Genomic DNA, 72,089 nt, shown 5'->3' on the forward strand with positions numbered 1-72,089 from the left:
TTCCCCTGATAAAACCTAGTATGTTACCCAATTTACAGCCCAAGTTCATCTAGAAATCTGTTCCCTAGCCATTTCAATCTATGACTCTGTATTTTCGGGCAGTTGCACATAAAGTGCTCTACTCTACAAAAATCCTCAAATATTGAATTATTTTATTATGAATTAATACTAAATTTCGTAAACAAATATTTATATGTCAGTCATTACCTTAATGCTTCTAAGTAATGCAGATGGTACAAAGTAGTCATTGAAAAGTTGTTCAGTAATTGCAGTCATTAACAAGTTTTTTTTGGGAATGTTTTCATTCAATTTGGAATATATTTAAATTGACAGATATTAGATTCGAGAAAGGCGATTATCTTGGTAATATGGAATTATTTATATTTTCATACCCTTCACCGATAGAGGTAAGGGTATGGATAATAATAATTGTGAGATTCTCAAAACTTTGCGTGAGTTATTTTGTTACAATTGTACGTAGTTGAGAACAACTAAACGCAAATGCATGGTGTCAGAATATACAAAATAAGTAGTTATTTTCGAATATCTAAAGAATTGTTATAGCTAGAGTCTTCCAACATTTTAAGTAAGAGAGCTATAATCTTATATACCCTTCACCAAATTGTACTTAAAAATATTTTTAGGTAAAATTTCATTTTTTTCAAAATTGTTTTAATTTTTTTTTTTTTTAATAAAAAAATTTTTTTTGTCATAAATATTTTTTGATGAAAAAAAAAATCGGTTAAAAAATATTTTTCCCGATTTTGACCCATTTTTTTTGTTTTTTTAATTTTTATAAAATTTTGATGGTAAATTTTTCTTAACACTTCAGTAGTGTTTATAAACCGGTTAACCGAAAAACCGGTTTTTCTTCGAAATCTCGGTTTTTTGCGAACCAGTTAATTTAAAATGTTGATTTTCGGTTAACCGGTTTATCCGGTTTTTATCACTCGGTTAACCGGTTTTTAACATTTAGGTTTAAAATTAAGAAATCTCATGGTTTTGTGCATTTTTTATATTCATTGTACAAACATTTTTGGTCTGATTTGAAACCTAAACTGCTGATTTACAATATAAACCTATTTAGATTGATATTTTTAAGAATTACAATAAATAGTAGAGGACGATGAGTTTACTTAAAAACTTTTTCAGGATAAATTGCACATAATCAAACTATAAAAATTAAATTCCGCAGAATTCTAGAAGTTAAGCAAAATCTTAATAATGATTCATTATAAACTTAGTGATGATTTTACCAAACGTCAAGTTGAATTTGATGTGCATACCTTCTTTCAATCAATTTGACTTCATTAGTGTGTTTTGTTTTTAAAATTTTATTTTATTATTCATTTCGTTAGCTTAGTGTACAAAGTCCTTTTCAGAAATAACAACGTTCCAAAATCCATAATTTTAAATATTTTGAAATCTGATAATGGAGTTTTATTAATTATTTGGTATGATTTATAATAACAAATAATCACAGCTAAGAAGAAGTGCGTTTGCATCTTATAGGTCCTTTTTTGGGACTTGCTACATTTTCTGTTCCATATCAGAAAAATTTAATGAATAAACCAATAATTAAAACAAGTATATTATATATTTAGTAACATATTTATACTCAATTCCATTTGACTGAGATAATAATTTTGAAATTTTTACAAAATAAAATGGACTTAGCACTTTTGTATATTCATAGGTATTTAATATTAACCATTCCTGACTACTAAAAACTACAAATTTTAAAGCTGTATATACTTTATTGGACATTTTATGTTTTCTACATATATATGACGGTTAACCGGTTAAACCGGTTTTTTCGATGTCGATTAACCGAAAAACCGGGTTTCTAAAAAAGCTCAATTTTCGGTTAACCGACAAACCGGTTTTTTAAAAAGTCGGTTTTTTATAAACACTACACTTCAGAATATACAGTACCATAATTATTTTGGCTATAAAGTAACTACTAGGGTATTCAATTAATCGGGTTTCTGGTTTAATCGGTTAATCGAGCAAATAATTAATCGGGGTTAACATTTAATCGGTTAATAATCGGTTAATTTTAAATTAATCGATTAACCGAATAATTTCTTTTTAAATTTTAAACTGAAAATATATCCACGAATTTTCTGTACTTAAATACAAAATAGACAAAACATAGCAATTCAACCAAAAAGTAATTAATTTTCTTTAGTTTTAATAAAACTCGACTTGGAAAAAACTCTCGCTGTTTGTAGATGTTAGTGAAATCGAAAGTAAGGCATGGTAAAGAATATCCAATATCTCAGTTATTTTTCTAAGTATATAAAATCTTCATTATACCATTGAAGTCTTTTTGGATTTTTTAGAAATACTTTTACTAATTTCGATAATTTCTGATATAAACTTATTTCCGTAGTGTCTCCAGTTTCGTCTATTATCATGTTCTCAACCGACAAATACATGTAAATTAAATATGTCAGTTTTTATACTCATTAAGGTATTTATAGACGGCAATACTGAGTATTAATATTTGTCAAAAACTCAAGTATCATACTATAATTTTGGAATGAATTTCCATGCTTTTTTGACCAAACCCTGTACTTGAACATCGAAATATTTATCGATCGGTTGGTTATGTTATTCTTAATACAAATACTAAATTTTAATCATTTTTATGAAGAAATAATGAAGTTATGGATTTTTGGCCGGGATTGACCACCGTGCGTGTAAGTACAACTTATATAAATCGTTGCAATGGACTTTGAAATATATATCATTAGATATCCATATTGTCTTTATTAATTACTTAGTAATCCAGATATACATAGATCAAAAATAGGCCAAAAATCTAGGTTGTCCCGGTTTTTTCCTTATATCTCAGCCATTTGTGGGCCGATTTTAAATAGCAACCGAGCCGGAAGAATACCCGATATATTGACTTTTAAGTATGTTATTGTTCCACAATATTGATGAAACATATCGCTACCTTATTATAGAAAGGCCCTAAGTAACAACAACTTTAAGTTCTGTAGTTGCGATTTTTTTTTTAACACAGATTTTTATGAAGGTTTTCAAAAAATTTAATGTTGTGACATATTTGTAATGATGTATTACGGGATTATCTATCAAAGTATGCAAAAAACTAAATTTTGGAAAAAAACGAATAAAAAAATTGTTTAAAAATTCTTTCCATAAAAGTGGTAACAAGAGTTTTAAAAATGGTCGAATTTAGGCCACCAGGCGATTCTAGTATTAATAAATATCCATTGAAGTTGATGCATCATCTGAGCTTGATAGCGCATTCAATGGCATATCTCATTCAGTGTGTCCTTCAAATCTATCGTCCTCAGCGACTTCGGTGTCTGCATCTTCATATTGAGTTACCTTATGGCTCCACCAACAAACGTTTGAAAGCAATGCATCCACCGATTCGATGGGCAAGACATTTTCAACAACGCCATCTACGGAGAAAAATTGCACATAGTTGATAAAGCTGGAAAATGAAAAAAAGCTTTTTCCAGTATTATGTATTATTTTTTCTGAAGATTACTTTACTGAATTTCCCAGTTTGGCAGCTGTGGGCCAAAAATGGTGAATAAAGATGTAAAAAACAGGAAAATAAAATTCCAATTGGTTTTTGAGAAAAATACAATGAATACCATGAAGAGTTTTCATTTTATGTGTTGCACTGGGTAATTATATGTTTATATCGTTACCTTAATATAGAAATACCCTAACTCGTTTTTTTTTTAAGTCGAGATTTTTTGGCTAAATATGATATATGGGCGGACCATTTATCGAAATAAAGGAAAATCTGGGTTTACAAAAAAACACGAGTTGGAGCCTTTCTATATAAAGATAACGATATTTAAAAATTTCAAAACTTACTTTATTTATAGACTTGCTGACATTAAAACAATAATAGCCAGTTTCACAATAACGAATGATTTCGTTCGCTAACTTAATATTTATGTGAACGAATCAGTTTTATTTCGCTTAGAATGCGAACGAAATCATTCATTCGTTATTGTGAAACAGGCAATAAGTAATATACATTTCCTTTTTGATTTTTTATTTAACTGAAATTTATAATGAATCATAAAAATAATGATAACGAATTACAATATTTCACGTTTATTTTTCTTTTTTATTGAAAATAAATTTGTGCACATTTTATAAAAAAATGATTTGTTCTCAAAGCATAAACAATCAAAAATAAAGTATGGACTGACCAGGGTCCGAATTACGAGATTTGTAATTGAGTAAATCGATCGCAATTTGGTATTATGGCATTCGGGTTTCGACATGAATGCTATAGTTAGGACCCTGATTTAAAATACTACAACAATATTTAATAAAACAAAAATGTATTTATTTCGAATACGTACATACATATAACAATTTAAATTAAACAGTTGATTTAGAAATGCAAATAAAAAATTTATTAAACAAACTAGAAAATAAATGTTATAATGAATGATTTATGTATCAATTAAAAATTTGAAAAAACTTAATAAGCAAATCTATTATCGGGATGATAACCCAATTGATCCAAAGCAGGATTGCAGGCAAAATTAATCATGGGTGGTGGACCACACATTAAAGTAATGGTAGAATCATCGGCGGGGAATAAATTGACTTTAATCATCATATCGTTGATAAAACCAATACTGTAGGTCCAGCCTATAACAAAGAAAAAAGATGAAAAGAAAAAACGTTTATAAATATGAAAATTGTTAAGAAAATTACCTTTAACCTTAAACATAAGTACCTTTGTTTATCTACACACTTTAAGGCAGCATTTAAATACATAAATAAATAATTTAATAATAATAATATATAATTATACAACATATATAATATCTACACACTCCATTTAAAATTATCTACTACATTTTTTAGAACATTATGAATTAGTTGTGTTGTGTTTGTTTTTCTTTTGGTGTTTAGTAACTAAAACGCATTTCGCTTTTATGACCCAGCCTATCGAGACCAGGTATACAGGTATAATTAACCATTGGTGGTGGTCCACATAGTAAGCACAGTGTATCATCAGCTGGTGAATACAGATGATCCCTCATCATGTCATCGTTTATATAGCCGGTATTATATGTCCAGCCTTTAAGTTTTCGTCGTGGCGTCCGCATTTTTTTGGCAGCATTTTTAAAAGTATTTTTTAATAAAGGATTAAACAAAATTTAAGGGATATTTTTATTTTCAAAAATGTGTGCAATTTTTTTTTGATTAAATTGGTTTGATTAAAATTAAGCTAATAAAACTCAAACCAAAAACTTGGAAAATTAAAAATTATAAGAAATATAAACTTTTAGCATTTATTTGTTACCTAACAACACAAAACATTTAAAATAATCATCAAAAAAATGTCTTTAATAGGTTTTTTTAGAAATATTGAAAACAATATCAATTTACTACAAGTTTTCAAAGTCTTCTAGGGACAGCGCTCTTTTATCGCCTTAAAGACGACCAATTTTGAAATTCTTTTACTATAATCTTATTAGTAAATAAGAAATCACAGAATTACTAATTTATTTTTTGCTAAATCTTTCTATATTTGGTGTCGTAAAATTAACATAACGAACATGTTTTATTCATATTGAATTTCATTGATTTGGACTAAAACAGTAACAAATTATTATACCAAATTAAATATTAATAAATTCAAGCTTGTAATTGAAGTCAAATGTAAAGTCAATCAACCTTATCTGGCTATAAACATTGTTATTGTGGTTGTTTTCGTTACACCTGCAGATTTTTGAATCCGTAGTAAATAAATATGTAATTCAAAACAATTGAAATAAGCTAGTAGTAGCAGCAATTTATACATACTGATTAGAGTTTTTCTTTTCCGGCACTTTTTCATATCCCGGGAAATCGGGATTCATTTTAAAATATCCCGGGATCCTGGGAATTCCCGCCAAGAGCAAAATATTTAACTTTTTAGAATGTTGACTTCGATACATATCAATAAAATGTCTTTGGTTTTAAAATGTAATTGGATATAAATAAAAAAAAATCCAATAAAAATTTAATATAAAGAGATAAACTGACTCGATTTCTAATTTTAGTTATATATAAACCTGTCACCATTTGTCATTTGTAACGGAATGGCTTCAATTTCCATTAGATTTTGTTCTACCTTCGTTAGATTCCAATTAATTCCAGTTAATTTTATTTTTAATTTTGAATTGGCAATGTTTTGCTTAATAAATCAAAAATCAAAAAAGTTAAGATGTTAATTAAAACTTCAATTCCATGGAAGGTGGTTTTATTCCAATAATTTTAGTTTTACTCTTTGTGAAAAAGCAAAATACTAAAATAATTATATTTTCGATAAGAATAGAATTCTGAGACAGCCGTGAGCAATCAAATTTTTGGAATATTTTGAATAATGAACTTGTTATTGGTCTATATGGATTAAATCTTTTTTCTTGTATGAATGTTCTGCATTTGTTTTGAAGCTTTAAGCATCTTTTACAGAAAGTCTAGTTCAAAAAACATCACGTGCAAATCTTTAATACTGATGCAACAAATAATAATAATGCCAATTAGTTTTCCCCTATTTCATATATTTAGGATTAACAGAGTGCCAGTAATCAAAGCGGGTTTCTCCAAGTAAATATACTGAAATTTTATCGGTAAGCCCAAAAGCGGCTTCGCTTAGTAAGGAATACGTGTAGGCATAGAAAGAAGGATTTCACAAAAAACATTTTCTTTCCATTAAATAATAACAAATTTAAATTCTTATAATGAGAGTAGGTTTTACGCCGATCAGATTTCGAAGCAACAAATTATATTCTTCAGATTTGTCTGAATCACACGGAAAATTATGTTTAAACACAGGCCACAAAACCATCATGGACACTGCATGGCTTTACAAAATACAACTTAATGGAGTTATTAATTATCGCCATTTGCCTCCTTCATCTGTTTAAGAAAATGTAAATTTAATAGGATAATTGTTCTTACGCAGCATACCTGCCAAAATATGAAGATCACATTTATGACTACAACCCAGCTAATCTAAAATCATTCTGGGGTATATTACAGTAAACAAATTTGGAAGTATCTGACTTAATATAACAGGATATATACTGAGCTCGTTTAAATAGGATGGAGGAGTGAAACCACATGCATGACCACAAGGATAATATGGCCTATGTTGAACCGGTTGTCGGTTCAATGTATTAGCTTCGACATTTTTTTATTCCTAAATTCAATAAATTCGTCAGTAAGGAAGTGCTTATAAATATCAATGGAGACGGATTTTAAATGAGTTATGGGAATTTTAAGAATTTACTTCAATCTTGATTTTGTTCAAAATGACATACAAATTAGTGTTTTACACCAATGAAAAAACTCAGTCGATTCATTCAACATGCATTGATTCTATGAAATCGTTCAAATGAAGGGCCGTATATAAATACTCGCATATACACATGATCTCCAATGACACGCTAATGGAAAAATCAAGCATGTTTCACCTAAATCGAACCACTTCGTCATTTCATGAACCTCTGCCAAAACTTCTTATTTGTCATGTAATTTGTTGATATGCTATAATGACACTTTAATATAAAAAGCATACATGATTCACCTAAATCGAACCCCTCATCATCAGTTAAAGTCCTGATTGAACTGATTCTCAATTATATTTTTACTGGGCTTATTTACAACTAGAAACTTTCGGTTTGTACAGCTGTATGTACAGCGTATCGTTCCTGGCACTTTAAACCGTTGCCCCGCCTGTCATCAAAGTCCTCACGATACAATGCACTTATATAATTGTCCCACCAGGTCTACAAATTTGCGCCCCATAGACCTGTGTTTAAGACCAACTGAGGTGGCGCAGTTTCTCCAGCTCCCAATACCAGCTACTGACACAAATAATTAAAAATATTTACTCTTATAATTTCAGGAAAGAACAATCGGTCACAGTCGAACTGTTACAACAACTAGAAACCTTCCAAAATAAAAATTTCTCTTCACTATAATTGAAGCTTTAAATTTATCCATTGTTGAGTTTAGACACAAGAAATTAACTAATCCATAAAATAGTTGTGCCACAAGGAAGTAATCCTCCTCACAGTAATTTTTCTATAGGAAGCATGTAAATTTAATTCTTGGGCTAAGGATGGAACTCCATAATTTACATAGCTCGAAAACACTAGGTGTAGTATATGACAACATTTACTTTTCCAAGCATGGCATCTACACCAACCAGAAGGTAAAATTCAGAATGAACACATGGGACGATTGTAGCGACATATAAAGCAATCGGCCACTCTCGTTATGACATGTCAAATAGCAATACACTCCAATCATTTGATTTTGAAGCAGGGCAGCCTTTCTTAACACATTAGAATATCAGACCTCGAGCGATCATGCGAATTGTGATTATTATGAGATAACATTTGAGACAATGCACTAAATAATAAATTGAAGGTATTAATTATCATTTAAATGTTATCGAAATAGTTTTAAAACAGTCCTTTGTAATTTAAAATTAGTCCCTTTTAACTTAAAATATTTTAAAATAAAGCATCATAAAAATAATGTGCGTATTTAAAAATTAAACTATAATCAAACTTAAATTATTAATTTTGAAGAAAAAGACAAAAACAAAACTCACCTTCACCAGCTTTATCAACCGTATACCAGACTTTCAATTGATCTGGATATTTCTTGGCCAATTCATCAAGTTCATTGCGTAATAAAATATCTTTTTCACTCTGAAAATATTAAACATAAAAAAGTAAAACAATCTTCCTAAACGATTTCTATTTATTTATAACTTACCTGATTAGCAAACAATAAAGCCAATTCAGTTTTATCCTTCTCACTATGTTTCAAGACATCACGCACCAACTGCAACATGGGAGTAATACCAGTGCCACCAGCAATCATATTAACACGTTTAGCGGTGACAGTCTTAGGAGGATCTTTACGCAATTTCTTAATTGAGAAATTACCATTACCCAAATATTGCAAACGGCCTGAAGGACCACGGAACGAAATCTTATCACCAATTTGCATTTGATCTAAATATTGAGACATTTTGCCACCAGCTGGAAATTTGGGATGAGTATCTTTGAAATAAACCTTAACCACAAGATCAACATAACCCACATCATCATCGGAAGAAATAGGTGTATATGGACGTATCACTAGTTCATTGTCAATGGTGGCAATAAGATGAATATGCTGACCCACGGGTAGACCCAATATGTGCTGATGTGAGGGTAAACCGAAACGGAAGCGGCGTGTATCATGACTCAAGACTTCTTTTTCAATCAAGGGTAATTGATATTTATCATTAGCATCGATTAGAGTACGCAAGCGTGCGGTTCTATTTGGTTCAGGGCGGGGTTTCTTTGTGGATTTTTTATTAATTAAATAATGAATAATAACAGCACCAGCTACTACGGCAACTAGGCCCACAGCAATGGGGATAATCTAAAAAAAAATGTAAATAAATAGAATTAATTAAATTTTCTAATATGTATATATATATAGATATACATAGTTAAATCTATAGCTGTTGATTTATTATGAGTGTGCGTTTTTTCTCACCACAATTCTATATACAATTGTAGTTAATAAGTTATTTAAAATATCATCTATCTAGAATTTGTTTACATACACTTTTTTAGCTATAGAAAATCAAATCTAACAAGTAAAATATTTACTTAGTATAAACAATTTCCTAACACTTTCTAAAAAAAACCTAAAAAAGTATTCAGCGAATAATTTTACAAAAAAAATAAAAACAAACATTTATTGATATCAGTTGAAATGAATTATAATTTAAAGATTACAAATTATGAAACTTATACATTACGTTTGCAAGTAAATAAAAATTAGAATGTGTAGAAATTATAGACATACGTATTTAGAAACGTATGATTAAAGTTAATAATATTTAAAGGGGTTTAGATTAAGGTTTAAAGGTTAAATTGCAAACGCTTATTAAACTCGCTACATGTTATAAACCCGTTTAGAAAATAAAAAGCATAACAAATAGTTTAGATAAATAATTTAATACATAAAATAAATGTTTGCTAAAGTAGTTGAAACATGCATAAATAGTATTTGTTTTAGAAGTTACAACAAATTCTTATTCCCAGGTAATTTGCATCTGGTAATTCCGCGAATTTCTTAATAAGGTTTCTTCTTAAAGTTACTGTATTATTTCACATTCGTTGAGATTTGTTGTCAAACGAAAGATTCAATAGAATCTTTCGATATTAGATACAGAAAATCAGTTGACACAGAAGAATTATGATTTAAATAACAGAATTTTTTGTCACCACAATTAAAATTTTGCAACCACAACAGAAAAATTTGGTAATTTTTAAAGAGTTATTTACTGGGTTATCAGGCATAACAATTTTTATTTAAACCAGGAAAATTAACTTCTATTAGGTCGATTTAGTACAAATTTCTATTGTTGTTTAATTTTAATGAAATTTTTAACAAAAAAATATGTAACGCCAAATAATATAGATCTCCTAGTTAAAAGATGATGACATTTTTACATCGTACATTGCGAAATGTGACGTGTGTTAAAAGATGAAATTGACTTCTGTGTCAGATCAACAAGTTTCAGCTATATATAGCAGTGATCGACATAAAAGGAACTTTAAATATTGATTATAATAACCTGTTAATCATTTTCATTCTCTGTTGTAATTGTAATCTGTCTACCTATTGATTGTGATTTTTATTTATTTTATTTCATCATCAATAACATGGCCTATTATAGGCTTACATCTTATTTGATAAATTTAATGAACTTCGTTGACATTCGTGTTATTTACAGGTAATCAATGTCGATCACTACCATATAGTCTAAATCAAAGGGAAATATTAGTTGGCATTCATAAATTAGCTTGATATCATCCAAAGCAAAAATATTCAATCACGAAATTACACAATTAAGGTGAACTTATTTGTAATACATCTACGCAGTTAATATCAATAATAAGTTCTAATCAGAAATGATCTCATAACAACAAAATGAAAATTACATACTAGAATAATCTCCCATACCTAAATTTCATGTTATAGAAGCAAATAAAAAATTTGAATACGTGCCGGTTGAAATTCGCAAGCTTTAAACTGACATAAGATAAGAAACCCTGACCTTTATTTCATCTTAAAAATTGTATGATAAAATCATAACAAAAGCAAACATTAAATAATAAAAAAGCATAAAAGTAACACCAACAAAATTATTTAACTTAACTTTAATGGAAAGCGAAGCACATTTTTTTGACAAGTAAAAAAGAGAGCACGTCATTATTACAAAAGCTTTATACATTTGTGCCAAAAGTCTAAACATAAAATTAAGGGTGAAAAACATGAAATAATAGAACAACAAGGGAAACACCTTGTTTACTAAAAAAAAAAAATAACTTACATCAATATCATCAGATTTAGACGACATTTTGTTGTATTTGTTTTACACTAAAATTACTTCTTAACACTATAATTTTTATTTTATTTATTTGTAAAAAATACAAAAAATTTTAATTTTTATAACGAGTATTACTAATAAATTCAATTTATTTCCCAGTTAATACTAAACGCTTGCTACTCCCGTTGGTGACTGATGCGGCGTTTTGTGTTCAGTACATAGTACGATATAGATTGCCGCCTGATATTTGTTAAAACGACAACAATAACAACTACTACAAATATAGCTTCAATTCAAAACTCATGAGATTAAATTTTTAAAACAGCAACAAAATATTGGGCACTACTATATTAAAGTAAATAGTAAATTCATATTCAATGTGTTTTTTATTTTTTGTAATAACTCTTGTACTTAAATTGTTTGTGTATAAGTAGTTAAGAGAATTTTGTATATGGTGGAGCAATTTAAGAGCATAGTGTGAATACCCCCATGTCATGCTTATATAGCGGTTATCTTTTGTATATTAGATAATGCAATGTATACGTGATTTAATAAATAAATATGTATATAACGTCAAGATACTAAATAAAGAGTGTTTAGGTTTTACTCTTTTATTTAAAATACATGCAATAAATTTTTCCTAGTAGCACTTTAGTAAGAGAATAACGATTTTCAAGGTTAAATTAAAATTTTCAACAATTTAGTAAAGTTAAACAGATGTTATTTATGTTGGTTCTAAATTGAATGCAAATCTCAGCTGTACATTCAGGATTCGGTATAAAAAGACATAGAGAAATCCTACATTTCATTGTTCACATTCATAATTATCCAATTAGTTACAGTTCTACTATAAGTTTTTGAAAATAAATTATGCAATGGCATGGTAAATAGAGCTTTCAAATAGTTAACCGTTATTCCCTTATTATGTTTATATTGATCAATTAACTGTTCGTTTCATTTGTTTCGAATAACTGAAATCTTATTTTAAAAAAGTTTACTTATTAAAAACTATTTTTGGCGAAACAAAAATTCGGTGAAAAAATATATCAGTCATTTGTGGTCCGATTTAAAATAGCAATCAAAGTTGGACTATAGCGAATATATTGTTGTATCAATCATGCATACGGTCAGGTGGCCATGTCTATATCGAAATTGCTATCTATTCGATCCAAAAAAAATATTGGTGAAACAAAAATTCAGTGAAAAAAAATGTTTAATAAAAAAACAAGTAAGAGAGCTATATTCGGCTGTGCCGAATCTTATATATCCTTCACCAAATTATACTTAAAAATATATTTTTTTTTAAATATTTTTATTTAAACAAAATGTTTTTTTAATGTTTTAAAATTTTTTTTTTCCAAATTGTTTTTTAATTTCTTTAATTCATTTTTTTGGAAAAAGAATTTATGACAAAAACAAATTTTTTGATGAAAAAAAAAATCGGGTTAAAAATTATTTTTTTCCGATTTTGACCCATTGTATGTCCAACTTACTATGGTCTTATATACGTCGATGCAAAGGTCTTTGAAATATCTATCATTAGGTATCCATATTGTCTATATTAATGACTTAGTAATCCAGATATAGCTCAAAAATCGAGGTTGTCCTAGTTTTTTCCTTATATCTCAGCCATTTGTGGACCGATTTTACTGATTTTAAATAGGAAACATCTCGAAAGCATGTCTGACAGAATTATTGAAGATTTGGATCCCGAAGATATCTGACGTCCTCAGAAAATTGATTTCAACATCCTCAGAAAATTGATTTCAACATACATACAGTATCGGCCATAACTAAAGCACCCCTCAGTTAATTTTTTTCATATTATATTTTCTTTTATAAAAACAAAGTTTTAAATTTCGAATATGTATTATTTTCATTTGTTAATATGTTTATTATTGATAAACAAATAGTTTGAAAGTTAATCTTTCCATAAGTGGTAAAATAAAATCAAAAAATATTTTAAGGTAGTAAATGAAACGGACAAAACTAAAGCACCCCTTGATGGATATAATATAACACTAATTTTAATTACTATTTTTTTGCAAATTCTTTGCATTGGATGACACAAGCACATCACTTAGGCATAGAAGATATTAAGTTTTTTATCTTGTCTTGCAATATTCCTTCCCAGGCTATTTTAACGGCTTGGAATAAATCATGAAAATTTCCGATCGTTATTTCGGCAAATTTCACGTTTTATTTTCATATTAAAAATATCCCTCAAGTTCTCAATAGGATTGTTATTGGGAGATTCAGGAGTTCAATGAATAACTTGAATTTTATTGCTCTGTAGCCAAGTCTTACAAATTTTGGAGGTGTGCTTAGGATCTTTATCCTGTTGGAAGCTCCCTTTAAGTGGCATCTCTTCACTGCCATAAGGCAACATTACAGCTTTCATTATATCACGGTACATGAAATGATCCATAATCCCATTAATTTTATGAATTAGCCCAATTCCTTGACCAGAAAAGACACCCCAGACCATTACATTGCCTCCTCCAAGTTTAGTTGTTCCTTTGCAATACTTAGGATTCAGTCTTTCTCCTTTTGGTCTGCGTACACGCCTTATTCCATCGGAACTTTTTAAGTTGTATTTGGATTAATCAGTGAACAGTACTGTCTTCCATTTTTGGACACTCTAGTCGATGTGCGCTTTGGCAAACTTCAGTCTAGCTTTCTTGTTCTTAGCTGATATAATAGGTTTTTTTGCTGGTCGTCAACTGAATAATCCGACTTCTACTGCTTTTCAACGGATTGTTCTTTCGCTAACGCATAATCATAAACTTGTTCATACTTGACTAGATTATGCTGTAGGATATTTTTGAATTGCTCTTTTGATCAAGGAATCATAATATCGTGTTTTATTTCGCGGACGTCCTCCAGAATTTACCGTTGATATGAGACCAGTCTGCAAAAACATTGAAATGAGCTTGAAAAAAACTGATCTGTTAATTGAATATTATTTAATTAATTCATGTCGTGATAAATCCGTCTTCCGGTCTTCAATAACTTTAATCTTAAATTCACTGGAGTACGTTTTCCATCCCATTGTTTTTATTGCAATAAACTGTATAAAACTTAAATTATACACACTACGTCTTTCTTTATTTTTATCTTCTGGAATTTTTAAATCCATTCGTTGTCAGTCCCGTCAATTCACAATGCAAATATACAGTAGCGTAGTCAAATTTGTAAACATCTTATAAGGGGGTGCTTTTGTTTTGTAAGTTGCGTTTTGTGTTTTTATATGATTTATCATTTTAAATTAATTGTTCATAAAATTATCTTTTACTAAATGAATGTTATATGAACATTAACAATATAAGTTAATAAAATATATGCAAATCAGAATTCAAAAAAGAATTTTTTATCAAAAAAATTATGTTTTGAAAAATTCTATTGAAGGGGTGCTTTAGTTATGGCCAATACTGTACATACAGTCAGACGGACATGGCTTAATCGACTCCGCTATATATAAGGATCCAGATATATACATATATACCTTCTCACGAAGGTGAAGGGTATAAAAAAATTTCCATACAAAATTTGATTTATAAACCTTTGATAAATTTAAATGTTGTTTATGCATATGGGGGTAATATTACATATTAATATTGTTCAATTAAATGTTCGTTTAAAAATATTATACGCTATTGTTTTATTAAGGGGTCGTTGTGAGATTTTTTCAGTAAACTTTCTATTTTCATATTCTTACAAATATCAAGTGAAAATTTCATTATGGTTAAGTTCTCCATAATGTTCTTTGGTCATTTTGGGCAGGACGATTTATATTTTAATGCTAATATTTACACATTTTGAATGGACTTTAATCACTAATTTTTGAAGAACTTTCTATAAATTTATTGATGAAGAATCATACATATTTAGTTTAGCGGTTTATTTTACATTTAATTTAGTAAAATATTTTTGGAATTTGTTGGTCTCACAGAATTATGTAATAGGTATACCTGAACTGTTTTTGCTAAAATTTTGCGATATGCAATTACTTCAGTTCATTCTGTAGGAAATTTTTTTCCGAATTTTTTATACCCATCATCAATATATGACAATAAAATATTTTTCTAATATAGAAGTTATATGGGGGGTAGGGTCAATTATGGACTGATCCCCACAAAAATTGGTAGAAAGATTTAGGTTCTTATAAAACATGTTTATGTACAATTTCATCACGATTTTAATTATTATAAGACAATTATGAATGTTCAAGTCATTTTCTAACTGGACCTTATACGGGGACTAGGGACAAATGTTGCCCGATTGCTTTCAGAGTACTTAGAACTAATTTGTACAAAATATTATCAGGATTGCCGCTTAATCAACATATTTATGACTGCTCAAACAGTATTACGGGGCACATTAGTATGGTGGCTAGGTAAAATCTTGAACCGATATTGGCCATTTTCGATACCAAACAAACCTTATCAACAGAGAGTATTTGTGGAAAATTTCAGGCAGCACTTTCGTGTTTTCAAACAGACTTTATATACTATGAATGACGGCATGACAAAATCAATATACCCCCATATTTTTTGATGGTGGGTATAAAAATAAAAAAAATTGGCTGTATGGACAGACTAATATATTTTATCTATATATAAAAATTAAATGGTCCATGTATGTAATGACATCACGTGAGCGATTTGGCTGATTTTTTTTATTCCATTCGAAATTTTCAAGAGATTGTTTGTAAAGAAAAAAAATTAAATATACTCGGAAATTTTAAGCTTTTAATATATTGTCTCCTTATCACTTCTCATTTTTCTTAATTAGAGAAATTTGTTGGAGAAACTTGAAGAACTATAGAATATAATAAAATAAAGATATCGAGATTTTCAATCTTTAGTTTGCCAATCTTAAAATTGTATTCAAATTAATTGACATTTATAGCTGGTGTAGATTTATAAAGCTTAGAAAACTGATATATAAAATATACCAAAAAAGTACCGAAACAAAAATCTTTACCCTTCTTTATCCCCTTTTACTTGAACTTCCCAAATGTATGGTCTTGAAGAATTTTTTATATTAATATTTAAAATTTTAAGTCTGCAGCTCATTTATTAAAAATAAACACAAAATTCCTCATTTTACCTGTTTTTACCACATAACATAATTACATAATTTTTTTTGAATATAGAGATCTAAATTAATAATTTTTACGTCTTAGAATAAATAATCAATGTTTAAAAACAAAAATTACCAATGTTTTCGCTGTACCCTTTTTTATCTCTTTTTTTTCATAAATTCAAACCAAATATGGCCAACAATTTTGAAATTAATACCTTAATCATATTACCAACTATTTAGTTAAGTATATAAACATCTATAGTATTTTTTAGATTATATTAGAAGAGACGTGTACTATAAAATGCACATCCACTCACAGATCCATATTGGATCCATTGTGGAATAGACTTAGTTAAGAAGAAAAGAAATGAAAGAAGTGAGGCGAAAATTAAATTAAATCAATAGTGTTTACATTTGCTCAAAATCCGGTCATTAAACTTCTTTAAAATTGTTCTCAAATTTCTTAAGTGAAAAATAAATATAAAGTTATGCACATAACAAATTAGGTAAGAAATTACATATCGTCCCTGTGTCTACAGAAAGAGTTATGTGTTTTTTCCTAAATTTATTATCTCTATAAATGTCGTTTATAGTAGCTGTTGTGTGCAAGGTGTGATCCAATGGGTACTTAACAAATCTCTTCTAGAGGTGCTATATTAGCAAAATGTCTTGCATCTGGTCAGTGGTATTCGAACTATATTTTGTCCTACGGGACAATCTATTATATTGTATATTTTATAATCTCTGAGAAAATCATGAATATGATTTGTTGCTGAAAAAAATGTGTCACAATTAAAATATGCATGTACATTAGCAACAAAATAGTATGTATTGTAAAAACAAATAACACCCGATGTGCATAAAATTTGCAACCTAATTGTTTAATTAAATCTATCATGAACACAACAGTTCAGCCAAGACAGACAGCGTAATGTATGCCAGCCACCTTACCCACATTTTTCAACTGCAAATTAAAAATAAACAAAAACAAAAGCTAAAAAGAATAAAAGCCATTTAATGACTTCATAAATAAAATTTAAAAATAAATATTACGACAGACATGAAATTAATGCAATAAAGAAAAGTTATTTTGTTTTTATAAAAGCAACATGACTCACTTAATTAATTAAAAAAGCAACAATAATTAGATATTAATACATATAAAAAATAGAAAATTTCTTTGATTAAACTTACATGATTATCACTAATTGGTCTGGCCATTGTGTAAGGTTATGGTCAGCGAAAAATTCCAATATATGGCAGAACACAGCAGAGAAAAATAGTATCGAGTAGAATTTTCAAAAAATAGAAATCGTAAATAAAACGTTTACAAAAAGCCTGACACACACGTTTTAAAGCTAAAATACTGAGATACTTCTTGGTGTTTTTTATATTATGGAATTGTTATGTAATTTTTGAGGCAGTTGTAGTATAGATATTTCCTTTTTTCATTGATTGAATTACTTTCCTTATTTTATATGCAGATTTTTTTTGCTTTTTTTATCTTGATGTTTTCGCTTGCTTTTTATTCAATATCAAGGCACATTCATTGAATTTTATTGTATAGTTTATAAAGTTCAATGTACATATTTAAATTTTCACTTCGGTTTTTTTTATTTATTTTTGCAGTTTAGGAACCTTTTTAAATATATATTTTCTCGTTCTGCAGTGTGTTTAACACTAGAAAAGAAAATTCTTTTCGGTTTAAATCAAACGAAAGTAACAATCAGTTGTGGTGTGTCTGTCACTTGTGTATTGTATTAATGCTGTTGCCTTTCTGCTGTTTCTGACCAAACACGAAATGTTATAAAATCAAACATTCATATTCATTAAATTTTTCCACCACTGGCATTTAAGTTATTTTCAGTCGCAGACCGACTGACGTAGTTGAAGAAAAATTGTTTGCTATGGAATAGAGAGAGAGAGTGAATTAGAAATGTTTTATTTAACAATAAAAATATTTTTTTTCCTCTTACCTCATTCAAAGTTTAAATGAAATTCTCCGAGAGAGTCAATCTGTATAGTGGTTGCGCCGCTAATATCTGGCAGGTGTTTGTGTGCTAAAATTGAAAGGGAGACAATATATGTTAAGATTTTTAAAAGTGACTATTAGAGATTTTTTTAGGATTATACAATGTATTTGTTCTACAACAACATTGTATTCGGTAATAAACATAAATTTAAATTCTTTTGATTTTTCTTTGTGATTGATAGTTTTTTTTTGGATTCCAACTAAATTTAAAATAGTCTTAATTTAGTTTGAGAAATTTTTTATTTAACATAAATAGCTGTGTCAATTTACCACTGACTAAAACATGACCATTTTAAAGTGACAGGTCGCCTTCATATAATGTGTGAGAACTAGAAATGGTCCTTACCACTTTGGAACTAGTCACATAACAGGTTTTGTGTTAGTGACTTCACCCTAATGAAAGAACAAAATGGAACAAATCATCAAAATACAAACATTTTCAGTTCTAAAAAAGTTGCCAATTTTTATGAAAAAAAAAAAAAACATTAATTTCACTGTCCAATAGCATAAGTAGTTAATTTTTATAGAATAAACTTATATTCCAGCTGGTCTGAATTTTTTTACAGTGGGTCAAAGTTTTAATTTTTTGATTGAGAGAGCATTGTACTAAATGAAAAAAATGTAAGTTAATGTCTGAGAGAATTCTTATTGTCGGAGTTATATTGTGGAATTTTATGGGAATCATTTTTGTGGAAGATATTAACCCTCTAGCTCTACTCATTGGGAAAAAATTTGGCCCCTTTTTCGAGAAAATCAAAAAGTCCTTTAAAAAAAGACAGATAAGGATTAAAATATTCCACTAAAATTTATGCCGGATAATTTCAGTTTCAATATCATGCAAACATAAGTAATTAAACAAGTTAGAATTTTTTTTTGAAACAAGAATGATTTGTTATGTACATTTGTAATGAAAATGACCCATGAGCGTACGGCAATACAAACAAATTTAAAAAAAATCTCGTGAATTATTGATTCATTTATATTAAATTTCTAAACAATACACTAATTTTGTTAAGAGCCTCGTCCAAGAACGGCCAATCGACCTATATCTTCCTACAGGAAGCCTGAAATCTCAAACAAACTCCTAAGTTTAATAGTCGCCAACAATTTCCACATTGTGTTTTGCTTGGTACTCCACCATGTGTCAAATTATAGGTTACAAATTATATCCAAAAAGAATGCATATGACCAATTCAAACTATTAGATTCGCATTAGGAAATATAGTGTTAATATATTTTTATACCCGTAAAACATTTAACATTTTTTGACACACGTCACTGCATTATGCGCATATATCTCTCCCGAATTTGCCAAATTAGATAAGGTTTATTTTGTAAAACAAATAAACAATAATAATATTTGATTAATAAACGTTTAGTTAAAAATATGTACATCAATTATATGTATGTATGTATATAAACAATTACGTATAAAAATATTTTTACCTTGCAAATTTTTGCACATACACAAGAAACCGGCTTTTACTTGATACGCTGAAATACTGTTTATTCGAATAGCAAATTTATTAATCAAAAATGTGAGTTAATGTAAAATATATTTATGTTACACAAAATATATAAATACATATATTTTTCTTTAATATTTCGTACACAATTTTCGATTTACTTATCAAAAAGCACAAATAGACAATAGAATAATAAAACAATAAAAAAAACAATTAACAGTTCAGCATTGTTGTCAAGTTTTGCAAAAAAAAAAAATCGTCAACAATTGTACTAATAATTCGGTAGCGAGTTTATGAGTTGCCTTTTTGCAATATGAGGAGCCGCAGAACAAAAGGTACTTTTTTGAAAATTTAAAAATTTTGGGAAATTGATTTTTTCTAGAAGATTTCAACCCAAATATTATAAAAATACCAAAAAATCAATTCTTAAAAAAATTCTAAAAAGTACCTTTTGTTCTGCGAGGAGCCGCATTGAACAAAATTTAATAAAAAAAAATCGTTTAAAGCTTCACGATCAGCAGTTAAAACCATATAGAAAATATACATAGAGCGGAAACTAGAAAAAACTCAATCAAAGAAATTACAGAAAAAATTTTTTTTTATTTCACATAGTTTTTTACTAATACATTCTTACCACTTATTAATCTATGGTTAAGACAATCGGAACTCATTTAAAACAATTGGAACATGGTTAAAACAATTGGAACTAATATCGTAATTATTTCCTAAAATAATTATTTGATCTCAAATGTTTCGATATCTTTAAAAGGGCTTAAATTGCCAATTAGATGTAATTTTTGTATGAAAACACTCTTCGTTTCTAATTGTTTTCAAATGTTACACCTACAATAAGGATATATTTTTTTGAATAGACGGGGTATATCGATAATTTGTCTCTTAATAGCTGGTTTTCGGCCGAACGAAGTCATTTTCATTTCCGACACACGCAAATAAACGACTTTTATTACTGTATAACTTCTAAACCAAAAGAGAACATTAAAACAATTTACACCATTAGTCTGGATTTTTCCAAATAAATCAAGATCGTAAAATGTTAGCTTTTCAAAATTTTTTTGTCGTTGATAGCTCTCATAATTATAAGTACAAAAACGTTAAAATGATTGCCTGTTCTCTCTTGGTTTAGGAGTTATAGGAATTTAAAGTCAATATATACATATAATAGTAAATTTCACATATTTAGAAAATGATCTGATCATTATGGGTACCATTGAATAATGCTTCAAAATACCTTTTACCCCCAGTAACACGAAGTCTGGTTATGTGTTAACTAATAGTTATACCGACAATTTTCATATGGCAGTATTTCAGAAAATGTTTATATACTGAAAAAGTGATTTTAGCTAAGCCGGTGTTCAATACACCCCAGAGTATTAAGTCCCTTCACCCGGCCGTAGGCCAACATTACAGAAAATATGAATATTAACAGAAAAAAAAAAAAGTAAGAAAATATAAACTATTATTGGGATCTTTATTTGATCTGATTTTATAGTCAATAGTAACGATTTTCACTCTTCATAGTAGATATATTAATTCGATTATTAATTTAAACAAATTAAAGCACAAATAACTATTCGTTTTATAGAACATAAAATTGTTTTCTTTTTGTTTTATTCTATAAAAAAAACTTATTTATAGGTTACAAAAAAATAAACTATTCCCTGTGGTTTATGTCTTTACTAAAAATGATAATCAACCATGAATAAAATTTTAAGCAACTCTGTAAGTGTTATTAAATGCAACTCTGCTTAAATACAACTGTGAATGAAAAATGACAATTTGTTTGACAGCTAGCAGCATGGTCAAATTTATCAGAACTTTCTTTTCTGGTTTAACTTTTGACAAAAGCAGTCATGGCGTAAGTGTTTTTTTTAAACTAGATTAGCTAAATTAATTTATAAATATTTCCAACATCTTTAAACTAATTTGTAAAATATTAAAGTTTTTTAATAAATTTGTTTAATATTTAATGATTTTTAGTAATATTTTTTCTCGATGGCAATTATAAACCAGCTTTATGGATTATCAATGTCCACCTTAAGTTTGGAAATAATTGCTAAATTAATTTAAAAATGTTTGTATAATAAATTATTAACGCATATATTAGTTTTTAATTAAAACAATAATTTTTACAATTGTTAAAAAATAAACAAATTTTGTCATATATTTTTAGTAATATTTTTTCGATGGCAATTATAAACCAGCTTTATGGATTCTCAATGTCCACCTTAAGTTTGGAAATAATTGCTAAATTAATTTTAAAATTTTTGTATAACAAATTATTAACTCTTACATAAGTTTTTAATTAAAACAATAATTTTTACAATTGTTAAAAAACAAAAAAATTTTGTGATATATTCATTTGGAATCGTATTAATTTTTATTTTTTTTTCTTACAGTTCAAAAGTTTCTCGTGATACCTTGTACGAGAGCGTAAATGGCGTTCTGGAGTTCTCCTCCAAGAAGAAGCGCGGCTTCTTGGAAACCGTTGAATTACAAATCGGTTTGAAGAATTACGATCCCCAAAAGGATAAGCGTTTCTCCGGCACTGTCAAGTATGTTGATTTTCAACCTGTATGAATTGAAAAAATATTTCTTAATGTGCATTCTCTGCATCTTTTGAAGTTTTGATTTTCTACAGGCAGTCAAGTGTTTTGGCACTTGACGGACCTGAACTCAGGGTCTTAAAATCAAATTGAGTAGGCTTAATTTCTTTTCGGTTTTAAACTGGAAAGGAAAGCCGCCCCTTTTGATTATATTTTATATAATGCTCTTTAAGAGAAAACTTGCTACTCCTCCTTCTACACTAAGAGGGATAATGTGTAAGTTTTATAAATTTTGATGTCAAAGGATATTTTAAATGTTTTATCATTAAATACAAGAACTATTCTAAAGATAAATTATTAATTTACCTTAGAAAATACTTTTGTTTATAGATAAACAATTATTATATTCTGGGAACATAGTTTGAAAGATGTTTCCAATGATGTGATTAAAATATTGCATGTATTACCTGAAAACCTTAAGAGCCTTTTGGTTTTCGTGTGGATTAAATTGACTGATTTAAAAACATCTTCAAACTAATATGAATTTATTGTAGTTAAATAAATTTTTAAATATTTCGCTTAAACTAATTGTTTGCTCATTTATTTGTTTACAGATTGAAGCACATCCCCCGCCCAAAAATGAAGGTTTGTGTCTTGGGTGATCAACAGCATTGTGATGAAGCCAAGGCTAACGGTGTAGAATGCATGGACGCCGAAGCTTTGAAGAAATTGAACAAGAACAAGAAGTTGGTTAAGAAATTGGCCAAATCTTATGATGCTTTCTTGGCTTCAGAATCTTTGATCAAACAAATTCCCCGTCTCTTGGGTCCCGGTTTGAACAAGGCTGGCAAGTTCCCTGGTCTTTTGTCTCACCAAGAATCCATGATGGGCAAGATCGAAGAAGTCAAGTCCACCATCAAGTTCCAAATGAAGAAAGTATTGTGCTTGTCTGTTGCTGTTGGCCACGTTGGCATGCAACAAGACGAATTAGTCCAAAACATCCATTTGTCTATCAATTTCTTGGTATCTTTGTTGAAGAAGAACTGGCAAAACGTTCGCTCTTTGCACATCAAGTCATCCATGGGCCCACCCCAACGTTTGTACTAATTTGTTTTAAAAAAATGTTTTTTTTTGTACAATTACATTTTTACATTTTAAAGATGTATAATAAAAGATGAAAAAATATTTAAAAAAAAAAATTAGAATTTGTTTTTTTTTGGTTCAAGTCTAATTTAGGGACTTGGAAAATTCACAGCCTAATTCAAAACGAATGATCTGTATAGTTTGTTTAAATTTGCAACCATCAGTATTTTAGGCACAACTGGAATGATCCGATTCTAAACTCATTTAAAATTATCTAATGAGTATATCAATACCATACTTTTTAACTGCAAATTAATACTATTCTAGCATAAACAGCGAAGAAAAAATGGTCATTAATTAGAAAGAGGTCATGAGACCTTGTTGAATAAGTACAGAACTATAACTACCATTGATTAACTGGCTCTTCCAAGGGGATACTCCGCAATTTGAATGTTTACGAATTTTAACTTAGAGATACAACGTGGAGAAATCGGGCCTTTTAGGAAATGCATCACTGCGCTGCATTTAACGCGCATATGCGAAGGTAAATTATATGCCTAAAAGATTGCAGTATTTTCTTCGCTTATAGGAGTTCTTTACTGTTACATTTACTTGGCCCATAAATGTTCATAAATAATTATGTATAGTAAACTGTTACAACCAATAATAATGTAACACCTTTTATTTTGAATAAGAAACCTTTTATTATTTAATTCGTCTCAAATTCGTCTTCTATATTATGTATTTTTGTTAAACGTATTAATTTTGCAATACTATTTCGGTTTTCCATAGCCGGTTTTGAGTCGTTATAAAATTGTGTTACCGCTGCACTCAGTTTGTATTCATATTTACATGGATTAAAATTTGTACACCATTCAACTGAAAAGTATTCTCGTCTTTCCTCTAAAAGATTATGCAAAAGACAGCATGCTTTTATAATAAAACTCTTCGACTCCGGCAAAATGCATTCAGTAGAGTTAAGTATGTGCCAACGGCCAAACAATCTCTTCAAAGAAACTTCACGAAAGATGTTTAAACTGCCGAAACATTTATTGAAGTCATATTCCCAAGTTTCACTAGGTTTATCGTATTTTTGCATAAGCCAAGTGCGCAAAGGATAACCTGGTGGGGCGACTATAAAGTAAGGTAATACACAAGATTCTGAAAATTTTTTCCAATTTAGGCTGACTTCATTTGGTGATTTGAGGAACATTGTAGGTTTTTGCGTGGTCATTTCTACTTTACGAAACAATAACTGGTTATCAATACACACTTGTACTTTAAGGTTTTTTCCTCGACATGCCTTGTTGCGTCCGCAATCACAATTACTAGGCAACTCGAAAAGACATAAAACTCCAGCAACACATGGCGTCATATTCGAGGCTTTTTGGAAACCATTCGATATTTTTTCAAACTCGCTTGTACTTTTTGGCATAGAAAGATGCTTTCCCGAGAATTCCTTAAGTAGGGCTACTATAAATTTAAATAAAGATCGTCTCGCAAATCGTTTTTCCACATTAAAAAGCATTGCAACATAACTAAACTTACTACCAGTAGCCATCATATAAATGCACATTGAAATCCAGGTCTCGAAATGCATGTCTATACTTTCGAGCGAAGTCTTTAGTCTTGAACATATCAGCTCAAAAATATGTTTAGGCATATGAAATGTATCAAGCCACTGGTATTCAGTAAATTTTGTAACTGCGTCTTTGTAAAAACACAGAGGTTCTGCCACATCCTCATAGTCGCTCTCCTCAGTTGGATTTGATGGGGTCGAAGTTTTATCCATTTCTACATCTTCACTGGGTTTGTTTTCTAAAAATAGTTGAGGTTCTAAAGCCAATGGTAACATTTCCACAAATCTTATTTGCGTTTCCATTAGGGACTGTAAAAAGAAATTTCTTAATGTACACTGTCTTCTTCTCAAACGTTGTTTGGCTCGACGTCTGTTAAATATAATGATGCGCTGATAACTTTGTACATGTAATCTTAGCAATGCAATAGCTTTTTCTAATTTGTCCTGCAGTTCATGGTCATTGTGAGCGGTTGATTGTTTCTTTTCCAATTCAACAATTTGTGTCTCTAATGCTGTAAATTGTTCTTCGATTTCACTGTTTTGATATTCTTCATCCAAGTGCTCTTCGAACATTTCATCTACAAAGTAAGACATTAAAAATAAATAATTGATTTATTTTATAATAATTGTAATAATTACCCTCAATATCCATTTTCGTTTATTATTTACTTTTTCCAAAATAAGTATTTTTTTGAGGTTAGAGAGATAAACAAAGAAAGATGTAAACAAATATAACATAGTTGTATTTGGGAAGTGGTGTCAACTTATTCCTTTGAAAAATTAAAGTAAACCTCTTTCTACTTTTAAGTCAGAATGAAATTTTTAATCCAAAAAATGGTATAAATCAAGATCAGCGAAACAGCTTGCATTTTTATAATTTCTTTGGTGTTGATAGCTCTCATAATTAGAAGCACAAAAACGTTAATATTTTTGCCTGCTCTCTCTTAGTTTAAGAGTTATATGAATTTAAAGTCAATACATATAATAGTACATTTCTCATATATTTGGAAAACAAACTGATCGTTATAGGTATCATTTAATAGTGCTTCACAATACCTTTAATATGATATATAATATGGAACAGTTTATTAATATTGTGAACCAAAAATTCCTTTTTGATTTTATATGACAGTACTTCAGAAAATGTTGATATACAGAAAAAGTGATTTTAGCGAAGCCGGTGTTCGATACACCCCAGAGTTAAAAGTCCTTTCACCCGGCCGAAGGCCGGCAATACAGAAAATGTGAATATTAACAGAAAAAAATTATGAAAATATAAACTGTTACGGGGATCTTGATTTGTTCCCAAAACATAAAATTTTTGACTTTTTTTTGCACAATCAATAACTTTGTTGACTTTTTTTCCAAAATGGACCCATTTTGATTTTTTTTGCTGAAAAGAAAGCTTAGATATTTTCTTTGAAGACCCTTTGATGATGCGAGTGGGATATCTATCAAAATAAATATGTTGTAACTCAAGACATACAATTTTTGTGTTAAAACAATTATCCCAAGACATTGATTTCAAAAGTAAAAATATATCATTGACATAAAATTTCCTGTTTTTTAAAAAAATTTCCCCTTCATTCAACGATTCATCAGAAATATCAACTCTGCACACATATGTTTTTGTCAATTTTCTTTTAATTCCTTATTCTAAACAAATCCAAACATATGTTTACAATAACAAAATTTTGTTTACGTTTATTAAACTGAAAGAAAAATTGCAAAAATATAAAATATACGCAGACGCAAAATAAAACAAAAGAAATCAAGAAATAACAGGACGAAAACGTCAAATTGAAAAAATTTTACTAGAGAAATTTTCACTTTTCTAATAAAGAAAATTTTCTAGTTAACACGCGATCTGTTAATTAGAGTTTTAGGAGGAATTAAAATATACGATTAAAACAAACTAATAAGAATTGTAAAGAGAAAATAAATAACTTCAAAGAATTAAAAATAAAGCAAAGCCTTTGATATTTAAAAGAATCCATGGCTACTGGTGGAACAACTAATATAGGTGGTTCAAGTGGAGGAATTAATGCTACCAATGTTAATTTACAATTATTACAAACATTTCATCAACGTTGTGGACGCCGCATTACTTTGTCCAATGGTAACCGTACAGCGACACGTTCTGCTAGAGATTTTAGCCATGCATTGGTATTTAGTGCAGAGTCTTTGTTAGATGATGTTTTGTTTGAAGTGGTTATAGAGAAAAAGGTTTGCTTTGCTTTTTTTGTTTTTGTCAAGAACAAAGCGTTTTTCATTGATTTTTTTTTGTTGTCGTACGTTATTTTTGATACAGAATCATTGCTGGGGTGGTAGTATAGAAATTGGTGTTACCTCGGAATCGCCAGAAAAATTGGAATTGCCATCATGTGCAACGGTGATGCGTAATGGTACTTGGGTTATGTCAGGCATAGATGTGCGCAAAGATGGTTTGTGTCTGACCGAATTTTATGGCACCGATTTGGAGACTTTAAATGAAAATGATCGCGTGGGTGTTATGCGTACTTCCAATAACGAGTTGATTTTCTATGTTAATGGTGAATCGCAGGGAATTGCAGCGCGTAATATGCCCAATCCATTGTGGGCGTTAGTTGATCTTTATGGACGATGTATTCAAGTCTCCATATGCCCGGTTGATGGAACTGGTGGTGGGGTAAGTTGATTTGCAAATTTTGGCAAACAAAATTTAATAATGTTTGTTTCACAATTATAAAAGATATTCTCAAATCCCAACCATCACATAAGATAGGGAAAAGGGATAAGGGAAAATAGCAGAACACTAGATAAAAATATTGAAAAGCTTTTTAATTTTTAGGAATTTTCCGATACTTCATCTCAACATTCCCAACAAGTAGTACAAAATATTGATGTACCAATGTGTGTGGATGTTACTGTCACAAGTTCATTTAATCCCCATCCCACAAGTACGCACTCAGAATCGGCTGGTTCTCTTGCAACAGCTGCTGTACTCTCCTCACTGCCCACTTCAGGATTTTGCAGTCTCCCATTGACCAATGCAGGCACTACAACGTCTTCAATATCATCTTCAGTGGGTGATTATTATGACATGAACGATCGTTTAAGATTTCATACTCGTTGTGGTTCGCTGGTGAAATTGTCACCAAATTGTCGTTCGGCTGAGAGACGCAGACCTTTGGATGAGTTTAACAATGGCGTTGTCATGACACACCGGCCGCTAAAGGACAATGAACTCTTTGAGATACGCATTGATAAGTTGGTAGACAAGTGGTCTGGTTCCATAGAGGTGGGCGTAACAACACACAATCCGAATGTCTTACACTTTCCGGCCACCATGACCAATATGCGTTCGGGCACTATTATGATGTCGGGCTGTGGTATTTTGACTAATGGGAAGGGAACGCGTCGTCAATATGGTGAATTTAATTTGGATGAACTACGTGAAGGAGATCGTGTTGGTATGATGCGTAAATCGAATGGTAATTTACACTACTATATCAATGGCCAGGATCAGGGTGTGGCAGCGACCAGAGTAGCTTCAACTTTATGGGGTGTTATAGATCTATATGGCATGACCATTAAGGTTACCATAGTAGATCGCGATGAGAGAGAACAACAGAATTTGGTGACCAGACGTAATAACTTCATATCTTCCAATGCGGCTGCCGCCATAGGAGGTTTAGGAAATACCTTAATTAATGGCAATGGCCTGGGCAATTCTGCTGCCCCGACGCCAGTTTTAAGTCTATTGAGTCCAGAAAGTGAGGTGGCTGCCATGGCAGATTCTGCTCTTACCGCTCCAGTGGGTAACCAACGCAATGATGATCGTTTAACGTTTCATCCCTTGTGTGGTTCACATGCTTGTGTAACACACTCGGGTAGGACGGCTTTAAGACCAAAGTATAATTTTATAATTAATAAAAAAATTACACATTTATATTTTGGATTTTTCTTCAATTCATTTTAGTGCTTCGGATGACTTTAATAATGGTGTGGTGCTGACAAGAAGACCTTTAAGGCCTAATGAATTATTTCAAGTGCGTTTGGAACGTGTGGTAACCAAATGGGCAGGCTCCGTGGAAATGGGTGTAACCACTCATAGTGCCGAGGAATTGGATTTTCCATTTACCATGACCAATGTTAGGTAAGAACGATTAACATATACATACATGTTTCTTATTAAAAATTCTTAAAAATAATTTTCAATTGTCGGCAGTTTTTGTGAAACTGGCGATTTTTATACCCTTCACCTTCGTGAGAAGGGTATATATAAGTTTGTCATTCCGTTTGTAATTTCTACATTTTTCATTTCCGACACTATAAAGTATATTTATTCTGGATCCTTATAGATAGCGGAGTCGATTAAGCCATGTCCGTCTGTCTGTCCGTCTGTCTGTTGAAACCAATTTTCTGAAGACCCCAGATATCTTCGGGATCCAAATCTTCAATAATTCTGTCAGACATGCTTTCGAGAATTTTGCTATTTAAAATCAGCAAAATCGGTCCACAAATGGCTGAGATATGAGGAAAAAACCAGGACAACCTCGATTTTTGACCTATATTTGGATTACTAAGACATTAATATAGACAATATGGATATCTAATGATAGATATTTCAAATACATTTGCAACGACTTATATAAGACCATAGTAAGTTGGACCTACAATGGGTTAAAATCGGAAAAAAAATTTTAACCCGAATTTTTTTTCACAAAAAAAAAATTGAAAAAACTAAATTTTTAAAATTTTAAAATTTAAAAAATTTAAAATAACAATCGAAAAAATTTTTTTTTCAAAAAATGAAAAAAACAACTGGAAAAAAAATTAAATTTTGTTTACCTAAAAATATTTAAAATTTTGAAGTATAATTTGGTGAAGGGTATATAAGTTTCGGCACAGCCGAATATTGCACTCTTACTTGTTACTAGTGGTTTTTGTACACATAACTTTTTAAATATAAAAAGTATTTTTGTACACTTTATTGTTGAAGGATTTTTTTTAATATTTTGTGAAAATGTTTTTTGCAAAATCGCTTATATCTGAACCATTTTTATACCCTCCATCATGAGTGGTAAGGGTATATATAAGTTTGTCATTCTGGCATGAGTAACATGATGCAGATAGTGATTAAATTATAATCTATGTTATCGCAAGCTATCCTAAATATGTTTTAAAATATGTATGTTTCTGGATCACAAACGGCATACGCCAACATAAACATGTTGGAGTACTATATTCGACTGTGCCGAATTTTAAAGACGCTCCACCTAAATAAAATGAGAATTATAAAAACTAGACAAATATCTCTTCAATAAAGTATGCTTGCTTTATAAAAAATATTGAAAACAATTTTTGGTGAAAAAAAATTTGATGAAAAGAAAATTTTTTTTATCAACATTTTTTTCAGACAAATTTTCTTTTCATCAATTTTTTTTCACCAAAAATTGTTTTCAATATATGTCATACTTTGGTGAAGAGTATATAAGATTCAGCACTACCGAATTAGCACTCTTACTTGTTTGAATTTGTATGTGATTAATTTCTGCAACATATACATAATTCCTTTATTTCTGTAAAGAATTTTGGAACATTTTTTTTATTCCGTAAGTTTTCTAATGGTTAAATCAATTATCTGGTCATAAATAGATGTATTTGAATATCACCATGCTGTAGGGTATAAATCGATTAACGTTTTAATTAATTATTTTAAATTTTTTTCAGAGATGGTACTTGGATGATGACCGGTAATGGTGTTATGCACAATGGCATAACTGTTATCGAAAAATATGGTGAAAACTTGGATCGCCTGCAGGTGGGTGATCGTGTCGGTGTAGTGCGCAAAGACGATGGCACTTTGCATTTCTTTGTTAACGGTGTCGATCAAGGTCCAGCTGCCACCAAAGTACCCGAACGTGTTTATGGCGTTATCGATTTGTATGGTCAGGCTGCCCAGGCTTCCATTGTCGATACTTCCGAGTGTAATAGTCCTGACACGGGAAATTCCACTATATCAAATACCACTTTATATAGTGAAACTCCTTTAAGATTTCACACGATACATGGTAAAAATGCCAGCATTTCGAATAGCGGTTTGACGGCTTCACGACCCAACTCTTTGGCGGAATTTAATGATGCCATTGTGTTTAGTAATAGGCCCTTAAGGCAGAGAGAACTATTCGAGGTTGTACTGGAGACCATGGTACGCCATTGGTCGGGTAATATTGAAATCGGTGTGACTGGTTCCCGGCCCGAAGACATACAACTTGCTGCCAATGCCACCGAAATGGATGCTAATGATACCATTATTTTGTGTGGTCCCATGATTTTCCATAATCGTAAAAAATTGCGTTCAAATGTTTTGGTGGATTTGGATACTTTAGGTGCCGGCGCTAGGGTGGGTGTTATGCGCAATGGCGACTATTTGCATGTCTATATCGATGGTGTTGATCAGGGTACGGCTTGTGAGTGTCGTTCACCAAACGTTTGGGCTGTCATTGATTTGTATGGTCAGTGTGCCCAGGTTTCTCTCACCCAAACACCAGTTGCTGATATGCGTGCACCTTATGCTACTAGCGAGAATTCTCAAAGTTGTCAGGCTACTTCCGTTATACAGCCGGCTACACTGGAGACCAAACATCGTTGGACTTGTATATCGGGTAATGTTACTTTAACACAAAACTGGACTGTGGCTTCACGTTTAACGGGTGCATCGGCGGCTTTATCGAGATGTGTGGTATTTTCAGAGCATCCCTTGAGTGTGGGCTCACCATTCGAAATAAAGCTGATGTCACATAATCCTTTGTTTGCGGGTAAGTTAATGAAATACATATTTCTATTCAATTTCTCGAATCACAGTTATACAGTTTTCAATGTTATTTATTATTTAATACAATTTTTAACTAAGCCCTGGGTCCAAATATGTCTTACAAACTACTCACTAACAAATACTACTTAGATCAATTAGCAATCACATATATTAATAAATAAATATTCAAATAATATAATTCCGGGGGAATTTTTTACTGTTACATAATCAACCAACTTGCCGTTCAAAACTAAGATGACAATCAAGACATTTAATACATTGTTAATCGTAATAGACAAATTCACATATGTCCTAGGTGACTTAAAAATCATCGCCTTGGTTTTATCACGATTAATACAAAGTCCATTTGATATTCAGTCCGAAATATAAGATAATACCGTATTAACCACATACTCTAAGACAATACGTAAACCAGATCAGATTCACGAACCTAAGAGACAAAAATTCCGTATTCAATTCCTCAGCATCCATCCCATCAATTATCTAATCATCGATTCAATCTATTTAGATTCCATACACCCTTAGTATCAAGGTCCCTCAGCTATCCAAAATGAGCATTCCGAACAACATTCTTTGCCCCATTCCTAGTTCAAAAGTGTAGTATCGCTTTGAGGGCTTCAGCAAATAAGCCTTAAATGCCAATTCTCTAAGTAAAATAGGGTATTTGATATCCGGCGCTTCAAACCAGTCCAGGAGTATAAATTCTACGCCTTCCATTAGGAGCCAGTGAGTGCAATTATTCCACACATTGCATTAAATTACGGAGTTGACCATTCGAAACAAACTGAAGAATCTGATGATGTAAGATTCCAATCTCAACACCAATATAGTCCTTGAACTCAATATATTCAGGTTGAGAAGTAGTAAAAGCAGATAAATGTAAGATGTGCAATAACGGGACATTTAATTAGATAAAATAATGGAGATTGAGCGACCAATAATGACGCAGAATTTCTCGAAACATCAAATTGAGTAGTCATTCGTAATTCAGCTCTGGGTGGAGGAAGAACTCGCGCGTCATTACCATTATCGCTTAAGGGTAATCAGGCCGTCCTTTTTTCGCTGCCTTCGAGGAATTGCGTTTCACTCGCTTTGGTTAATGTGTGGTGTCGTCGTATAACTGTACCGCGTTACGGTTCTCCGAAGTGTGCATAAACCACATGCAATCGATTTGATTTTATAACCTAACTTTTTTGAATACATGGTGGAAAACCAAACAAAACTCATTGGATTTTGGTGGAGACCATAAAACTCAGGAGCTGAGTTCAAGAATTCCGGCTTCCTATACGAAGGTATAGATCGATTGGATATTCCTGGACAGGGCTCTTTTTAGGCGTATGCCGTAATTGGTGATGGCGTTATGTATTTTACTGGCCAAATAATTCTTAACTTAAACGCAAACAAACAAACAAATTGAGTAGTAGAGTAAATTATTGTGAACACAGCTAAGATCCAACCTCCAACAAAAAGAATGAACTAAAAAGGAATTGAATAAGTTTAATAGGATCATATTAAAAGCTCTCATAATAACAACATTAGATTATTTAACGTTTCCTCTATAACTAACGCATTACAATCACGAAGATAAACTACTCAATTTAAAAATTTCATTCCCACAATTGCACCTCATTCAAGCTCATCATTAACAATAATTTTATTATAATTTACATAGCACGATATAATGAGTTTAATTGTATAATTGTTTAAGAAGTCATGATAAAATCATTTCTAGAATTAAAAGCATTATACTAAGAATTTTTTTTTAAAGGTTGCCTCAACATCGGCATTACCGATCTCAATCTTTCCGATGATAATGTGCGTAAAAATATACCGTTAAGCATTAAACGTATACCAGCAAATGTTTGGTATGTCTCCGGTAATGAAGTGCGCTACAATTCCACACTCTTGCAAAGATCAATGACATCACTAGAATGGTTGCGTGTTGGAGATCGTATAGCTTTAGAATTGACACCAACTAGAACACTGAGAATTCTATTAAATTCGGAGGATATGAACATACAATTTCAAAATGTACCAAATGTAAGTGAAATAAATATTAAATAAATTTTTTCTAAAATTATTTATTTTCACAGGATGTTTATGTGGTGGTAGAGTTACAAGGATCGACCATGGCTGTACAAGTTACATCATCACAGGGACCTACATCTCCTCTAAGACCGTTTAGTTTACGCTTACAAGATTCTTTAGAATTTGGTGTTGATCCTTTAAACAAACAAGATTCTATGTTAGAATCCATTGATTCGGAAGCATTGGTCTATGAATTTTCCGAGTATTATGGTAAAAATATACGTTTATTGGAAGATCATAGATCGGCCATGCGTACACAGTCGTATAATAATGCTTTGGTTTATGTTACAAAACCTTTGTGCAAAGGCGAAAGTATAAGTGTAAGTGAAAATGATTAATTTGGGCAAATAATATTAAATATTCATATTTTGAATTAATAAATTTAGATAAAAATCGATGCCATAAATACCAAATGGAAGGGTACTATTGGCTTAGGTGTGGTGGGACAATGTCCCAATTTAACAAACTCGTCAGCTCTACCACCGTCCATTATGCAATGTAAACGTCCTTGTTGGGTGGCCACACATGATTATATTAATATAAATGGCCAAAAAATTGCCTCTAAATATGGTGAAGCTCTGGAACATATACAGCCTGGCACTGTAATAACCATGACTTTAACACATGCTGGCATGTTAAGTAAGTATTTGTTAAGGCATATTTATGTTTTGTAAAAAAATAATGTAATTTTTTATTTCCTCTTATATAGTTATTATGGTTGGCTCTATAAATTTGGAAGATTTGACAGCTGGTCTTTCAAATCATGTTTATCCCGTTTTCGATCTATATGGTAAATGTGAACGTATTACCATTATTACCGGCAGCGATGCTGCCCGCAATGGTACACCAATTGTTGAAGAATCCTCAGCTTTAGAGCATGATTCTTTGAATGATCAAGATTCAAATGTGCCGCAATGCGAAAAGGCCGATTTGGAAGTACACGAAAAAGAAACTGAACAGCCGTCGGCCGTAAATATGAATGGCGCTTCTTCCACTGCTATGTAATTATTAAATACTCACGTATTTGTGGTTTAAGAAGCTATTTTCTTGTATTTTCTTTCCGTAGGAGCCGTTCCGTTATGGAAAGTGTTTCGGAGAATTTATTATTAAATATGTCCATTAAAAATCGTTCAGTTGAGCAAAGTCGTGTAGAGCCCAGTTCTTCGTCGTCATCGTCATGGTAAGTTTTTTTTTAAATAATTGTATTCAAATTAAAACTCAAAGCTTAATTTTCAAACCGAAAATTTGCATTACTTTGAATGTATGTATCCATCCATCGACCCTCTTATCGCACAAAATAGATCCAACTATATAACAAAAACTAATGGCTATAGATGCAAATATCATTCTTATTTCCCTACTATAATCTGTAGCAAACGTTTTAGATTACCTACTGTTACCACGCTTATCCGTTCGCCACACAAAGCTCAACAACGTCAAACGTTTGATTTCCAAGTATCTCTGTGTTAGACAAAAGTTTTTCAGTTCAGCGGACAGAAATGCAAATATCAAGATAATAATGGGGGTGTCACCAAGAGGAGTACTGTCACCTATGTTCTTCAATATAAATCTTTCCTAAATGCTCTAGCTGGTGCCTCTTGGGGCATGAACAAAGGTATGATAATAGCTACATACATATAAAGCAATTGGTCGCTCTCTTCTGAATTATGTTGCCCCATTATGGATATAAAGACGGTACGGATGTCAAGGTGAAGAATATAGACCACCTTCATGAGAAGACCTGGTTGGGCAGCCACTCTTCAAGCAGTTCACTTGTGTCCAGTCAAAACTGATCCCGTTGTGATACCCAAGGGGTAAACGTATTTATAATACGTCCGTTGTCTACAATTTTAACCCACCAGATTCTCTGATAAAGGAGTAGATCCGTCTATGATTCATCTTTGATAGCTCATCCAAGCATGATAGGAATCGGATTCCGAGGATGAGTTCCCTCAGGCTTGTCAGAGCCGTGCATTTACAGAAAAGGTTATCACCTTCTACAGTCTATTCTTCTTCATTATGACAGCTTCTACAGTAATAGTTGTACCGTAGGCCAAGTCTTCTAGCATATGTCCCAATTATACAGTGTACTGTAATAAAGGAGACAATTTTCCTTATTTTCTCACGACGTTATTCCATAAATGGATTCGTCCTGCTGGCACCATATACGGGCCAAGTCGACCTCGTTGTAGTACAGGAAAGTTCATTAGTCCATCTGTTCACCAGAAAACGGATCGATCGCTTCTTCATTCATCATCGCAACCCTTTTGGCCAATTCATCTGCTATACAATTACCCTGATTTCCATCGTGTCCAGGGACCCATATAAGCGTTATCCTAGTAATTCAGTAACTTAGAGTGCCCAAGATCCTTAGCAGATTACGAACAGTTAGCATTCTGTCTCACACCAGAATTGTATCACCATCAAATCAACTGGTAAGCAGTTTAAAATAGTAAAAAGTACCTTAGAGGAGGTATGCCTCAGGCCTGTAATCAGTATCGCAAAAGTCCTTAGTAATCCTCCAAGGGCTTTCCGGTAAGTAGTATTCTTCCAATACTCCATACTAGTGTGGTGTCACGCCGACATAATATTCGATAATATTTGTGGCGGACATGCGGAATTTCCACTCAGATCTTCCAGTATTCAAACCAGCAGAGGCCTTGCGAAAGGACAATCCTCGTGGAACTAAAACTTTCGCAGGCCTTCAAAACCGTCAGACATGCCATTCTCTTTCAGGATATCCTCAATGCCCAACAACTTGAAGAGATTGATCGTCGTTCATAGAGTTTACAGACAAACGCTCGTAACCCCGTAGAGTTAAACAAGAATTTATTCATGGTGGGATCCTGTCGCCAGTTCTGTTTAACTACTATATCTCTAAACTCCCCGCACTTCCACAGTGAGTCAAGGTCCTCATGATATCTCCAACATATTCAACATGCCAGCCAATCCTAATTCACTTAGTCCAATGTATTTATGGACCATTTGAAGTAGCATAATTGTTTTGCATTGCCTCGACTACAATAACAACCGATTCGAGCATATAGTCACACAGACTGGTTTGAGCTGACCCATAAAGTGTTTGCTTATTAGACGAAATGGGAACACCAACTAAGTAATCGATTTCATAATTTTGATGACGAGACCCGATTCAGCCAGTTCATCCACAACATTATTGCATCAGCATGAGCCAATACCCAGAATAGCTCCAGGATATAATATCAATTCACTGATCACAGTACAGATTTGGAAAACAAGGGTGATTCAGGTCCATTCAACATTACGATTAGTGATGTAGTGTTGAATGGACCTAATAAAATTTTTTTCTTAATTTTATTCCACAAAACAAATTTGTTCACTTTGAAAACGATACAAAATATTTTTAGCTCAATATCATTACTATTTTTCCATATAATTTTAGCTGTCTTCGGGAATCTCTACAACTCCAACACACTACCAACCTCAATATACAACGCAGCCAAAGTACACAAAGATTTTTGTTTCATAATGCTTTGATTGCATACGCCTACACACCGCCCACTGATAATTATTTAATAGTTGTTGATGGTCCATCGACATCGTCTGCTACGCCAACCACAACAACGGTTGCAACCAATCAACAAAACTACGATACAAATAAGGAAATTGAAAATATCGAAGAACTAGGAGCTGTTGGTGGTTCTTCACCACGAGAAGATGTTAGTTGTGAATCCAAAGAGAATTTACATGAGTTAAATGAAGAGGCCAATTTGGCTTTGCAGCAACAGCAACGGAATGAAGATACAAACTATGACAATACCAATGATTTAGAACAGGACAGTAATGCTGGCAATAACTTGGAAATAAATGCCAACCCTGGTACAGCATCGGCATCTATAGCTGTTGTAGTGGCGGAGGATAATGAATATAGAGAAAATCCTTTAGAAGCAAATGAAGAACAAGAAGCTAATGTGGAAGTTTATAATGATCGTTTGTTGTTTTTGAGACAATTGCATTTGCAAAGACGCCAGGAACAGCAGAGATTACAACAGCAACATTTCAATTTGGAAAATAATTCTTCCTCATCGTCTACCCAATTCGATAGTATGCAATCTATAGCTTCTATAGAACGTAAGGATTGTGAATATTTGAAATTGGTGCAACAATTCCGTAGCTCTCTTGTACTGCCTGATACCTTTTTCCAATCGACCGTAGAACCCATTTGTTTTTGTACTCATTGTAATGCCCAGGCCTCGGAGAAATTGCATGGTTGGGTTTATTTTAAATTAAATCAACAAACAGTCAACTCCAACTCATCCACACAGCATGCTTTAGATGCTGATATACATGGTGACTGGTTACCTTTGTTCTATATGACTAGGGTTGATAAAATACGAGCAATATTAGATCATGGTCAACCCTTACCCATGGACACAAATGGTGAAACTCACAATCATGCTTCAGGCAATCAAAAGGATGAACCTGGTACAAGACTTGAATTACATTTTACACCAAATTCCACAGCTATTATACCCATAAATCAACAGCATAAGTATCACTACAATGGCCAGGCCTATAAAATCAATACAGCTTTTGAGGTGTATGTCAGGCGACAAAGTATATGTGCTTCTTCCAAATCAACAGCAAATGATGCCACAAAACTGCATGAGGCTGAGAGACGTTCGTCTACTTCAGATGTTGATCTAGCCTGTTCATCATCCTCAAATACAGCTGGCGGCCATAATGCCAATACAGCTGTAGACAGTTATGCTGGTCCCTCCACTTCGCTCTCATCTGCTCCTGTTATTAAGGATCAGACATGGTTCACCAAAGAGGCTGGCGCTTGTGTCATTACAGCCTTAATACTCAAACTGGATAAATTGTCATCATCCGTGACAGCGGCTAATGAATTGCATTAGTTTTGTAAAGTTTTTGATCTATTATTATACATGTAGAAAAGTATATACTTACATGGTTATAAATTTATATAAATATACATAAATGCTTTAATATTTTGTCGTCTAAATATAACATTCTTTTCCATTTTTGGCACAAAAAGGAGCACTGATTAGTCTTTAATTTTGTTTTCCAAGCAAATATATACCTTAAGTTATAAATAAAAATAATTGCATAAATTATAAATACATACACTCTAAATATTAATCAAAATTGTAAAATAAAAGAAATACCAACATTAATAAATTTCGACAAATTTAATTAATTTCGAAGAAAATATTTTGGATTTGCTTTAAATAACATTGCGGAACATTGGCGGCGGTTTGAGAAATTTCAAGTAAGTGAAAGTACTAGGACAGAATAGTAAAACTTTGAAAGGTGATGGTTTCTCAATTCATTTTTCAGCTAAATAGTAGCTAAGGTTTTATATGGAGATAAACATTAAATTTAAAGCGAAAAATGGAAGTGTGCAAGTCAAATATAAATTGCATTTGAAAAAGTTGTAGAGTGCAATAATTGCGGAGATTTGCGGCTGGCGAAGTCATGTGTTTGAAGACTAGGATGATCCTGATGACGAAGAATTTTCAGAAGGTGCAGTGGGATAGCAGTGGTGTCACAAATTGACTTTATGTGTGGTTCAGAAACTGATGATTGCGATGACAATAATCCGAACAATCACCATCGAAAAGGTGTAGATCTATGTTTATGAACAGATAAACTTAGTTCTTCTTTAAACTTCTTTTTAATAATTTTTTTATTAAAATAAAGAGGTCATTAGTAAAAAAAGTTATCATGTTTTGTACATAAAAAATACGTCGGAAACTTAAAATCCTAATCCTGTGGAACTAGCTTATGGCTCACAATTTGTATGTAACTATACATAACAAGTTGTATTTACAAGAATATGCATAACAAGCAAATAATACCCTTGAGATTATCGTAATAGTTATTTATTTTGTAATTATATTATGAAGTATAATATTTATTTCCGCTCAATTTGCTATAAATACGAAGAAATTTAATAAATGTTTGTTACTTACTTACAATTCATATAATTCCTAGAACAACACGACCTATTGACTACAATGTAATGAATGCACAAACATACAAACCTCTATTATATTTAGGTTATGTCAACAATCTGGATTCATAGGACAGCATTTGAATAGAATATTAGTTACAATGTTATACATAAATATTTAGGGTAGTTATACTTTTAGCAACACACTTGTAATATTATTTATTATCACTCGTGGCTAATAAGATTGTTATTCCATTTTTATAATTCCTACAATATTAATTTGTGACCCTATGTATATGCAGGATTCTTTTATTTAGGAAATTGGTTTGTTTAAATACATTCAATATCAGAAAACGGATATATAATTTCCAAAACGTTCATAAGTCATTAACACCCTAAAAACTAGGCTTTTGCGTTGAAACGATCATATTTCTGCGAACAGATATTATTAAAAATTATTTTTTGCCGTTTGTTGGGGTAGTGTCTCTACTATATGTATAATTCCCTATGTCAAGGGTTCTAACCCATAGAAATATTTTTTTTTTAATTTTAGAAGCACAAAGCTCAATAAAAGATACGATTCGAATTAATTCCTAATTAAATATTTAAAATCTAATTAAATGTTATGTCTTAATCAGTTCACTGAAAATTCTTTACGAATTAATTCATGGGGTTAAATCGTTATTGCTTCAAAAGAATTAAATTTATTACTTTGTGAATTCATACTTTATAGAAGTAATTCCTTATTGATTCATTAAAGTTTTCTTTTACTCAAATCCATTTATAACACGGAGAAAAATTATCAAATCGAAAACTCTAGGGTGAAAACAAAATTTCAAATTGGTTAATATTTATTATACAGGTTCAAAATTAAGGATCAAGGTAAAACTTTTTATAAGATAGATAGTGTAGAACCTCTCGAGTTTAATTGCAAGTAAATTTTGATCCAATTATCTAATTTTGAAAAGTTTCGTTTCGTAATTTTGAAAAGTTTCGATATTTCCAAAAAATTTCATGGAATATAATTCTAAATTTTTGTTGAAGGCCGTGTGATATAAACCGAATAAAACGGTTAACCGAAAATCAACATATTAAATTAATCGGTTCTCAAAAAACCGAGATTTCAAAGAGACTTTATTACACATAATAACACTGTGTACTCGGTTTGACTTCATCAGATTTTTTATATAAAAACTCAAAATATCTAAATTCGCTAATAACTTGGTCAATAAGCATTTAAACAAGAAAAGCAGCTCGATCTGTGATCACTCATATTTCTGACCAAAAATCGATTTTTTATATAAAAACTCAAAATATCTAAATTCGCTTTAATTTAAATAAAGGACTCGATCTGTGATCACTCATATTTCTGACCAAAATTTAATTTTTTATATAAAAACTCAAAATATCTAAATTCCCTAATAACTTGGAAAATAAGTGTTTAATCAAGAAAAGGAGCTTGATCTGTGATCACTCATATTTCTGACCAAAAATCGATTTTTTATATAAAAACTAAAAATTTATAAATTCGCTAATAACTTGGCCAATAAGCGTTGAATCAAGAAAAGCAGCTCGATCTGTGATCACTTATATTTCTGACCAAAAATCTATTTTTTATATAAAAACTCAAAATAAACGCCAATAAGCGTTTAATCAAGAAAAAGAGCTCGATCTGTGATCACTCATATTTTTGACCAAAAATCGATTTTTTATATAAAAACTTAAAATATCTAAATTCGCTAATAACTTGGCCAATAAGAGATTAGTCAAGAAAAGGAGCTCGATCTGTGATCACTCATATTTCTGACCAAAAATCGATTTTTTATATAAAAACTCAAAATATCTAAATTCTTAATATAACTACTTAATAAAATAACTGAATAAAATAAATAAAAAATAAAAAATTCGCTAATAACTTGGCCAATAAGCGTTTAATCAAAAAAAAAGAGTTCGATCTGTGATCACTCATATTTCTGAACAAAATTCAATTTTTTGTATAAAAACTGAAAATATCTAAATTCGCTAATAACTTGGCCAATAAGAGATTAACCAAGAAAAGGAGCTCGATCTGTGATCACTCATATTTCTGACCAAAAATCGATATTTTATATAAAAACTCAAAATATATAAATTCGCTAATAACTTGGCTAATAAGCGTTTAATCAAGAAAAAGAGTTCGATCTGTGATCACTCATATTTCCGACCAAAATTCGATTTTTTATATAAAAACTCAAAATATCTAAATTCGCTAATAACTTGGCCAATAAGCGTTTAATCAAGAAAAAGAGCTCGGTCTGTGATCACTCATATTTCCGACCAAAATTCGATTTTTTATATAAAATCTCAAAATATCTAAATTCGCTAATAACTTGGCCAATAAGCGTTTAATCAAGAAAAGGAGCTCCATCTGTGATCACTCATATTTCTGACCAAAATTCGATTTTTTATATAAAAACTCAAAATATCTAAATTCGCTAATAACTTGACCAATAAGCGTTTAATCACGAAAAGGAGGTCGATCTGTGATCACTCATTTTTCTGACCAAAATTCGATTTTTTATATAAAAACTCAAAATATCTAAATTCGCTAATAACTTGGCCAATAAGCGTTTAATCAAGAAAAAGAGCTCGGTCTGTGATCACTCATATTTCTGACCAAAATTCGATTTTTTTTTATAAAAACTCAAAATATCAAAATTCGCTAATAACTTGGCCAATAAGCGTTTAATCAAGAAAAGCAGCTCGATCTGTGATCACTCATATTTCTGACCAAAATTCGATTTTCTATATAAAAACTCAAAACATCTAAATGTTAATCAATAAAAAGAGCTCGATCTGTGATCACTCATATTTCTGACCAAAATTCAATTTTTTATATAAAAACTCAAAATATCTAAATTCGCTAATAACTTGGCCAATAAGCGTTTAATCAAGAAAAGGAGTTGGATTTGTGATCACTCATATTTCTGACCAAAAATCGATTTTTTTTTATAAAAATTCAAAATATCTAAATTCGCTAATAACTTGGCTAATAAGCGATGAATCAAGAAAAGGAGATCGATCTGTGATCACTCATATTTCTGACCAAAAATCGATTTTTTATATAAAAACTCAAAATATCTAAATTCGCTAATAACTTGGCCAATATGCGTTTAATCAAGAAAACTTGTGTTTTTTAAGATAGTGGGTTTTGATTATATCTTATCAATTGACATTTTAAATTTTTAACTCAAAGTACTCACTTGGATATGGAAACTGATAGTAAAAATGTTCTCTAGACATAGAACACATGTGTCTATTTAATCGATTCAAAACTCCGAAACAAATATAGAATTTTTACTATGTACTCTAATATTACGTATGTTTTACTAATATTTGGCCTGTTTTGTTCCAGTTAAAGAACACACAATTTTCTATTTCAAGGTCATGTTAATAATTAAAAATGTCCTTAAAGAGGGCGAATTGAATGGGCGACATTGTTATCACAAATAAGTACATAGTAGTCAAAATACTAATACGAACTAATGAATTGCTTTTATTAACTGCTTATTATATTGGCTATAATAAATTAATAATGTTTACACTAACAATTAAATTATAAAACAATTCACTATGAATAAATAATAATGTTCTTTTTCAGTTTGTTAATTTTTCTACTGTATCAGCCAATCAATAGCATTTCATTGTCTTAAGGTGGAGTTATATTTTAAATGTTAAAGAAATAACGTCAACACTTGTATAAGTTTTTTTTTTATTTCTTAACCTTCGCTTTACCAATACCCACCCGGGTGACCACATCGATTTTATTGGTTAAATATTTTTTTTAATTTTGGTTCGATTTAAATGAAATTTGTACTCACTGAACAAATTCTAGAGTTCTATAGAATTTAATAGAACCATTTTAAACTTTTTATAAGGTTTTTTCAATTTTTTAAAATTTCGTTCGTCGCATATATTTATAGAAGTGTAGTGTCACCCGGGTGGGTATTGGTAAACCATGTACATAAAAAACCTTTGGTAAAGCGAAGGTTAAGGAAGGTAGCCCACATCTTAGAAATTAAAGGATTGCGTTTTAAAGTACTTCAATAAGAATCTTTCAATCATGACAATTTTTCTCTCTTGGACAATAAGAGTGTAACTAAATTTTAACAACTAAAGATTCATAAAGAAAAAAGAAAGGGTAATTTCAAAATTTTAGAATTAGCTTTGGCTCTGCCCACAAAAGAATCTGAGCATTTAACTTTACGTGCTGCTTTTCTGATAGAAGTGTTCGATGCTCTTCGAAATAATTGTTCGACTTCTTTTGCATTACTAATATTCTTTTTTCATCCTGATCCAGTTTTTTTTTTAATGTTCAAGTCATCCTTATACTGTTTAATGGCTTTGGAAACAGTGTGACTATGAACCTTCAGATATTTTGCTATATTTTTTAAAGTCCATATTGGACTTTTTTTCGATGACCATTTTGACAGAAATGACAGTTGAACGTTAGTGATTTAGAAAAGATAATATCTGACATAGTTTTAAAAGCTAACATTATTAAAAATAATAATTTGTTGGACCAAGGATAAGTTTTGGCAGGAATAGTGTGTATATGTTTTTTTTGACTCACTCTTTATCCAACAAAAATAAGTAATTTTTCTAGTAGAATAATAACAAAGTCCCGCATTTTTGGAACAGAATAACTACTCTATAATTCTGAAAGGGCATGTTGAGTAGATCATTTTTGTAGGATAAACTTGTAGTCCAGCTGGTCTGAATTTTTTTTTACAGTGGGTCAAAGTTTTAATTTTATTTTTATCGAAGGGAGCTAGATATTAAATGAAAAAAATTTTAGTGGCAGATCTTAACCCTCTAGCTCATCTCCTTAGGGGTCAATTTGACCTCTTTTTCGAGAAACTAAAAAAAGTCCTTTCAAAAAGGACATTTAAGGATTAACACTGTAAAGTCAGATTTTTGATTTTCGGTCTGTGGGCGGAGGGGCGTGTCATTATCAAATTTTTACATTATACCGCTAATACCATCTATATATATAAAAAACTTCTGGACCGATTTTGATGAAATTTTCAGGGAATCTTCAGAATAACCCAGCGGGTAACACTGTGAAGTCAGATTTTTGATATTCGGTCTGTGGGCGGAGCACACTGGATCGAATCGAATAAACTAGAAGGACAAATAGAAAAATAAGAAAGTCGCCAGATGATGCTGAATTTTTGCAATGTAATACGTAACCCTATGCTTAAATCAAAATTATTACCAAATTGATGCAAATATATACCATTAGATAAAAAAAGATATTCAAATTTGACTTTATAAAACATATTTTATTTTTTAAATTGTTAAGTATATGTGTTGACTTGTATTAAATATTGCATAAAATAGGAACTGTATAACGGATTTTCATAAAACTTATATCGATACGAAGCATTTTTATGTACGGTTTGATATAATCAAACATCTTTGACTTATATGTCACACAAAATATTTACGAGCATTTGTAAATCGCGTTTTCAAATTTTTATTTTAACAAAAGTTGTTTCAATTTTATTGGAAGAAAAGTTCTAAAGTTCAGCGGATTTCAGGTTAATGAAGTAATAGGTAAGTAACGTTGAAATGTGCTCTTTCTGAATAAAGAAATATATCTTGCAAATTTTTTGCATTTTCTAGGATATTTGAAAATGAGTAAAGCATTGTCAATACATACAATTTTTTTAAAATGGTTAGAATGTAAAAAAAATATTCCTGAATTTATGAATTCCATAGTCGATATATTAGAAAAGGATTTAGACTTTGCAAAGGTGAAAACTTTTTTAAAGAATATGGCCTATAAATTTGCAATTAAGTGGAATAAGTGCCACAGAGTAATGGACCAGTTTATGATATCTTATACCAAATGGCTAAATACAGAAATTGATTTTTCAAAATATAGTCTAAATTTAGAACCTTCCACTAGTAAATCCGCTAGTATTGATATTGAATTTAGGCACGTGTCTTCAAAAACAAAAAAGCGAAGAGCAAAAGAACTCGCAGACAACATGTCAAAAAACACATTATTTTTAGCTACGGAAATGATATTGAGGAGAGATGGTAAGCGAGATTCCGCAAATATTTTGAAAGAATTAGCAGAAGTTTCTCCAAAAATAGGCACTGTACTAAAAAGGGCAAGAATTTGCAGTGAAACCCCATGTGGGTTACCACCAGAAAAACCATGTGGGTTAACACCAGACCAAGCATTGGCCACATTTGTAGACGCAAATTTATCAAAACATCAATACCAAATTCTAAGAGAAAATGTAGAAAATATTAACCCGAAATTGTATCCCTCATATTATAAGGTGCAACAAGCAAAGCTGCATTGTTATCCAAAGGATATAACCGTCACAGAAATATCAGCCGAAATAAAACTGCAATCACTTATAGATCACACCACAAGAAGGTTATGCGTTGCCCAAAAGGAAATATTGTCTTCAGTAACTGATCTAGGTAAGTCAGATATTTATTTGACAATAAAATGGGGATGTGATGGAGCAGTACAGAATTCCTATAAGCAAAAGTTTACACAAAATGACGTGTCTGATGGTAGTTTGTTGAATATATCAATGGTTCCTTTACAATTAAAATCTGTGTCTAAAGCCAGAAACAAAGAAGTTATTATTTGGCAAAATTCTTCACCATCAAGATGCATCTTCAGTTAGATACTGTCGGCCCATAAAATTTATATTTGCAAAAGAAAATCGAGAACTTATTCGAACTGAGGTAAAAAAAATAGAAAGCCAGATTGATAGCCTTCTTCCTACAGTGGTAATATCAGGAGACCATAGTTTTAATGTAAACGCAATTATGATATTGTGCATGATTGACGGAAAAGTATGTAATTCTTTGTCAGAATTTAGTTCTCAGCAAACATGTTATATATGTGGAGCAACTCCAAAAACGATGAACGACATGATAGCACTAGCCAATAATACACACCGAAATCAGGGCTTAATGAAGATAGGATTATCCCCATTACATTGTCGAATTCGATTTATGGAATGCTTGTTGCACATCGCATACAGACTAAAATTTAAGAAATGGCAGGCAAGTGGTCCAGATTTGAAAATGGAGGTTTCAAAAAGGAGAAAGGAAATTCAAGATGCATTTAAGGAACAAATGGGTATTTTAATTGATATACCAAAGCAACAATACGGTAATACAAATGACGGTAATACCGCAAGAAAATTTTTTAAAAATCCCGAAAAATCATCAGAAATAACCGGAGTAGATCTTACAATTATCAAGAGGTTTTCCATCATATTAGATGTTTTGGCATGTGGACTTCCAATTGATGCGACAAAATTTGAAGAATTCGCCAAAGAGACCATTAGTGTGTACTTGCACAATTATTCCTGGTACTATATGCCAGTTTCGTTACATAAGGTATTGTATCACGGTCCTGAGGTCATCCGTTCATGTTTACTTCCTATAGGGCAATTGTCAGAAGAGGCTCAAGAAGCTAGAAATAAAGACAATAGAAAAATCCGGGAAAATTTTACACGAAAGACATCGCGACAAGATACAAACACAGATTTACTACACAGACTATTAATAAGCTCCGATCCATATATATGTACTTTGCGTAAGTCACCAAAATCAAAGCATGGTATTTTAAGTTCAGATGTAAAAAATTTGTTAAAGTTTGAATAAATAAACTAAGTTGGTACACACATTCTTCATATGCATAAGCAATTTAAAGTTCTTTAAAATTTCCAAATTCTTTATGGTTTAGATTTATTCGAGGTTCAAAGTTCATATTTGTATGGTTTTTTTAAAAGCATTAACTTTTGTATTGTATATTTTCTAACATATTTCTAAAATTTTAATTATTTTAGTCTCTAATTAATGCATATGGGTTATAGTTGGACAATTTTTTATTTTAAATATTACAGATATAATATAAGGACAATATAAAAAAAACTTAAACAATATGAACTTTGAACCTCGATAAAATCAAAACCACAATGAATTTGTAAATATTGGAGAACTCTAAATTTCGTATTTATACAAAGAATGCATCTACCGAATTTCATCAAAATCGAAGAGGGTAAAGTAAGAAACCTGTTCGAAAATTTTTAAAATGTGCCTATATATTAACTAGTTATAAGTATCTCCTTTTAACTATTTTTGCTAAATATGAAATGTAGTTGATATAATATGTAATTTCCAAAAAAAATTTATGTCTTATCAAAATAATTTTAATACTTAAAAATTAAATTTTTTATAATTTTTTTTTTAATATACTTTTGAATTATCTAAATTAAATAAAAAAAAATTGCTTCTTCATATGAAATCTTTTTTATTATTCGATAGCAGTTTATTTTACTAATATATGTCTAAAATTTTACTGATGTAGCATATTTAGTTCACGAGATATAACGTTTGTCCTCCTGGATATGAATTTCGATCCACTGTGCGGAGAGGTGTGTAAAAATCTAATTTTTACATTATACCGTTAATGCCATTATATATAAAAACAGATGTGTGTATGTATGTTCCATATGGACTCAAAACGGCTGGATCGATTGTTGTTCGCTCCCGAATGGCTCGATCAAGAGAAAGAATCGATTTAAAGTTGCTCGGATTTTATTACAATAAGTATGATGACTACAGGAATCACAAGAATGTACTAATTGTCGCAATGAACAAACATTACTTACATTGCAACATTTTGAAGTTCCCTAAGGATTCTGCCACCAGTTATTGAGCCGTCTGAGCTGCTACTAAGTTACATTTCCGGCGCCAATCCTATTTCCAAACACTTCCTTCAAAATATCCAAAAGTACAACACATGCTTTCAAATGACGTCGGCTTCATGCCCACCTTTAAAGTTAAAGGGCAAATGTACCACAGATATGGATCATTGCTCACGCTTTCCAATGACGATACGAAAAATTCCAATTGATCCCTCCACAAATGAGATTTCATTTCCGGACTTCTGCCAAATGCAAATGAATATTAAAGACGTTGTCGATAAAGTATTCCCAAGTCTTACAACGAACTACAACAATTCGGATTGTCTGTGGGAACATGCAATTTTGGCACCAACAAATTATGATGTTAACAAGATCAATAAGCAAATGCAATTGAAACTGCCTGTCAAAACAATAAAATACAAATAGATTGACAAAGTAATGAACGAAGAACAAGCCTTTGATTATCATACTGAATTTTTGAATTCATTGGATCACCGACTTTGTCCGAAACTGTATATTAAAATCGAGATGCAATATAAAATAAATGTTTTCTAAGGGGCAGCAACGCGGACCGGGTTCAGCTAGTTTATATTTTAAATATCAGCTCATTCGGGTCATAAATAGATTTTTGGCAATTTTTTTAAAGATGTGAAACCCAAGGTGGCGTGTAATTTTGCTAATTAAGCGTAAAGTGCTTTATTTACAACTTTGGTATCTTTGGTGACCCCCACTGAAATTTTCCGGCAATAATTTTCGTCAAATATTTTAATCCTTAAATGTCCTTTTTGAAAGGACTTTTTTGGATTTTATCGAAAAAAGGGTCAAATTGACCGCTAAAGAGAGGAGATATAGGGTTAAGATCTTCCACAAAAATGATCCCCATAAAATTCCACAATATAACTCTGATAATAAAAATTCTCTCAGACAGCTCCCTTCGATCAAAAAATGAAAACTTTGACCCACTGTAAAAAAAAACTTCAGACCAGGTGGACTATAAGTTTATTCTACAAAAAATATCTACTCAACATGCCCTTTCAGAATTATAGGGTCGATATTCTGTTCCAATCAAAGAGTCTCAATTTGTTGGACAGTGTTATTATTTGTATCTACATACAACAAATTTATTGTAAATTTCAATTGTAGATTGAGAACTCTTTAGTTTTACATAAATTTCAAGAAAAACATCCCCTCTTTTTTAAATATTTATTTTAATTTCTAAAATAAAATTAAAGTGGGAAAATCGTCGACATGTTAGCGAATTTACAAAAGAAATCGTCAAACGTCAAATCACAAAATTTACTCAAAAAAATCGTCAAAATGTCCTAAAATCGTCACACCTAACACCACAGGACAGAAGGCAGATTGGAATGAGTATCACATCTTTTAGAAGGCCTACAAAATGAAATCTAGCATTTTTTCCCGTGGGGTTATGTCTTGCATTCATCATTCGAAGGCATTGCCAACTGGGTAGGAATATCTATATTGACATGTCTGCGAGCTATATTTACTCTATTAATTTATTTCAAAACGTTTTTAATACTTTTCTACCGATCCCTTGCAATAGATGTAAAATAAATTTATTTGTTCTAATTAATATGACATTTCTAATTTTGCTACTATTTTTTTTAAACCAAATGTAAATAACTGATTAGTTTGTTTTAAAGCTCTAACACACACAACCATAAATAATATTAAATACTGTCTATATGTGTGAGAGTTTTCATAGCTACGAATTGAGTTTCGTTTTTTGACGAAATTAACACGAACAATACTTTAACGATTGACTGTTAATTTATGATGTTGTCGTTAAAAAGAAATGAACCAATGAATGACAATGTGTATGTATATATCGTCACCTAAAATGTAAAATGTCGGTAGTATATGCAAATGCATAGAAAACTGCTCAATTCATGAAGATTTTTCGGACGAGGCCAATCCTTTATTGCTCCCATTTTATCTTTATCTTTGATATGCCGTCTGCTGTTACAAGATGCCATTTCTTAACACTAAGTTTGATTCCAGCCACTGATATTCGTTTAAGAACTTCATCAAAAGTTTTCCCCAAGACAATTATGTCATCGAGGTATACCAAGCGTGTCTTTCAGTGATGTCCTTTCAACACATGTTCCATTAAACGCTCTAATGTGGCACCGTCAAAATGGCATCACATGAAAGTGCTATAACCTTGCCATTGTCAGAAATCTTTACCTGCCAATAACCATTTTGCAAGTCCAGCTAGTGTGTCCATTATGTCTTCAATTCTTGCTAGTTGGTAGCTGTCTTTCTTGGTGACTTCGCACAGTGGGTAAAATGGTACCTAAGTGGCGATTAATTCATAGAAGCCGTAGTTTTAAAATATTGTATTTCTTTTTTTGATGATTTATTTATTATAAGCACATAAAAACACAGCATTTTGGAAAAAAAAGTTAAAATTTTTTATTTTATGCAAAAAAGACCTTAGTTCACAATTTATGCTGTAACTTTGGAATAGAAAGCGATAAATTAATGAGTAAAATTGGAAATTAAAGCATACTTAACGTGCTATTAAAAAATTTCAATATTTTAATCCAATTTTTATTTTACAAAAGTACAAATGTTTTCATCACATTCGCAAAAGAGAGTATTATAATTTTTTAGTAATGCATAATCATAAATACATAAAAACACCTCATTTTAGAAAAAAAAGTTGGAACATTTTTTTTTAACCCGTTAAGCGCATTACTGTTTTTTTTTTTGGAAAAAAGACCTTAGTTCACAATTTATGCTGTAACTTTGGAATGGAAAGCGATAAATTAATGAATAAAATTGGAAATTAAAGCATACTTAATATGCCATTAAAAAATTCAAATAATAAATTTATTATATGTATTTATGTATATTAGTAAAATTTTAATTCAAAATCCAATTTTTGTTTTACACAAAATTTTATAAATGTAAAAATTTTTTCAAAAAAGTCACAAAAGAGAATGGTGGCATTTACACTTTGATTTAAAGTCATGTCGTTTTTTTGTTTTTCTTTTAAAACGAAAATCCCCTTGCATTTATACGATGTCTTTTTTTGTCAACCACGTTTGCCTTTTTTGGCATATAATCGTATCAGCAACCAATCAGAAAAGAGCTCAAAGCAGAATATCAAAAAAAGTCTTGAAAAACAGAAAACTTGCCTTTTGTTTAGACGTCACAATTTGTTAGTACAAAAAATAAAACATGACTTTTAGTCATGACTTAAAGTCATAATGTAAATGCCCCCAATGTTATAATTTTTTAGTAATGAATAATCATAAATACATAAAAACACAACTTTAAAAAAAATGGAAGAAAAAATGTTTTTAACCTGTTTTGTTTCAGCATATGTTTTTTAGCAATAGGAGTTCCTTCACTATAACTTAACTAAGTAAAAAACCTCAATAAACCCGCACTATTTTTTTTTGGGAATATATAAGCTGAAATGTAATATTTTAAGAACATTTAATGAAATTTACCCGATCTCGCCCTGAACTTTTTTAAACTCCATCTATATATCGAAAAAACCCCAATAATGGAGCATTAAAAAAAAAATAAAAAAATATTTGCAAAACAATTATCTAAACAAAAAATATTTATTTATGTTCTTAAATAACTGAAGTTAATGGTTCCATTTTAATATTTCTACTTTTAACAGACAGACTTAACAAAAAATATAAGCTCTCGAGATATCATAATTTTCAATTTTATTATTTGACTTTGATCGCTCACTGCCAATAAAGTAAGTTACTCATAACTGTACTTTTAGTAGTTAGTGATGTATTATTTAATGCACTTTAACCCAATACCAAACATGACTTTGACAGATAAAGTTCAGCTTTTGAATTAATCGTCACTCTTGGTACATTTCATCCCTCTGTGAGTCGTTCAGCTTTCTATAATCGACGCAAAATCTAGTGCTACCGTCATTCTTCTTATTTCTATCGGGCGGCGCTAATCTTTCTACCCTGTTTCTCACAACTGATTACTTCGTCAATAATGTCGGCAACAATAAATACATGATTGACGCTAATATTGGCTATGCCCTGCAGTTCATTGCACTAGTTCCGCTACGTCGAATTCGTTGGCCACTAAGAACTACTACTAGTGAATTTTCAACCCACTCGCAACGTTATTGACTGGTGAATTTAACACGGGGATGTCATTGCAAGTGGCCGATTGGCACACTCTGCATAACACTTCACTATTAAATTCAATAGTGAAAATACTCCAGCATTTGAGAAAAAAAGAAAAAATAAATTTTTCTGAGAGCGGGGTTGAACACATAACCTCCCGTTTTCTAGACAAATGCTCTAACCACTAAACCACAGAGCTCTTATTTGTACTGCTCTCTAATTGTTATTAAGAATAACATGTGATTCTACTCTCTACTTTTGCATTTTCTACATCATCACTGAGAATGAAAACCCAAACGGCCACATTCAGCATTACATGTGGCCATCGAAGTGGTATATTTTAGAAGATTTTATTTTTCTTGAATTTATTTTCAAAAACTAAAGACAAATATCTGACTATTGTTTATTACTGAATATGCTGGTGAAATGTAGTGCAAATTATAACCATTTAACTACCACTTTAGCAGCCACATCGAACTAGTTAGTTGTAGAAGTAGTAATATAGCTAGTGCAAGGTTTCCAATTGGCACTTTTCAAACTGCTGGGTGGTTCATTTCACATTTACATAGGCCGGCTCCTCTGTAGTAGTGAGCAGACTTACCCCACATAATGGTTCAATTGTTTTCATGACTAAATTGGGCCTGACGATAGACTGTGATGAACCTGTGTCTATAGTAAAAACGTACAACTCATGTACCCACAAGTAGTAAAATCGCTTTTTTTCTGCTACATTACGGATATGGGTCCTCAGATGTGGGAGCTAGCCCTTGTCCTGTAGTGTTAGCTAGTTTTAGTTGATTCTTGTGATGACTCATGATTTGGTTTGAATGCTGGTTGAATGCAGATCTGGATCGTTTTCTTGGTACTCAACAGTTCCCGGGATTTTCAAAACTCAGTCCCTATTGGCATCTCTAAGCATTAACCGCATGTTTTACATCAGGGTCACGAAAGCCATTCCCATATGCCTCAATCTTGAAATTATCTAGTAACGGATGGTTTTCGTCTGGATATGTAAACTGCATCAACGTTTAATTTCCGTCGTAAAGTCTTGTAGCGTCTCATTGGGTTTCTGCACCCCACCACGCAATTCCATTCGGTATATTTCTTTCAATGCCAAAATCAATTCTATTGCTTTTTCTTCATTGCTCCATAAGTTTCTCCTGGCAACTGAATAAAAATGGAACTTGAAAACATTTAATGGTGTGCTGCCATCAAAACTAAGAGCGTTTATTCTACTAGAAGTTTCTGGAATAATTCACAACGGTCCATCTTGGCATTGAAGATTATTCACCATTATTTCTAGATCTTGCAGTTTTTTTATCGACACCTTTTTTATCTCATTCTGTAAATCGGACAGCTTTGTGTCGACTTTTATTTCAACACCTTTCGCTATTTCGGATAGTTTTTTATTGACGTCTACGGCAACCTTTTGGTAAATAGAATCCATTCTGCTGTTAATAACCACACAAATTTCTTGAAGTTTCTCGTCTGCTTTAGAAGTTTCCGGAAATTTCGATTCCATTTTAACTAACAGTTTCTCGTTGTTGACTTAAGAAGTTTCTTGAACTTCAGCTTTGATATCAGCTAACTGCTTCCCGTTGTTGACTCTAGAAGTTTCTTGAACTTCAGCTAACAGCTTCTTGTTGTTTGTTTTTATACTCTTCACCTTCGTGAGAAGGTATATATAAGTTTGTTATTCCGTTTGTAATTTCTACATTTTTCATTTCCGACCCTATAAAGTATATACATATATTCTGAATCCTTATAGATAGCGGAGTCGATTAAGCCATGTCCGTCTGTCTGTCCGTCCTTCTGTCTGTTGAAATCAACTTTCCGAACTTACATACACGATTCATATATCAATATCTCCGAAATTCTTCCGGCTCTGTTCCTACTTAAAATCGAGAAAATCGGTCCACAAATGGCTGAGATATAAGGAAAAACCAGGACAACCTCGATTTTTGACCTATATCTGGATTATTAAGTCATTAATATAGGCAATATGGATATCTGATGAAAGATATTTGAAAGACCTTTGCAATGACGTATATAAGACCATAGTAAGTTGGACCTAGAATGGGTCAAAATCGGAAAAAATATTTTTTAACTCGAATTTTTTTTACCGAAAGTTTTTTTTCGCAAAAAAAATTTTCGGTAAAAATTTAAAAAAAAAAGATTTTAAAAACAATTAAAAAAAAAATTTTTTTCCAAAAAATTAAACAACTTTGGAAAAAAAATAAATTTTGTTTACCTAAAAATATTAAAAATTTTTATTTTGAAATATAATTTGATGAAGGGTATATAAGATTCGGCACAGCCCAATATAGCTCTCTTACTTTTTTTTATATATTTATAGTTTCATATTAATCCAGATTTGAAAATTCTGTTTCCAAATCTCAAGTAGTTTTCATTTCATATCGTTTCTTCTTTCTGATGTAAACTTATGAAAGTGATGTTACGTCATTTTGCATTTTAGATAACGATATGTGTGTACGAGTTTGATAATGTATTGACATGTGAATTGTATCCTTTTTGTGTCCATTTCTAAATGTATGACTGTATTGTGCCGACGCCATTATTAACTTTATATTAGTAAGTTTATGCAGTTATTAACATTATTTACATTATCAGGTAAATATGGGGGAAAAGAAAAAGCACTTGATTGCAAGTTAAGTTAATCAAGGGAAGTTTTTATTTCATATACATTACCCCCTGTCTATACCTGATAAATTTTTATAATTTTAAATGTCAAAATGTTTGTCAAGATAAAAAATTATCAAGTTATTATTATCAATTAATTAGTATTATTGCTTCGTTATGACAATATTGTTAGGGCTTTTGTCTTGAAAACATACATCATTACTTGTTATGATAAATATTTGTCAAGTGTAGACAGGGGCTTAAGATATAATGTTTCAGTAGCAGTAGCATTTGTCTTTTTCTTGTTTTTTTAAAACTACTGCTACCTTCAAAATATAAAACTCTTAACAGAGCAGTAGTAATAAAACATGAATTGTAAATGGAGTAGTAGCATAAAAATACAAATCATTGCTACTGCTCTATATCGAGTTTTAATTTTTAAGGTAGCAGTAAAGTGGCAGTTGATGCAGCAGTTAAGGTAGCAATAAAAGTAGTCAAAAAAGAAAATCTTCAGTCATAACACCAAAATTGACAGAATTAAACACTGTGTGTTGTTTTTGTTTTGAGAGAGTTTGAAAGAATTATTCGATTTTATTCGTCTCAGATGTTCGTGTTGCTAACAGAAAGATCGTGTTTTCTGTGTGTATAACAAAAAAGCCGAACTTTTGTTTACAACACGACCAACATACACAAATATACATTCACAACAACAACACATAATATAATTTTTTGGCTGAAGATTTTTATTTTTGACTTATTTTATTGCTACCTCAACTGCTACTTAGCTGCTACTTCAACTGCTACTTAACTGCTACTTCTTCTACTACCTCAACTGCTACTTCTATTACTACTAAATTTTAAAAGTAGCAGAATTAATAAAAATCTAATGACTGCTACATCAAAACTTTTTCTTTTTTAAGGTAGCAATAGCTACTTTTAAAGTAGCTACTTTTAAATTTTTCTTTTATTAGTACTACTACAACTACTGCTACCAAAATGTGAAGACAGCAGTAGTAGTAGTAATTATTGACTCCGAGTTTTTATTAATTTTTTAACTAGACTACTTGTGTTTTTTCATTGCTACTGCTACTTGTAGTCTAGTTTTTTAAACACTGGTTTTAAGCCATTGAAAGAGAGCTAAATTCTATCACTGTTTCTCTTTTTCTCGAATTATCGTGAGGTGTAAGAACATTCACTTCGTAATTGTGTAAATGCGAAGTGACATAAAGTATGTATGTGCCCTAATTTTAAGCATAGCCCTAATACAACTAAATTTTAGTGCTGCTGGGATCAAGACTTCAAGACTTCCCCTGTACTTTGTTTTATGTACTGTTGAAATATTTGTACTACATACATTCCAGTTAGTCCAATTTACATGCATTTGTATGACTCTATACTGTTTTCATTTGTTTGACATGTTGTAATAACATTAAAATGAAACATGATTTCGAATTTGTACACTTTCATTTAAATCAACATTTTGATTAGTTGGTTAATAACTTCAAGCGGCAACGGTTCGAAACATTCAATTGGCGGGTCTGGAAAGTTTGTGGAAGAAGTAAAAAATAAAAAATAAAAAAATAAATAAAATATAAAATTGAAAAATATACTATTAAAAACGTATGATTAAATTTGAATTTTAAAACAGTCATTAAATGAAAGTCGTGTAATAATAATTAAAAATTATAATAGTATTAAAGAATTAATTGCAATCATTTATTTTATTTATTTGATTCATATGGTAATAATAATAGTAATATACAAAATAAAAAAAGAAATGAAATGTGAACATTAATAATCGGGACTGTAAACGTACATATATGAAAATAGAATAAGAAATCGTTAGTTTACAAAACTTTGAGAAATTGAAATTAAAAGATTTGTATTTCGAATGTTATCAGAAAAACCGAAGAATTAAATTTGAAAAGCTTAAAATTTTATTAAATATTACTTTGATAATGAAAATCAATTATTTTGTCTATATAGTGGATTCCTTTTGAAGAAACTTTTCATCATTTATTTCTTACAATTGCGACTTTTATTTCTACGTTTTATTAAAATTGGATTCAGAGTATGGCAGGGAGGAATTATTGTTTGTAAACATTTAACTGCGTATAGTTTATTTGGTTATTTATTTGTTCAATTCAATATTGTCCTAATTAGAACAATGCTTTGTTTAACCTAGACATTCATAATTTTGTTATATACCTTAGAAGGTATGGAATAACTGACCTTTAAGTTTCTCTGAGAAATTTGATTTCAGCTTCCAATACCATAAAATGCTTTCCAAGAATATGTACTTAATAAAATTTTGTTTTGAAAGCAACCAGAGGTATGGACCAAAATATGAGACAACTTCTAAAATATTTGATATTTTTGGAAAATGTTTTGCCAATTAAATATATTGCAAATAATATCAAGAAATTTTGCACACATTTTTCGTTTGATAAAAACACAAGCTGTGTTGAAAATGCTAAGAATCGGTCAATGATTTCTCCCAGCACCCATACAAATTTCTTTTCGGAATATTTGCTCTATGGTACTTAAATGAATATAGAATACCAGTATTCATACCAACTTCAGCAATAATAAGTTCCATGTACACAAAATCACAAAACGAAATTATGTTTCGATCGGTCCATATTTGACCATAGCCCCCATATATGGCCCATTCCCTAAAATCACTTTAATACACATAAATCTCTTTCAAATAGCGATATCAGGTTGAAATTCGATAAAAATAATTCTAATATATGGGGGATTCATGTCAAGTGAAACCAACTTTTGAAATCGATGTTTTCCGATCGGGATGAAATTTGCACCAAGGTTAGTCCTATTGAATAGTAATTTAGACACAATTTTTCGACAAGATCGGTCAAGAACTCTCTGAGTTCGAGGGTGTCAAAATTTGACATTTTGGCCAAACAGATGTTTTTTCTCATCCTTGTAACTTATTACCTATTGTTCTTAGCAAAATGTGTCCGAAATAGTTTAGATAGCTATTTCTTCAAACTTTCGAAAAAAAAATGTTTGACATTTTATGGTTTAAGTTGGAATTTACTTAAAAAAGTTGTCTACTTTTAAAGTGTCATCATCATGGTTGTAGCTACAAAAACCGCAACCATTATTTATGTATCTAAAGCTCTATCCAATTTTGCTGCGTATAATAATAAAGTTGTTGAACAGAAGTTCTTAGAGAAGATATATATTAAATTGTAAAATCAATCTATACAATTGCCAATCGATTAAGTTAGAATTACTAGAGAAGCCAGGAAGACTGTCCAAATTCACAATGAGATCTTAAAAAAGCGTTTGACGCAGAATATTTAAATTATGATTTCTTTAATAATTACAATGATGACAAACTTATGTTTTTTCTTCTATTAGACCAGGACGAGCAAAGAACGATCCTACTGTGACTAATTTAAAATCTCTTTTATATGTTCCAGATGATACCATAAAATATAAATTAAATTTTGATACAGATCACTTTCGTAGATCACTATTCGTATTCAACCTTATACAAGACAAAACCTCTATATTCTTGTCCAATATCAATTCAGCCAAATAAGTGAAAGAATTTGCAAGATTTGAAGAGCGTAATACCACCGGCATACCATTATTATACCCTCCACCACCATAAGTGGTGAATGAGGGTATATATAAGTTTGTCATTCCGTGTGTAACATTGAGAAATATTCATCTGAGACCCAACAAAGTATATATATTATTGATCCTTATGAAATTCTAAGTCGATTGAGCTATGTCCGTCTGTCTGTCTGTCTGTGTAAAACACGCTCACGTCCAAAATAGACAAACAAAATGCTTAAACTTGCAAGAAAAATGTTTACTGTTCTCCTAAGCAGTTTGGTATTGAAAATCAGCAAAATCGGTTCAGTGAAACCAGAGTTATGAACCTAAATGTGAGACAACCTAAAAAAAACATGATAATTTTAAAATTGTTTTTGTTATATGTGCAAATATATTGAAGATAATACCATCAAATTTTACACACGTTATTTTTATATTAAAAGGACTAATTCTGGTAAAAATTATAGGAATCGGTCCATGATTTCTCCTAGCCCCAATACAAATTTCTTCCCGAAAAATAGTTCTATGGTCTGTAAATGCCTACCAAATTGCAGTATCCACACAAAATTAATTAAAAATATGTTTTGTGCTTAAAAAAATCACTACACCAAATTTTTTGTGGATCGGCCCATATTTGACCATAGCCCCCATATAAAGTTCAATTCCGAAAATCACTTAAATAAACATAAATGTCTTGTTAATATCGCTATTAAGTTTGAATTCGTCATAAATAGTCCCAATATATACCAAAATCGATATACCTAATTCTATGAAGATCGGCCGATAATTGGTTATAGCTCCCATATAAGGACCACTTCCGAAAAACATATTAACCTACATAAATATCTGAAAAATATCAATGTCAAAACAAAATTTTATACAAATCTCTAATTTATATTTAGAAATCATACTACGGGATTTTTAGAATATCGGTCCATATTTGACCATAGCTCCCATATAAGGTCTACTTCTGAAAATCAGTTCAGTACTCGTAAATCTCTTATAAATAGCTTTATCATGCTAAAATTCGACAAAAATAATAAGCATATATATAGAAATTACAGTGCCAAATTTTACACAGATTGGCCGATAATTGGTCATAGCTCCCTATAAGGCCCATTTCCGAAAATGATATTAACCTTAATAAATATTTAAAACAAATTGATATCAAAATGAAATTACGCACAGATCAGTAATTTGTATCCAGCAATCATACTACTATATTTTGTGAATAGCGGTCCATATTTAACCATAGCTCCCATATAAGGTCCACTCCCGAAAATCACAAAACTCCTCATAAATTTCTTACAAGCATAGTTATCAGGTTGAAATTCGAAATATAGCCTCCATATAAGAATCACTTCAGGAAAATACATTAACCTACACAAATATCCATAAAAATCTATACTGAACCAAAATTTCACACCGATCAGTAATTTGTATCCCAGAATCGTACTACAAGATTTTTTAAATATTGGTCCATAATTCGTCATAGCTACCATATAAGGTCCACTCTGGTTAATGACGTTGTTTATATGAAATTGTACAAAAATAGCACTCAAATACTTAGGCCCATAATAGGTCATAACTTCCATATATTGAATCAAAATAGTACACAGATCAGTAATTTTTAAAATCATACTACTGAATTTTGTGAATATCGGTCCATGTTTGGCAACAGCTCCCATATAAATACATAAAAACCACGTAAAAATATTTTATGACAATCGACTCATAATAGGCCTTATCTTCCATACAAGTCCCACAACCCAATATCTTGAAATTTGTCTAAATATATTTGTATACCCTTTTTTATAATCTGTTTCTTCAGTGAAGAATCTTCACTTGAGGTTAAAAAGGAAAAATGTTGATCCAAACGTATTAACTTATTATTAAGTATATAAATTGTTAAATTTCATACGTTCTAATAGGAATTTCAATTATAAATTGCTGAATTAGAGCTGCGTAAACTAGTCTTACTATCAATTGTTTTATTATTTCAGTTGTTATACCATCATATTTAGGTGGAGGGTATTTAAGATTCGGCACGGCCGAATATAGAACTTTTACTTGTTTTTATGATAATTTACACCAATCAAACTTCAAAAAAACTATTTTTCTATAACTTTTTGTTTAATATTGATTATTTTTTTAGCAAAATCCTCTATCTATCATAAAGTCCATAATAATGCAAAATTTTAAAAAATTACATTACACGTGAGATTCTGTAGTTGCTTTTAAAAAATATTGTAGAATACCGAATTTTAATAACTCAAGTAATACGCGAATGAAAACAGTTTTTTGGCTCTCTTGAAAAGTTGTGTTTTTCAAGATATATGGTTTTGAATATAGTCCCTCGATATGACAAAATATGAAAAAAATCAAAATCAAAGTTTGACGTTATGGGGGTAGATATTGAAAACTCTCCCTAGTGATTCTACCTTCTACAATTATTGCATCATGGTGTAAACAAGAAAGATTTTTTTGTTTCGAAAATGTCGAATACGAATCGTCGTATGCGGGAAGTTTAGCTTTACTTCTTTTATTTGAAAAAAGTGTCGCTGAAGCACACCGATTGCTCACCAAATCGAATGATGAATGTTTTCCATCGGTTTCAAAGTGCGAGAGATGGTTTGTGTCAATCAGAAGTGGTGATTTTGACACGGATGCCAAAGATCGCCCAGGCCAGCCAAACAAATTCGAAGACCCATAATTGAAAACATTACTCTATGAAGATTGTTGTAAAACTAACAAGAGCTTGAAAAATCATCAAGCCGAAATTGTAGTTCCCGAGCGACCTTGAAATACGATTTTGCATGTCTTGAACCCTATAAAAGAAAATTTATTTTGCACCCAATCATTGCATGCTTGTCTTTTACCTTCAGCTTCTGGGCCTTGGAAGAGGAGGAGACTTTCCTTTGCTCGTCGTCCTACTTCTCTTCTTATCCCTAGAGGTGTTGCCTGCCCTTTCCTATGATGTTGTCCTATCATGGGTCCCCACTGAGGTCCTTCAATAACACTGTCCAACAACATTTTTGGAACAGACTAGCGACCCTATAATTCTGAAAAAGCATGTTGAGTAGATCATTTTTGTAGAATAAACTTATAGTCCAGCTGGTCTGAATTTTTTTTTTACAGTGGGTCAAAGTTTTAATTTTTTGATCGAAGGTAGCATTATACTAACTGAAAAAATGGTGTAAGTTAATATCTGAGAGTATTATTATTGTCAGAGTCATATTGTGGAATTTTATGGAAATCATTTTTGTGGAAGATCTTAACCCTCTATCTCCTTTCTTTAGGGGTCAATTTGACCTTTTTTTCGAGAAAATCTAAAAAAGACCGTTCAAAAAGGACATTTAAGGATTAAAATATTCTACGAAAATTTTTGCGGGGGTCACCAAAGATACAAAAGTTGTAAATACGCCATCTCCGGGGTCACATTTTTTAAAAATATCTCCAAAAAATTCAAGTATAATACGAATGAGCTGAAATTTAAAATATAAATAGTCCTTAAGGAGACCTACAAAAAACATGCATACATATGTACGATTTCTCTTTTAGTTCAAGAGATATTTAGTTTAATTTATTTATGTTTTTTAATTCTGCTCGATCTTTTTTTGGATTTTTAGATATAGCGGGCCTACGGAGGTTCGAAATTTTTTTTTAAACTATCACCCATATTTGGAAAAAAATTTCGAATACATTAAAAGTAACTTGCTAACAGTTATCTCATCCCTACATGCATCCAAAATTGGAACATGAAAAATTGTGTCGTATTTTTTAAATTTTTTCCCAAAAAAGTCCCTATATTTTTTCTTTTGTAGAAAAAAATTTTCTTCGGGACTATATAAAATTTGTATATGACCCGAAAAGAGAACCTAATGCAAAAGCGTGTAAAGTAAAACTTGACTTACTTAAGTGGAGCTAGTCGCCTCCAGACTTATCCAATCTTTTCCAATTAAAAACAAAATTTTTGATTTCAATAAAAAATTATAAAAATGCAAATCACCGATCCTCGAAAAGGCATCATGCTTGTATAGCCCTATATCTTATTTAAATACATACAAAGCTATTTTGCTATCACATCATAACGTCGAACACATTTTCCCCGTTTGAAGAATTTTCATATTTTAAAATAAAAAGTGTCAAAAATTATAATGCCATTGATTTAAGGACATTTGGATCTACACTATTTCCAATTTTTGATGTATTATCTTTAACCGTTGAAATTTTAAATTAATTCAAACTTTGTATTTTTGTTCATGAAAAATCCCTATATCATAATTTTTTTTAGTTTCTAAGGTAAATGACGTCCGAAAAATTCATAAAATTCAAGCCCTAGAGTTTTCAACAATTCCAACTACTTATACTAAAAGCTTATATTTATTCACCAGGAGCTCCATAAACCTTGCTCCCTATTGAAAATTTTTTAAATTTTTTATACATTCCATGCAAAATGTGTTTTGGAAAAAACGTAAAAAATACGGCCATTTTTTCATGTTTCAAATTTGGATGCGTGTAACTTTTTATATGCATGAAATATTTTTAAAAAATATTTCGAAACTCCGAAGGTCCGCCATATCTAAAAAACCAAAAAAAGATCGATCAGAATTAAAAAAAAGAAATAAACCTAAATATCTATTGAACTAAAAGAGATAACTTACATATGTATGCATGTATTTTGTAGACCACCTTAAGAACTATTTGTATTTTAAATTTCAACTCATTCGGATCATATTTGGATTTTTGGAGATATTTTTAAAAAATGTGAGACCCGATATTGCGTGAAATTTTTGCCAATTAAGTGTCAAGCTCTTTATTTACAACTTTTGTTTACGGCAAAAAAGTTCGTAGAATATTTTAATCCTTAAATGTCCTTTTTGAGAGGACTTTTTTTGATTTTCTCGAAAAAATGGTCAAATTGACCCCTAAACAGAGGAGCTGGAGGGTTAATTTCTTCCACAAAAATTATCCCCATAAAATTCCACAAAATAACAAATTCTCTCAGATATTAACTTACAACATTTTTTTCAGTTTTCAGTTTTACCCACTGTAAAAAAAATTCAGACCAGCATGGACCATAAGTTCAGAATTATAGGGTCGCAATTCTGTTCCAATCAAAAAGTCTCAATTTGTTGGACAGTGTAATTATAATTTAAAATAAAGTCGACTTTAACAAAAAGTAACTAATGTTCTGAAAGTTTACATGTGATTTGTTATTGTAACAAAAACAAAATAAAATAAAATTTCCCCTGAAAGTACGCGCTTGTATTATAAAACAAGTAAGAAAGTATGGTCGGTCAATATAATACCCTACACCAAGTAAATGAGCAAAAACATTTTTCTTTTAAAATATCAATAATTTATAGGTACCGTGAAGTAACTTCCAAATGAAATAACTCCCCACGCCGGTCGCTAAGGTTTTTTCTTCTGGAATGTATCAGAAACGGGCTTCGCTCTAAAAAGTTTTTTGTATTGCCGGTCTTCGGCCGTGCGCTAAGGTTTTCTCCTCTGGGGTGTATCAAAAACCGGCTTCGCTCAGAAAAGATTCTTTTTACATCGTCGTCCTTTGTCAGGTTGCAATGATTTCTTAATCTGGTGCGAAAAGGCCGACGGCCGACAATGCAAAAAACTTTTCTGAGCGAAGCCAGTTTTTGATACACCCCAGAGGAGAAAACCTTAGCGCACGGCCGAAGTCCTTCAATGCAAAGCAAATTTTACGAGTGAAGCCAGTTTTTGACACATCTTTTTACATCGTCGTCCTTTGTCAGGTTGCAATGATTTCTTAATCTGGTGCGAAAAGGCCGACGGCCGACAATGCAAAAAACTTTTCTGAGCGAAGCCAGTTTTTGATACACCCCAGAGGAGAAAACCTTAGCGCACGGCCGAAGTCCTTCAATGCAAAGCAAATTTTACGAGTGAAGCCAGTTTTTGACACATCCCAGAGGAGAAAACTTTGCGCTATGCCATAGGCCCGCAATGCAAAAAATGTTTGGTAAGCGAAGAATAATTTCACTTTTGAAGTTCCTTTTTTTAGATTACATACATAAATAAATTGCTTCGGATTGGGAATTATTTCATTTCTATTGGGATTTATTTCATTGGGAGTTATTTCGCTTTTTTGGGAGTAATATTTTTAAAATTATGAAATCGCTGATTATTGGGAGTAATTTCATTTTACCCTTTGGTAGTTATTTCATTTTTCAAGTTTGGGAATTATTTCATTTTTGATGGGATTTATTTCATTGGAAGTTATTTCATTGGGAGCTATTTCACGGTACCTAATTTATATTCGTGAGTGATTTTCGGAATTGGGCCTTATATGGGAGCTATGACCAATTATGGAGCGATCACCATGAAATTAGGTCGTGTGATTTATGTCTATATGAAAGTTATTTATGATGAATTTTGTGTGTATAACAACATTTTAAAGAGATTTATGCGATTTAAAGTGATTTTTGGAAGCGGGTCTATATGGGAGCTATGATTAATTATGGACCGATCGTAACAAAATTTGGTGACACGAATTTCGAATATATAAAACTTATTTGGAGCATATATAAATTAAACATTTATGACTGATAAATTCCAATTTCGGAAGGACATTTGTATGGCGGCTAGGTGATATAATAGACCGCTTTTAGCCAGTTTTATTAAACAAATTATTTTGTGGTTAAGCTGATTGGATATATTTGCAGATAACCTGTTGTCATGTTATTAACCGAGAATATTGTGTTTAGAATTGCTGCAAAGGTTATTAAATGAACTACAACACATTGCAATATCACATTAAATTAACACATCTAATCTCAGATCTATGTAACAACTTATTGGAAATTTGTTTAGATTTTTTTTTAATAACAATTTTATAATTAGGTTTAAAAACACGTTACGAATTCAAAAATACAAATAGTTTAACAAATAAAATGTATATTCGTTTTCTTTGTACTCATAGTTCTAACGAGATATAAACGATTGTTATTGCATGCCACACGTTGCATGCTAAATCGACAACATTATGAACAAACGACGGCCTAAAAAGAAAAAGTTGCAACAAAACATTAAATTTCAACTACAGCGCTTTGCACATATATTATTCAAATATCTCATCGTATAAACACAAATAAATATATTTTATTTTTTCCGCATAAATTACAAAAGCGAAATTATACACGCATTTTTATTGGGGGAAGACAAATACGTTAAAGTGTAGCGAAAAATATGGCGACTGGCGTTGAACTGTTATTGGCAGCAGCCTTGTGTTTGTTATGTCCCAACGAAACGGTGCGTTATCCAGCCGGATTTTTACATCTCGATAAAAATGGAGAAGTTACAACGCATGTAGAGCTGAAACCATTGGAAGAAAAGGCCGATGCTCCATTGGATGATGTACCGATTGAAACGTTAGAGACAATAGCACTTAAAGCAGAAAAGCTATTGAAATTAAGAGAATGGATTAATGGACGCCATTTACGTATAGCCACATTGGAGGATTATCCTTTAAGCTATACGAAACGATTTGATAATGGCACAGTTGTGGGTTTGGGTGTGGCATTCGAATTGATTGATTTTCTAAAGGAAAAATTTAATTTTACCTATGAGGTATTGGTGCCCGAAGGCAATATCATTGGTTCGAAAACGGATTTCGCCGATAGTTTAATTGAAATGTTAAATACAACGGTAAGTTTTAATATATACCTATATAATAATGTTATTACTTATGTTTGAAGAGCAAATAATTTAATATAAATTCTGTTTATAATTTTCGTTCCTAATTTTTCAGGAAGCCGATATTGCCGCTGCATTTTTACCTTTACTCTCGGAGCAACGAGGCTTTGTTTTTTATTCTAGCACAACTTTAGATGAAGGTGAATGGATCATGGTTATGCAACGTCCTAATGAGTCTGCTTCGGGTTCCGGTTTAATGGCACCTTTCGACTATTGGGTGTGGATTTTAATTTTCATTTCTTTGCTTACTGTCGGTCCTGTCATTTACTTCTTGATTATATTGCGCAATAAACTAACTGGCGATAAGGAACAGAAACCTTATTCTTTGGGCCATTGTGCATGGTTTGTTTATGGCGCTTTAATGAAACAGGGCAGTATTTTATCTCCTATTGCAGGTAAGTCAGGGGAATATTATTTTAGTTATAAATTTATCATATAGGTTTAGATTAGCCAATGATTTCACTTATCTCAGAAGATTTTTCTTCTAAACATGGCGCTAAAGTGAGCCAAAATTAAATGAGACTGAAAAACATTTCGCAGCTAGTAAATTAGGTTAGGAAGGGTAGTGTAAAATGTACATATACATTTGGATTTCCTTATGATCCATTGTGAATAAAGAATGAATTTTCAGGGGCAAAGAAAAATACAATTAAAAAGGTAATGTTAGTAGGAAAAAATAGTTCCTTAGTAATTAAGCCACCTGATTGCTCCAATAGAACATAAGATATATCCGAGTCTATAACTCGTTATGTATTCTAGTCTATCCCCATTCCAATGAAAGTAACATAATTAATATATAGGCAATAATTGCCTGAGCGTTACTACTCTTTTTTAATCGTATAATCGAACATCCTGCAATAATCAGAAGTACTAGTGTCGCTTTAACTAATTCAAGCGCTTGTTATCATTCCTAAAATGTCCTTAGACTACACCTGTACAACCTTAACTTCATTTTAGTTCCTGCCATCTCCATTTTTTACCATACGGTCATTTACACTTCGTAGTTTGTTCTGACTTACCAGAATCGAGTACCTCTTAGATATTAATCTGTAATAGTGTAAGATCGGAGGTTTCATCTTCAACTCACACCCAAGTCCAATTAACCCCCGATTTTAAAGTCCCCCTTAAAGTCGTTAGCACCGCTGGACTGTCAACATTAATAGTCACATGTATATTCTAGTGACATTCGCCGTGATCAATTCCGAGGCTTTCAAAATCGATAAAGGCGCATTCTTGTTCTATGGATCATTCCAAGAAACTTTGAAGAAGAAACCATTGCATACAAATAATTTCGAGCACTACGAGATGGCAAATGTTGTTTTGATTTTTTAAAGTGAACATTTTCTCAAATTTGTATAACTTTTTTTATTGTAAAGCGGATTCTTTATCGTTACCGCAAATTTTAAATATAGATTCGAGCCAGGTTGATATTTATAAAAAGCATGTAAGAAAGTATGATCGGTCAAGCTCGACCATATAATACCCTACACTAAGTAAAAGAGCAAAAACATTTTTCTTTTAAAATTTCAATAATTTATATTTTTGAGTGATTTTCGAAAGTGGGCCTTATATGGGGGCTATGACCATGAAATTAGGTCGTGTAATTTATGTCTATATGAAAGTTTACTATGTTGAATTTTGTGAGTATACCAAAATTTTTAAGCGATTTATGCACGTTAAAGTGATTTTCGGAAGCGAGTATATATGGGAGCTATGACTAATTATGGACCGATCGTAAGAAACTTTGGTGACATTAATTTTGTATATATAAAACTTATTTGGAGCAAAATACGTATATAAATTAAACATTTTTGACTGATAAAGTCCAATTTCTGGAAGACATTTGTATGGGGGTTAGGTGAAATAACAGACCGATTTCTGCCAGTTTCAACAGGCTCCGTCCTTTTTCCGAAAAAATTATATGTACCAAATATTATAGAAGTATCTTCAAAATTGCGACCTGAACTCTGCGCACAAGGTTTACATGGACAGCCATCGAGTCAGCCAGCCAACCAGTCGGGCGGACATCGTTTAATTGACTCAGAAAGTGACTCTAAGTCGATCGGTATACTTTAAGGTGGGTGTTAGACTAATATTTTTGGGCGTTACAAACATCTGCACAAACGTATAATACCCTCCTCACTATGGTGGTGTAGGGTATAAAAACTATTTGCGTATTTTGAGATAAAAAAAGAAAATATATCCAAACTTTACCGCTTTTTGTGGGTGAACTTTTTTGACAAATTTTCAATGGTCTATGCGACTATGCTAGGGCCATTTTGATATTTGCAAACAAATTTAAAAAAGTTATTGCCCTAATTTATAGTCGATACTAGTGAAGAATATAATTTGGCTACTTTCTTATTTATTAATATAGACACATTCGATTAAAGCGGTAAAACTTCAAAAATTGATTTAATAATTTAAAATTTTTTTAATTACACTATTCTTTTTATTATTGCATAATCTACATAACTGATTCTATATGTGGTAAAAATTTGGTGAAATTCTACTTCCACAAAGTGGGTCAAAAGATCAATTGAAATATTACTTTTCTACTAAAACAAAAATTTTAAACTCAATTATTTTGAAATGGCAAAAAAATTATACACTATTGTTTTATTAAGGGGACTATATATTAATGCTCATAACGTAAACAATTAATAAATCAAACTAAGTTAAAAAAATAACACATTCTTATGTTACAAAAAAGATGTAAAATCTAAAAGACTAAATAAAATATGCGACATTCAAATAGAATTAATCAGTCTTAAAAGTATTAAAAATAAAAAATCAGCATACAAATTTGTTGTTTCTTTAATATTTTGTTGCATATCCATTATTTTTAATAACAGCATCACATCTTTTGGGCATTGAATTTTCCAAACGTTCGCATGTATGTAGATCGGGGAATTGCATACCATATTTCCTAAATTTTCTGTCGAAGTTCTTCCTTGTTTTTAAATTTTTCAGGTCCGAGTTTGTCTTTAACTATTTTCCATATCAAATTAATTTTCGTTCGGACTCTTCTCTTTTTTCTGCCATGAAGACCAGCATCCACCAATCTTCTTTGAACAGTTCTAGTGGACACTTTTTAAAATTTTAAATATAAATTCAGATTTTAAATGAAATATTGGCAGTGATTCTATTGTAATGTTCGTCACTCTACATAATTATCATTATCTGTTAATTAGTAGACGTATAAGTAATTTTGATTCATTTTTTAATTAAATAATAATCATACCCCTTTTCTTGTGTTAAATCTAACATTTCTTTACTTTCGTATATGGGGCATTTCATGAAAAGTGAACCAAATTTTGAAATCGATGTCTTCCGATCGGGATGAAATTTGCACCAAGGTTAGTTTTATTGGATATTAATTCAGACACAATTTTTCAACAAGATCGTTCGAGAACTCTCTGAGTTAGAGGGGGTCAAAATTTGACATTTTGGCCAAGCATGTGTTTTTTCATATCCATGTAACTTATTACATATTGTTCTTAGCAAAATGTATCCCAAATAGTTTAGATAGCTCTTTCTTCCATCTTTATAAATATTAAAAAAAAAAATAAAAAAATTTGAATATTTTTTTCCGAAATCATAAACATTTTTGACTTTGAGAGTTTTTTTTTTCAAAATGGTCTCTTTTTTTCTTAAAATAAAGCTTAAATATTTTCCTTGAAAACCTATTTGGTCGCTTAGTGGGATGCGAGTGGGATATCTATCAAAATTAATATTTTGTAACTCAAAACATACAATTTTTGACTTTTTTTGCAAAACTTTTTTTTTTATACCCTCCACCACCATAAGTGGTGAATAAGGGTATATATAAGTTTGTCTTTCCGTGTGTAACATTGAGAAATATTCATCTGAGACCCAACAAAGTATATATATTATTGATCCTTATGAAATTCTGTCCGTCTGTCTGTCTGTGTAAAAAACCCTCAGGTCCAAAATAGGCAAACAAAATTGGTAAACTTGCAAAAAAAAAGTTTATTGTTCTCCTAAGCAGTTTGGTATTGAAAATCAGAGTTATGAACCAAAATGTGAGACAACCTAAAAAAAAACTTGATAATTTTAACATAGTTTTCCTTATTTGTGCAAATATATTGCAGATAATACCATAAAATTGCACACACATTATTTTTATGTTAAAGGGATTAGCTCTGGCGAAAATTATAAGAATCGGTCCATGATTTCTCCTAGCCCCCATACAAATTTCTTCCCGAAAAATGGTTATTAGGTCTGTAAATGCCTACAAAATTGCAGTATCCACACAAAAGTCAGAAGAAATAAGTTTCGTGCTTAAAAAAATTACAACCCCAAATTTTTTGTGGATCGGCCCATATTTGACCGTAGCCCCATATAAAGTCCATTTCCGAAAATCACTTAAATAAGCATAAATGTCTTATAAATAGTCCCCATATATACCAAAATCGCTGTATCTAATTCTATGAAGATCGGCCGATAATTGGTTATAGCTCCCATATAAGGACCACTTCCGAAAAACACAATAATCTACATAAATATCTAAAAAATATCAATATCAAAACAAAATTATACATAGATCCATAATTTATATTTAGAAATCATACTACAGGATTTTGTGAATATCGGTCCATATTTGACCATAGCTCCCATATAAGGTCCACTTCCGAAAATCAGTTAAGTACTCATAAATCTCTTATAAATATCTTTATCATGCTAAAATTCGACAAAAATAATACTCATATACATAGAAATCACTGTACTAAATTGTATGCAGATTGGCCGATAATTGGTCATAGCTCCCCTATAAGGCCCATTTCCGAAAAAGATATTAACCTTAAAATATATTTAAAACATATTGATATCAAAATGAAATAACGCACAGGTCAGTAATTTGTATCCAGTAATCATACTTCTGAATTTTTTGAATATCGGTCCATATTTAGCCATAACTCCCATATAAGGTCCACTCCCGAAAATCACTAAAATCCTCATAATTTTTTTACAAATATAGTTATCAAGTTGAAATTCCAAAAAAATTTATTCAATATATACAAAAATCGATGTACAAAATTTTATGATGATAGGTCATAACCTCCATATAAGAACCACTTCAGGAAAACACATTAACCTGCACAAATATCCAAACAAATCCATACTGAACCAAAATTTTACACCG

General features: G+C 31.0%; 5 protein-coding genes across 7 annotated transcripts in view; 3 read left to right on the top strand and 2 right to left on the bottom strand.

Moving 5' to 3' along the window:
• Positions 1–4,030: 4,030 nt before the first annotated feature.
• Positions 4,031–20,139, bottom strand: LOC135953744 (NADH-cytochrome b5 reductase 3). Of its 3 annotated transcripts, none has more exons than XM_065503726.1 (6): positions 19,983–20,118; positions 18,481–18,564; positions 17,699–18,409; positions 8,797–9,453; positions 8,630–8,729; positions 4,031–4,662 (listed from the first exon to the last, which is right to left on the bottom strand). In XM_065503726.1, the coding sequence occupies exons 3-6, from the start codon at positions 17,723–17,725 to the stop codon at positions 4,490–4,492; spliced, it is 957 nt and encodes a 318-aa protein (XP_065359798.1). In that variant the 5' UTR covers positions 17,726–18,409; positions 18,481–18,564; positions 19,983–20,118; the 3' UTR covers positions 4,031–4,489. The 3 variants fall into 3 exon arrangements, with proteins under 3 accessions (XP_065359798.1, XP_065359799.1, XP_065359800.1); XM_065503728.1 differs by lacking the exon at positions 4,031–4,662 and adding an exon at positions 4,887–5,098 and having other exon boundaries at positions 19,983–20,139; XM_065503727.1 differs by lacking the exons at positions 17,699–18,409; positions 18,481–18,564; positions 19,983–20,118 and adding an exon at positions 11,420–11,622.
• A 1,646-nt stretch (positions 20,140–21,785) lies between these two features.
• RpL10Ab (ribosomal protein L10Ab) lies at positions 21,786–23,765 on the top strand. Its single transcript, XM_065503854.1, has 3 exons — positions 21,786–21,878; positions 22,420–22,575; positions 23,181–23,765. The coding sequence occupies exons 1-3, from the start codon at positions 21,874–21,876 to the stop codon at positions 23,671–23,673; spliced, it is 654 nt and encodes a 217-aa protein (XP_065359926.1). The 5' UTR covers positions 21,786–21,873; the 3' UTR covers positions 23,674–23,765.
• A 563-nt stretch (positions 23,766–24,328) lies between these two features.
• Positions 24,329–25,974, bottom strand: LOC135953980 (uncharacterized). The gene is made up of 2 exons (XM_065504022.1): positions 25,868–25,974; positions 24,329–25,806 (listed from the first exon to the last, which is right to left on the bottom strand). Exons 1-2 carry the CDS (start codon positions 25,878–25,880, stop codon positions 24,359–24,361), a joined length of 1,461 nt encoding a protein of 486 aa, XP_065360094.1. The 5' UTR covers positions 25,881–25,974; the 3' UTR covers positions 24,329–24,358.
• Positions 25,975–26,916: 942 nt separating this feature from the next.
• Positions 26,917–39,348, top strand: Neurl4 (neuralized E3 ubiquitin protein ligase 4). The gene is made up of 11 exons (XM_065503037.1): positions 26,917–27,454; positions 27,540–27,896; positions 28,059–29,122; positions 29,190–29,366; positions 30,944–32,031; positions 33,817–34,088; positions 34,142–34,456; positions 34,523–34,775; positions 34,846–35,137; positions 35,203–35,316; positions 37,558–39,348. Exons 1-11 carry the CDS (start codon positions 27,224–27,226, stop codon positions 39,032–39,034), a joined length of 5,640 nt encoding a protein of 1,879 aa, XP_065359109.1. The 5' UTR covers positions 26,917–27,223; the 3' UTR covers positions 39,035–39,348.
• Positions 39,349–66,415: 27,067 nt separating this feature from the next.
• The window catches only part of Ir76b (Ionotropic receptor 76b), a 15,446-nt gene continuing 9,772 nt past the window's right edge, over positions 66,416–72,089 (top strand). Inside the window, exons 1-2 of the mRNA XM_065503947.1 lie at positions 66,416–66,878; positions 66,982–67,317. Coding sequence (XP_065360019.1) covers positions 66,416–66,878; positions 66,982–67,317 — 799 coding nt within the window. The remainder of the gene's footprint in view (positions 66,879–66,981; positions 67,318–72,089) is intronic.

The sequence above is a fragment of the Calliphora vicina genome, chromosome 3, assembly GCF_958450345.1.
Source record: "Calliphora vicina chromosome 3, idCalVici1.1, whole genome shotgun sequence".
Lineage (NCBI taxonomy): Eukaryota > Metazoa > Arthropoda > Insecta > Diptera > Calliphoridae > Calliphora > Calliphora vicina.

What these genes read in the sequence shown, in the direction of transcription:
- LOC135953744 (XM_065503726.1), bottom strand. Translation starts at nt 17,725, where the DNA reads ATGGCCAGACCAATTAGTGATAATCAT. An exon ending in CTTTATTGTTTGCTAATCAG is followed by an intron (nt 8,730 to 8,796) that starts GTAAGTTATAAA and finishes TAATATTTTCAG; the next exon opens with AGTGAAAAAGATATTTTATT. An exon ending in GGTTGATAAAGCTGGTGAAG is followed by an intron (nt 4,663 to 8,629) that starts GTGAGTTTTGTT and finishes TCTTTGTTATAG; the next exon opens with GCTGGACCTACAGTATTGGT.
- RpL10Ab (XM_065503854.1), top strand. An exon ending in CGTTTCTCCGGCACTGTCAA is followed by an intron (nt 22,576 to 23,180) that starts GTATGTTGATTT and finishes ATTTGTTTACAG; the next exon opens with ATTGAAGCACATCCCCCGCC.
- Neurl4 (XM_065503037.1), top strand. Translation starts at nt 27,224, where the DNA reads ATGGCTACTGGTGGAACAACTAATATAGGTGGTTCAAGTGGAGGAATT. An exon ending in GCAAAGGCGAAAGTATAAGT is followed by an intron (nt 34,457 to 34,522) that starts GTAAGTGAAAAT and finishes TAATAAATTTAG; the next exon opens with ATAAAAATCGATGCCATAAA. An exon ending in TCTTCGTCGTCATCGTCATG is followed by an intron (nt 35,317 to 37,557) that starts GTAAGTTTTTTT and finishes ATATAATTTTAG; the next exon opens with CTGTCTTCGGGAATCTCTAC.